Consider the following 72,089-nt stretch of genomic DNA (forward strand, 5'->3'; position numbering starts at 1 on the left):
AGTCCCGCACTCTGGGGAGTTTTATAACCCTGAAGAAGACAGAAAGACCACTCGTATCTGCACAAACATCATCATAAACCTTATCGCTTACTTGTTCTTCTAAGAACCCATTTCCCTCTCCTAAAGGGATCTATTCTTCCCTTAAAGGCCTTTTCTCGCCCTTCCCTTTCCCCTACTAAGCCTCTAACTTTAACCATTTAAAGAGCTACTTCTTTTGCAAGCTCCTATACACATACAAATAAATTTTTTCTCCTGTTTACCTGCTGTTTATCAGTTTAATTGGCATGTTCCAGTCACTAAACTTAGGAAGTCAGAGGAAAAGTTTTTATCACACAGGGCTAACGCCAATTTCTATATTTGGAAGCCATGGTTTTCTTTTTTTTTTTTTTTTTTTGCCAGATGTGCTCTTTTTGTTTTGTTTTAACCAGCCTTACTGAGGTATAATTTACATATAATAAACTGCACACATTTAAATTATACAATTTGATGAGTTTTGACAGATATGTACACCCATGAATCTACCATTACATTCAAAGTATAGAGCATTTCCATAAGCCCCCAAACATTCCTTAAGCCATTTAGCAGTCAATCCCCTCCTCCAACCCTAGTACCCCAGCAAACAATGATCTTTCTGTCAATATAGTTTTCTATTCTTCTAATGTCGTTGTCTGGTTTTAGTATTAGGGTAGTGATGACCTCATCAAGTGAATTTGGAATTACTCTACCCTCTGCAAGCCACGTTTTTCTTTTAAACCTAATATTAGCCTAATATTAATATTAGCTTATAGCTGTCACTTAGCACATACCACCTGATAGTTAGATTTGGCCCCAGAAAACATTAATTACCAGCCTCAAAATAAAACCAAAAATGCCTTCTAGGATCTCCATTCCCCCAAACACCTATATAGTTAGCAGCATTTAGTTTGGCTCTTTTGGACAATTCTTCCTTGATCTTATCAGACTGTGACCTCCTTGCAGGTGATGCCTTTTTTAAATTCACTGGTCTAAACCAGTGAAGAAGCTAGTAAACTAGTAAAGAAGCAGTACTCAATAAATATCTGCTGAATTGAATTGATCAGGACGTTAGTTGTAAATTTAATCTTGGCAGTAAAATGAATCCTGTGATAATCATTTTTAGACATTTTATAAATGTACTAAAAGATACACTCACCCAAAATTAATATTTACTGATCGAATAATGCTATTTAAGTACAACTAAGGCCCTATTAACCAGGAACTGCAGGAAACAAAGTAACACAAATAGTACACTCCCTCCCACAGGTTATGGAAAACTGAAGAGCCCACCCCCAGGTCTAAGCATTTGCCTCTTCCACAGCTCAGCGTATGGAGAATGAAAAGGTGTTCTTGTAGCTTCTTCAAAAGAATAGACTTTTACAAAGAAAAAGCTTAAATCCCCCTTAATTATACCCAGCCCTTATCAAGGTGAAAAAAAGAGAATATTTGGAAATTAGTTACTTTCCTTGTATACTCCCTGCAAATTATGAATGCATCTCCTCTGATCAATTTTGCACTTTATGAGATTTTTTTAAAATTTATTAAGTATCATATTCAAAAATATAGAATTGTTATCATCATAGTTGTTTTTTTAACCTAATTTCACCTCTGCACAAATTGGGTAAGGGACTGAGCTAAAAAGAGTCTCAAAATCTATACTTTCTCACCTCCTTTGGGACAGAAAGGAGGTCCAAAGGGAAAGGGCTGGTAAAATCTGTGTTTCAAACCCTTAATTCTATTTTTCAAATCTGCACCTACATCTATGATTCCTTAAGTGAAGCTGAAATAGAAAAATCAGGAGAGACAACTTCTAACCCTGCCCCAAATCCTCCTGTTCTGTCTACTAGAATCATGAGAAAATAGTCCATGTTATAAGCAATAGATCACACACACACACATAAAGACCCATGAAGAATGACAAAGAGGGAGGGGAAAAATGATTGTAATATTTGTCTGTTTAGCCAAAGGGCTGGAGGGAAAAAAGACACTGAACAAAGATTCTTTGAGAAGTTACTGATCTCCCACTGGAGGCTGTAGTTGCTAACTGAGCTGCTCATTCCCAGCATATCAATTCATTGTGGTAAGAGATTTGGCCCGTTTCCATAGTAAAAGGAGAAATTAAGAGCTTCACACAGCTTTTTTTTTTATTACATCTGAGATATATTTGGTTATTCTAGTCAGCCACTAAAGGCATTCACTGTTCTTCTCCCACTTAAGACTTGCAGTTGTAAAGACCCAAAAGGCTTAAACATGGGAAAAACTTCAGGGAACCTTCATGAACTTTCAGAGTCCTTAGTTTAACTCCATAAAAGTTCCCAAAGTCCACAATGACTAGTGATAAGCAATTATTCAGGTTTAAATATTTTAGCACTAATTGATTCTCTCATTTTAATTGCAGAAGTAATTTCCCTGAAAGTTTACAATTTGTACTCACAGGGGAAAGTGGAAGAGAATGCCAAACCCGCTCAGGGACAGGACTTGAATGATTTCACCCTCAACAATTCTGCTAGTTATTTGTTTGAGGGTGACTCTAGCCTTAAGCATTGACAATTCCTTTTGATTTAGACTGTTGTTTTTGTGCTCGTGAATTTAGTCCCAGATGACTAAAATAATGAAAATTCCTTATAACGTATGATGACATATAGTTAGATTACTCTTGTAATAATGTTCAGACTTCTTGTCACAGCATAAAAGACCCTTCACCCACCACTCCCTACCTTACAGGCCCAGTTTCACTTCCCCATAAATACCACCACCTACCCTGCATCTAACTGCACTGGATCATTCACTGCTACCGAATGCTCACACGCCCTTTGGCAACTCCATATCCGTGCACAGGCTGTACCTTCTGCATGAAATGCTCTGCTCCACATTTTGTGCCAGACAAATTTATTCTTCAAAACAAAACTTAGATACCACCTCCTAGAGAAAGCCTTTTCAGATTTCTTTAGGGAGGGTTATTTGCCCCCTCTTCTGTGCTTTTGGAGTTCTATACACACCCCTCGATGTTTTACTGTCTGTCTCCTAAAACAGATCTCAACCTTTTTTAGCATAAGGTTTCTTCAAGCTCAAGACAGTGCCAGGCACATAGCAAGCATGCAAATGATCATTGAAGGCATTGTGGGTGACTCTCCCGCTTGTGAAATTCTGTTAACAGCTCTCAACACTCACCGCTAAAAGAGGTGCTGTAACATTGCTTTTGTAATGTTTTCAATTAATACATGCTACCTGCCCTGTTTCAAAATGGCATTTTTAACGATTCAATTAACAACTTAAAAAATAAAAATGTCCTCTTAATTTACTCCTTCCACTTTTACTATTTTAAACTTTGCCTCTCACTTTAAGCCTGTCCTCCCTGGGCAAGTATATCGAACTTTGAACATGAATCCAATTATCTAGAAGCACAATGGTGTTCTCACTGGGGCCCTGAGTATGACTGCACGAGGGACCCAAATACTAGGCAGTATCAAGAGACCTAGTAAATGCTTGCCTCTTCCAAGAAATTACTAGGACCTAATTAAATTTCTTTCACAAAGATAAAGCTTCCTAACATTTATTTTCAGAAAGCAAATAGAGAAGGGATTTTATTTTCATGGACGTTGGAAGTAGAGGAAAGCGACACTACGTGGATTCTCTTCTACAAAATTCTTCCATTCACGCCCAAGCAAAAAAAGTCAGGTCTCTCTTTCTATTCAATTATTCCACATTTTGCCCTTGTCTTTGTCTCATTTAAAACCAGTAGAGGGCTTCCCTGGTGGCGCAGTGGTTGAGAGTCTGCCTGCCGATTCAGGGGACACGGGTTCATGCCCCAGTCCGGGAAGATCCCACATGCCGTGGAGTGGCTGGGCCCGTGAGCCATGGCCGCTAGGCCTGCGTGTCCAGAGCCTGTGCTCCGCAACGGGAGAGGTCACAACAGTGAGAGGCCCGCGTACCGCAAAAAATAAATAAATAAATAAATAAATAAAACCAGTAGAAATCTGTGGGGAGCCTCCAGTTGGATGAGATAAATGACTGACCTTCAAAGAGTTTACAATCAGTGAGGAAAACCAGCATATAATGTAACTTACTCCAATATGGGATGGTGACATATGGTACACTTAACTGAAGGAAGAATCCAAAGAAGGGCATATTTAATTTTGACTATTAAGGAAGGCCTTTTAGAGAAAGTAGTGCGTCAGGACTTAAGGAGGAGAGGAATTTATGTAAGTGGTACCATGAACACAGACACAAGGCATGACATAACATTTTCAATAATAGTAAGTATTCCATTGCAATTTCAGCTAAAGTGGGAATATATGTGAGAACATTTCTTAAAAAGCTAATTCTGGAAGGATCTTTGGAAGTCAAATATTTGAGCACTTAGATTTTATAAAGAGCACTTTGCCCATTTTTTTCCTGAAATTATTAACTGATTTTGAATAAACCTAATAGCTACTAATATATAGTCAAGTCAATGGTGGTACACAGACTACATTTAAATTGTCCCTTTTAAAATATATTCCCATTATAGTACCTCTATGGCTTTCCAGCATGGTAGTAGGAATATCAAAGGATAAATATGATCCAGTGGGGAAACACAGTTAAAATTAGGAGAGAAAAACAACAGTATTCTGAAATCCCAAATGGAATTCTTAGGGGTTTTTTGTGTTGCTGTTTTGTTTTTTTTGTTTGTTTTGTTTTTTGCGGTACACGGGCCTCTCACCGTTGTGGCCTCTCCCATTGCGGAGCACAGGCTCCAGACGCGCAGGCCCAGCGGCCACAGCCTACGGGCCCAGCCGCTCCGCAGCACGTGGGATCCTCCCAGACCGGGGCAAGAACCCGTGTCCCCTGCATCGGCAGGCAGACTCTCAACCACTGCGCCACCAGGGAAGCCCAGTTTTTTTGTTTGTTTTTTTCAGGTAGAATTTTAATTATAGTTAAGATGCAAATTCCCTTTAATTTGAAGGAGGGGTGAGTGGGAAAATTTGGTTGAGTTATGCATAATTTTAATTGGCTTCAAAGCTTCAGTCCTTGCAGAAAGGCAACTTTCAAAATCAGAACCTGGAAAACCCTATTCCTCGAACTATTTTTCCACTCCATTCTTAAGTTTCCTTTCTTCTATTCCTTGTCTACTTGAAAGTTGCATGGGGCCATACTGAATGATTGGGGCAATTTGCCATATTGACTGGCAAATATGCAACTTAACAAAAAACAAAGTCAGTCTCTCTCATCATTTAAAGAAGGCTCATTACAAACCAATAATTCATGAATTAAGTCCCATCCATAAGGAATAATTTGCACTAACTGTACTAAGTTAAGTTGATAAATTATATAGGATTCAGAGACAAAATCCTTGTTATGTCAATATGGAGATATTTTCCAATGTTTTGAAATGTAGAATTTTACTAGCAGGTGCTGACAACTCCACTCTGTGATGTTCTTTCCAAGAGATTAAACATTAGTCCTCAAAAGTAGCTGTGTGGCTTGGAGGTAATCAGGAGCCTTCTACAAGCAATCTGGAAGCACTGCTGTCTCTTAACTAGAACAGAATGTTACTTCCTAGATTCTGGGAGCTCGCTTGGAATTGAACAAACTCTAGCAAAACATGTCAAGCAAATTCTTCCATTAACACTCTAGGAATGGAGTAGTTTCTGGCTTTTTTTTTTTTGACCACCACCAGAAAACATTCAAAGCAGATTATTCTGCAGGCTACTAAGCAACATAGGATTGCCCTCTGAAGTACTCTGAACGTGGGTTGATTTCTTACTCAACAGAGCAGTTTTATAGTCCCTCCTGAATTTTGCCCTCTAGTAGCATAGCCACAATTTGAATAACATTTACAACTGCTCAGTTATGAGGTCCTGTCTGATCACAAAAGCATGAGAATGGCAGCGTGAACAGTGTAGCACAGTGAAAATAATTTGGGCTTGGAACCAAGCAGAGCTAACTCTGACACTGTTGGTTTTCAGATTTGGGGAAAGACTACGACCACTGACCCTCTGTTTACTCATCCTTAAAATGGGGACAAATGATAGGATTTACTACAATTATTCTGAGTTAAATTAGATAATGCATGCAAATAATTACATGTAAATAATAACTGTTATGACATTATGCCCAGGTTATAGGAACAATCTCCTCTGGATGATAATCTACTGGATCATCCTAAGTGTGTAAATAAATACAAGTCAACACACCTAATATGCAGGGAGGAGAAGAAGTATTTCCTAGAATGAAGGACCTAGAAATCGTGTTTATCCAGCTTCTATCTGGTTAGTGAATGAATCAATTCCTTTTTTGATTGACATATATATGTATGTATGTATGTATATATGCATAAAATCCCAGTTTTAATAAAACAATAATTTATTAATCTCCATTAGGTGGGAGATATGTCCCAATGCCTAGTTTCAACACACTTATATAAATAAATACTTGCTAATCAATAAATGTAGATCAGGTTTGTATTATTTCCTACTTGGAATTCTATTTGGAAAATGTTATTTGCCAAGACATAGAGTAAGGCTTCTTCTAGTAAAATATCATATAGTGTGGTTTTATATATCCAGAAATGCTTTAAGTATTCATAAAAATATGAATTAATAACAGGATTTTAAAAAGTTAACTTGTAGACTGGTTTTACTTTGGGGAAAAGCAGGAAGCCAATCACACTGTGGAGAATTAAACATTACTTGACAAAGCAACTTAAGTTCTGGCAGGTACTGAGATTTCAGTTTCACCTACTCTCTCAAGTTCTCAGAAGAACTCTTGAGTTAACCCAAGCTGAAAATAAAATTCCAATTCCAATCTGTCATTTTCTTTTTTTTATTATAGTTCAACTTAAGGGGCATCATGGAGCTTTAGGGAAGGCAGCTGATGAGAATCCTTGAAGATATATAATTTAGAGGTGACATTTGGAAGTAAATAAAGTCCTTTGAGAGGCTGATTTAATGAAATGCAGTAGTTGTAGGACTGTCATCTAGGTGAAATAAATTTTAAAAGACGTGGTTTCCTCCACCCTGAACAAAAACTCCTTACTCAGCCTCAATTTTAAAAGGTAATGGGAAACTTTTCAAAATTCCATAGTAAAGGTAATGCAAAACAGAACTTTTTCAAGATAAAATTGGTAGCATGGAATAAAGTTCTGAAGAAGTATGGAAGCCAGGCTCTAGTGCACTAATGGCCAAAAAGCTCCCTATTTTTTTCTCATCTATTTATCCCCTTTGTTTCTTCTCCTAGTAAGAAGGGGATGAGAGATAATTCAAAAAGAGTCATGTACCACAATGTTCATCACAGCACTATTTACAATAGCCAGGACATGGAAGCAACCTAAGTGTCCATCGACAGACGAATGGATAAAGAAGATGTGACACATATATACAATGGAATATTACTCAGCCATAAAAAGAAATGAAATTGAGTTGTTTGTAGTGAGGTGGATGGACCCAGAGTCTGTCATACAGAGTGAAGTAAGTCAGAAAGAGAAAAACAAATACCGTATGCTAACACATATATATGGAATCTAAAAAAAAATTAAAATGGTTCTGAAGAACCTAGGGGCAGGACAAGAATAAAGATGCAGATGTAGAGAATGGACTTGAGGACATGGGGAGGGGGAAGGGTAAGCTGGGACGAAGTGAGAGTATGTCATCGACACATATACACTACCAAATGTAAAATAGATAGCTAGTGGGAAGCAGCCGCATAGCACAGGGAGATCAGCTCGGTGCTTTGTGACCACCTAGAGGGGTGGGATAGGGAAGGTGGGAGGGAGACACAAGAGGGAGGAGATATGGGGATATATGTATATGTATAGCTGATTCACTTTGTTATACAGCAGAAACCAACACACCATTGTAAAGCAATTACACTCCAATAAAGATGTTAAAAAAAAAAAGAAGGGGGTGAGAGGATGGAAAATGGCAAGAAGGGTGGAATTAAATAAAATCTTCATGATTGATTATCTCCTCATTGGTCTCCTTCAGCTCCATTAAGAAACAGGGAAAGGTGAGAGAAAGAGACTGAATATTTAAGGTTGTCTTCTTCAAATTCAGGAGGGTGACTCACTATCACTATAGGTAAAGTTTCCATTTATTCATATATTCTCGGATGGGAAAATGTCTCAGAGATACCTAGTCCTCATCCAAAGCTTAATATTTAATGATGTTCAAGCAGTGTTCCATGGAACCCTGGGATTCCTCAGTGGTACTTTAGCCCCAGTCCAACCTGAGAAGTACGTTGTTTACCTGATTTATATACTGGAATTCCTTCCAGGACATATTTTATGTGGGGTGGCGGGGGTGTCAAGAGTTACACTTACAAAAAAATAAAAATCTACTTTGAAGTCACTGAAGCCCAAGTAGTAACAGTCCCATATATGAGCACAAACACCTTCAGTGGTAAGGAGCTCACTACCTATGAGTCAGCCCATGCAAATTTTATAAAGCTAAGTTGTTAGGAAATTCATTCTTATGGAGAGAAGAAATGTTCCTTCTTATAATTTCCACTCTACTTTTGTCCTCTTAGAGCACAGAAAGAAAGTCTAAGCCTTTCAACATGGCAGTTTTTCATTATCGGAAGATGATTCAAGGGATGTCTCTATCCTCTCTCTGTTCCTCAACGAGAGATTTCCAGGTCCTTAATGCTTGGTAGAGTTTTAGGTCTTTCCATCTTCCAAACCACTCTGCTCTGGGCACACTCAGGGTGTTGAACCCTACTCTGTGTTATTTGATGAACAATGTAAGAGAGGTGGGGTTGACTGTCAGATCTTTTTTGCCTCCTTCAGTTCCCTTCAGACAAAGACAGAAGGACAATATCGGCCAAACACTTGAGGCTCTTTGATTCGTCCATGGTCTAGCTTGTAACGTGGTTGGCAATAGTGTTAACACAATGACACTTTTTTGAAGACAAATTTTGTTACCAACAGAAAACTATTTTGCTCTGGGGCAGAACAAGAAATTCCATAGAAGTATAGCTGTCCATCTCCAGACCTTTAATGAGCAAATAGGTCTCCACCTGTTCACCACACATGTTCCTTTCTCCCAGAAAATGATGAGGAGAGAGAGCCTCATAATCATTCTTATCATCTCTCATAAGTCCCAGACTTTAGCAAGTAGGCTAATCAAGAGGAACCTAGTATTACAGTGTTGTGAGGGGAAAAGATAAGGTTTGGGGGCCAGACAAAACTGGGTTCAAATTTTGTCTGTTCAATAACTTTGGTAGCTCACTCTACCCTTCTGAACTTCAGTTAACTCATCATGCTATTGAATTGTTATATTTGGAATAATGTATGTTAGAGCCTGACACTGAGTCAGGCTTTATTAGAGTGTAATTGCTTTACAATGGTGTGTTGGTTTCTGCTGTATAACAAAGTGAATCAGCTATACAAATACATATATCCCCATACCTCCTCCCTCTTGTGTCTCCCTCCCACCCTCCCTATCCCATCCCTCTACGTGGTCACAAAGCACTGAGCTGATCTCCCTGTGCTATGCGGCTGCTTTCCACTAGCTCACCTAGCACTGAGCCTGACACTTAGTAGGCTCTTAATAAATATTATTAAAATTACTGTAATTTAAAGTACTTAGATATCCTTTATTTCAATAGCACTGTTTTCAGTGGCATCTCATTTCTATGCATCAGCATCAGAGAACGGGAAATTTCCATGCAAATTTCCAGAGATTTGAAGCTTACACTTTTAGGAACAATGTATTTTAATTGGAATTTATCCTAGAAAATATTATCTCCTTTTGTGACTGTAAAAAAGAGTGATAAACAAAATTTAAGGATTTATTGATTTTTTACTGTAATACCTATATTGCAGTATTAACAGTATTATGTGGTAATATTGCGATACCTCCAAGAAAATTTGAGATGGAAAGGACAATTTCCCTCTTCACTAAAGGGTCTCTGGCTTTTACAATATTTGAGATTTTATTCTTTTTTTTTCTCAATATGTCTAATGGTCCTGGCTAGGTCATACCTGTGACTCCTATACAGTAGCAAATGGAATTAGATGACACACTTCAGTAGTATCTGTTTACTTTATGGTTCTCCTATTTTCATGAGGCTAATCAATATTTTGTTTGGAAAAGTTTGGGGACTATGATATCTGAAGCGAGGCCTGCCCCCTGGAATCAAATTTTGTAGCTTCTTTTCCTCAGCCCTGGGAATTCTCACTACAGTGGATTTGGTCACATCCCTTGACTTACAGAATTGCATGACTATAAAATACTGTGGGTTACAGCATGGTCAGCAGCCCATGGACAGGGAGACCAATTGTTTAACTGTAATTAGTAGCTCAGAAGGTGAGAGTAGGCAGCATCAGTGATGGTCAATAGAGCAACAGCAAGCCCTGGCTAAAAGCAGAGTGTCAAGAGAAGCACTTGGAGCAGAGAAGCCAAGAGGTCCACGCAGTTGACTTCAAATGTGGCTAACTCCTCCCTCCCACCCAGCGCCACCTCCAGGGCATCCTAGAGGAAAGCAAAGAAGGAGGATGGCTGAGGTTCTGCTGTTTCACACAAGGGGCTATTGACGGAGCAGACTTAGAGGAAACTGTTTAAAATATCATGTCTAAGGTCTACCAACAAGTAAAACTTAAGTGAGACTGAGCTAATACACTCAACTCTCTTGTGATGATTTTCCCCAAACTGCTAAAAAAGCTTTCTGACCATTCTATTGTCAGAACAATTTCTTCTAGTGTTTTTCTGCCTCTGACCTTCAATGAACTCTAAAAACAAGTAAATAAGCTTTATAACATTACCTAGAACGAGTCTGCTGACACTGTATGAGCACTAGGGACTACTTTGAGTATAGCCTAGCATCTTAATTCAGAGACCACATGGCATCTGTTTTTAACTACGCAGGACAAATTTAGAGTTGGAAGAAAAGGCCAAATAAAGCCAAGACCAAACTAAACCAACTTGTCTTTCTTTGCCTCCTAAAAAGATACTAGTTCTACAATTTCACCAGGAATCTAAGAGCCATGAAAGACATCCATTATATCATTTTCAAAAATTACAACAGCCTATATTTTACAAATATACCTAGAACTATGAAAACATTTGACTTTGAAAATCAGAGAAAAATCAGCTAGGGGACTGACAGCTCTCTAAGCATTTCCAGGTCTCTTTAAGTATCACATATTCAATTTTCAGACCAATAAGCCATCATTGCAGCTTAATGGTCTCTCTAGGGTCCTATCTTCTATAATAGGGATGCTGTATAGTTGCATAACTATGATAAGATTAATTAAAAATGACAAATTTTAAAATAGATTTGAGCTGAACTGCATAAACTTCTAATATGCAACATTTAAACATTACCTGATTTCATTAAAACAGCTGGTGGGCTATAGCATAAAAAGAGACTTTAAAATATGGCATTTAAGTTTTGTGTGCATTTGAGAATGGTAATTGTTTTAGGAAGCCTCTGTCCTAAATTACTGACCCAGTGATAAAGTCATCAAATGAGGTATCAATAAAAACTTAAGTGAACATCTATTACATGAAAAGCTATTTTGCTAGGCATTGGGTAAATGAAGAGGTATGGAGTCAATCGCTAAATTAATCTCTAAATTAAATTTTATAAAGCAAGTTGTAATTCAAATATTAATATAAATTACCATCAATGCTTAATAATGATTCTTAGCTACTAGATCATCTTGAAGACCTTTGAATTTTTTTTTTTTTTTTTTTTTTTTTTGCGGTACGCGGGCCTCTCACTGTTGTGGCCTCCCCCGTTGCGGGGCAACAGGCTCTGGACGCACAGGCTCAGCATCCATGGCTCATGGGCCTAGCTGCTCCACAGCATGTGGGATCTTCCTGGACCGGGGCATGAACCCATATCCCCTGCATCGGCAGGCGGACTCTCAACCACTGCACCACCAGGGAAGCCCACCTTTGAATTTTTGACTCATAAATTTAGAAGAGAATAATTTAGAGTCCAACACTCTCTTTAAAAGTAAAAAAACTGAGGCCAGGGAAGTGAATGATTTCCAGTAAGTAATCCAGAACCTGGCTCATAGAAGGAACGCAGAAAATACTTATTAAGCAAATGAATAAATGAAATTATTTGTACAGAGTCATTCAGTGAGAGGGAAACATATCTGACCATAGAATCCAGATGTCCTGACTCAGCCCTGTGGTTAATTGTTCTAGACTTCCACTTTGGGTCTATAACATTAAGCCACACTTTTTTCTTTTTTATTTAAACTTTTCATTTTGGGATCATTGTCGATTCACATGCATTTGCAAGAAATAATACACAGGGATCCCATGTAAAGGTATGCTTTCTTTCCCCTTATTGTTTCCCCTTAATGGTAACATCTTGCAAAACTATAGTACAGTATCACAACTAGGATATTGAGATTGATAGCTAAGATACAGAATATTTCCATCATCACAGGACTTCTCCTATTGCACTTTCATAGCCACACCCACCTCCTTAACTCCTGGAAACCAACAATTTCTTCTGCATTTCTATAATTTTGTCATTTCAATAACATCATGTAAGTGGAATCATATAGTACATAACATTTAGGGATTGTCTTTTTCTTCATTTGGCATAATTCCTATAGAGATTCATTGAAGTTGTTTCATGTATCAGTAGTGTTGTTCCTTTTCATTGCTGGATAGCAAGCCATGGTAAAGATGTATTACAGTTTGCTTAATCATTCACTCATTATAGGATACCTGAGCTATTTCCAGTATTTGGTTATTATGCTGCTATAGACATTCATGTACAGGTTTTGATGTAAATAAAAGTCTTCATTTCTCTAGGATAAATGCCCAAGAGTGCAATTTCTGGGTTGTATGTTAGTTGCATGTTTAGTTTTTTAAGAAACTACTAAAATGTTTTCCAAAGTAGCTGTACCATTTTATATTCTCGTCAGCAATGTATGAGTAATCCAGTTTCTCCACAACCTTATCAGCTTTTGGTGTTATTACTATCACTATTCTATAGATGTATAGTAATAGCTCATTGTGGTCTTAAATTCTATCTCCTTAATAGCTAATGATGTTGAACATCTTTCCTTGTGCTTATCTGGCATCACATATCATCTCTGGTGAAATGCCTGTTCATGTCTTTTGCCTATATTCTAATCAGACTCTTTGGATTTGTGTTTTTTTCTGTCACTTAGCTCTCTTGAATGTATAGCTTTTCCAAAGTGGGGAAGTTTTCAGCCATTATTTCTTTGAGCACTTTTTCAGCCCTGCCCTCTTTCTTCTCCCCTACGAGACTCCAAAGACATGAATGTTAAATATTTTGTTACAGTACCACAGGTTCCTAAGGCTCCATTTAACTTTTTCTTTTTTAGTCTATTTTCTTTTTGCATATTGGGTCATTTCTATTGTTCTTTTAATTCACTGACTCTTTTCTCTATCCCTTCCCTTCCACTGTTGAGTCTATCCAGTAAGTGTTTAATTATGGTCATTGTATTTTTTAATTCCAAAATTTCCATTTGGCTCTTTTTTAAACCTTCTATTTCTTTGCTGAGACATTTTATTTTTTTATCTGTTTCAAGCATGTTCATAACGGCTCCTTGAAGCATTTTTATGGCTGCTTTAAATTCTTTGTCAGATAATTCTAAGACCTCTGATATCTCAGTGTTGGAATCTCTTGATTGTCTTTTATCATTCAGTTTGAGATCTTCCTTGATCTTGCTATAATGAGTGAATTTCAATAAACACCTGGACATTTGGGAGTTACGCCATGACACTGAATCTTACTTGAACCTTCTTCTGGTCTACCTGGCTTCTTTTGACACCACTCTTGCTGAATGGAGGTGGGGGTTCTGGCTCGCAATAGGCCTTCAAGGGTACCTCACTGGCTAGGAGGAGTACGAGGACCACCTTACTGCTCCCCACATGTTCTCCACTAACACCACGGTGGGGAGGGGTGGCCTCATGATTGTTGAGTGGTGATAAAAGTCCAAGATCTCTACTTGGTCTTCTCTGACACTACCCCAGTGGTGGGTGTGGGGCACTCCTCATTTAAGCTTGGAGAGTTTTTGAAGTCTAGGATGCCCACTTTGTTACTGAGTCCAAGCTTGTACTGCTTGCGGCACAAGCCAATAAATTGAGAGACAAAGTTTTGGGGCAAGGACTAGCAACTTTTATTCAGAAAGCCAGCAAACCAAGAAGATGGCAGAGTAGTGCATCAAAGACCCGTCTTATCCAGGTTAGAATTCAGACTTCTTTTATACTAAAAAGGAAGAGGTGTGGCTAGTTGTTTCAGACTTCTTGGTGCCAGCCAGACCCAGGAGAGGATGTGATAATCCTTTGTTCTTGCAGCTGTCCAGGTAGTGCTTTTGACAATGTTCCTATAAAGCCCCAACAAGACAACTGTTATCTTCTGTTCTGCAACTTTTATCTCTATGTGAATGAAAAGTGTTATAGCTTTAAGAGTCAAGCCTGGGAGGCAGAGCCCTGAGAAGGAGCTATTATGTATATTTCAGGCTATAGGCAACATTCTTTAACTGACTGATGAAAACAAGGTGCAGAGCCAGCATGACTAAGCAAGGGCGCCCAAAGGTTAGAGCTTCAATATGGAGTCAGGTTTGTTCTTCTCTGTTACAACTTGGCCTTTGTAGCTGGATAGGTGGGTGAGAGTGGGGACACAAATTTCTCTGTGATATTTGTCAGGAATAGAATCCACAGGTTGTCTACCTTTCTAGGCTTTACTTTCATGGCCCTGTAGCTAGAGAGAGTGGAATCTTATCAGTGAGGGGGGCGGGAGAGAGTGGTGGTGGTGAGGGATAAGAGGGGGGTGATGGGGGCAGAGGGAGGTCTGCACTTGTTAGCACTTCTAGGTTGCTGGCTTCTTCAGTTCCACGTCAAAACCCACCGAATCCTTACCATGATGATGTTCCTTGGGTCCTGAGGTCCCTAGCCTTTTTCTTTCCACCTCTAAGATTTTTTGATGTTTGTCCTAAGATTTTAGTTTTACTTAATGTGAGGGATAGGGAAAAGTATGTCTACTTCATGTTCCCTGAGCAGAAGTTCAGTTTCACACTTGTTTTTGTGACTTTTTTGGGAAAGCATAATTCCGCAATACCCAAATGCCAAAAATTAGACTTTTTCATATTATGGCCTGGAGTCCTAAAAAGCCATATAATTGTGCCCTCAAACAATTCTATCAGATGCAGCCACCATGAGGAACCCCCGATTGTCAAACAGACACCCCATATCCTCACACTTGTCTTGTGCATTGCTGCTAGGAGCTGGCCACAGTCTTCACCACTCCTACCACCTGTTGTAAGAGGGTCAATGTCCATCATTGAGTGTGACCTCAGTATGTTCCAAAGCTTTCAATCATTAGTATCTCTGAGTACTGTTGAGCTCCCTAGAAATGTAACAACAGCTTCTCTCCTAATTATGCCTTGTTTTTACATTTGGACCCCAACACAATTCCATTTATTCACCAGCCAGCCTCCACCCTCTTCACTCCCCATAAGCTGGAAACCACTCAAGGTAACAAGTGAGAGCCATTTCCCATTTTACTCCTCCCACCCTGCCCTCTCGGTCTTGCTCCCAAACAAAACTCCTCCATCCTCTCTTAGACAGAAAAATGCCTTATGTATATCCACAGGCACAAATAGCTAACGAGAGTGATTCATTCCTTACATTATCTCTACTCACTCCTGTCCTAAGCCAGTCCAAATATTGCCAAACATTTTGCTAGCATATGAAATGCAGTAGGGGATTTTAAAAAGTATGCGACAATATTTATGACATCAAAGACCTATTAATCTAGTTTGGAGGACAAAATTCATACTTCCAAAGAAAGTCTAAATAAAAATAATTGAACTAGTATTAATATGCCAGGTGTGAGGGTCTGAAAAGAATCCTCATTTTTTTTTCTCTTAATTTTCAAAGGAAAATCTAAAAATATGAGAAACCTGACCCCAGGAAATTTAAGTGGCTTGTCCAATGTTATTTGACTAATAAATAATGATTCTGAGACTAAAACCTGGGTGTCTCTGCTCTGAGCATGAGACCATGTGAAGACACTTCTAATGAGATCAGTAAATATTTTAGCTCATACAAATAAAAATCATCTGAAGATTAAAATAGAGACTAGTGACAGGAAGAAAAGTTAGCAAAGTGACTGCTGCAACAAATTTTAACTACAAAAATAAGCAGCCTCTAGAAACGTCCACAGATAAGATTAGAGCTGTTCATTTTACAGTGGCATATATTTTTTTAAAAAAAGAAGGAAAAAAGATCTATGTCTTCTAACAATCTAACAAGATAAAATTCTGTTTATTCTTGCTGTAATGCCTAAAGCTTTTACTGTCTGGTAGTTCCTGATTCAATAATTAGTAAGCAGTAAACAAGAGAGATTTAAAGTAGCCTAATAAAAATTTCCTTATAGCAGGCACTAAAAGTATCAAGAAGCTGTAACTAGTAAATATGGTTTTTAAATAGTAGTCTATAAGCAAAAGCATTTGATGGGTGAAAAAAAATACATGAAAAACATTTTAAAGGCAGGGACTCATAAATTTTATTACTATATTTCCTTTGCTTAGAACAATGTATGGCACATAGTAGGAACTCATTAGATATTTGTTAAATTAATTCTAGGAAATTATTTCTGTTATTAGCAACAAAACTCTTTTAGAAACTCATATAATGTCACTTGATGTTGCTGCAGGGCAATTTTCCTGAGCCAAAAACCAACGTCTGAGCCCCTGATTACAACCTTTTTGTCCAAGCAAACAACAGGGTATAAAACTTATTAGCGGGCCTCCCTGGTGGCGCAAGTGGTTGAGAGTCCGCCTGCCGATGCAGGGGATACGGGTTCGTGCCCCGGTCTGGGAGGATCCCATATGCCGCGGAGCGGCTGGGCCCGTGAGCCATGGCCGCTGAGCCTGCGCGTCCGGAGCCTGCGCGTCCGGAGCCTGTGCTCCGCAACGGGGGAGGCCACAACAGTGAGAGGCCCGCATACCGCAAAAAAAAAAAAAAAAAAACTTATTAGCAACACTGACAAATATGGTTTTATCATTTATTGGAAGAAGCTGCCCTCAGTTAACCAAAACCAAGTTCCCATATCCATGTAAATTCTAATCCCAGTTGTGTCACTTGTTCATTGAATAACTCTGATCTTCAGGGCTTTTTAATCTGAGAAATAAGAATTTTATCTCTTAAGGTACTTGTGATGATTTTTTTTAAGACAGAAAAAAGAGCTACCTTATAGATCTGCCGACACATAGTATGCCCACAATACTTGCAAAATATTTAAATCAGATGCTGAAAATTCACCCCTTTTCTATGATGCTTACCAAGAGATTTATCAGTTAACCCACAGTAATTTTATTAAATTCTAATAGCTGAGAAATAGATGTAGGGTTATTTCCATGGACAATTTATACCTATGTAACTCTAACTTCCTCCATGTCTGCTAAATCCTGTAGCCTTTGATAGTCAGTACATGGGACAAATATCACCCTCCTAGTTATCCAAAGCTTACAGGTAAAAATTTCCAAAATATGTAAGCTATAGCAGCTTAGTAAACAATCAATATTATCACCTATTGTGTAGCTAACAACATGAAAACATGGCTTCATATCTTCCACTAAAGCTCAAATATAATCACTCTGGAAAACAATGTCTCAGGACTGGTTTATTCTGAGCTCCAGATAAATACAGCCAGAGAAGAAATGTTGTCAGTGTGGTCAGCACTGAATCTGGATGATTGGAGCTAACAAGAAAGAAAAAAGAAAATAAAGAAAAATTATCACTGGATCACCCTGAGTCTCCCATCATACATAGGGAACTAGATAAGACTTAAATGAGATGCCTTCAGTCTTCTTTCACTGGGATCTAGTTCTTTACCCTTATTTTCAGCATCCTTTATGTATATGAAATTGTGCAGTTACTTAAGGGTGCCCCCAAACAACAGCTGATAGATGAGTTCTAAGGGCCTCCATGCTCTGATATCCTTAGTTCTGTGAATCTCTGAATGGTAGGTGATGTGAATATCATAACAATGGTTAATATTTCTTTGCTATGTGCCAGTCATTATGCTAAGCACTTTCCTTTAATCTTCTTTAATAACCCAAGGACAAAGGTGCTACTAATACTCCTATTTTATTAATGAGGAAACCAAGGCATAGAGAAGTTTTGTCACTTTTCTAAGGTTCACAGTGAGCAAGTGCAGAGGCGAGACATGAACCTAGGCTGTCAGCTCGCAAAGTCCACACTCTTAACCAACTCCTGCCAACCAGGACATCGTTTAGAGAATTAATGAGGCAGGCTTAGAGGTCAGATAAATTCAAGGAATTATTGAGCCCAACTTCTGGAATATGCGATGGCATAATCGTCTTACTGATCATCTTTAAAACAAAGGGAAAGGGGACGTCAAAGAGACAAATCAGAATGATTTTCTTCATGTGATTTAATAAAAGGTTCTTTCCTAACTTCCCCCTATATGCTTTCTGAGCACAGAAACAAGAGTAAAATGAAATGGGGAAGAAAGCATTGAGCCAGGGGAATGTGTTTTCCAAGCATAAAGTGCACCCAACCTCATCCCTCAAGTCACCCACAATCATGAGCAGTTTAAAAATAAAAAACATATATATACCTGTATATGTGTATATATATGTGTGTGTGTGTGTGTGTATATATATATATATATGTGTATATATATATATATATATATATATATATATATATTATCTTCCACTTTTGTGCATTTTGCTTTTCAGGCTTATTAAAAATAGCACTCGGGCTTCCCTGGTGGCACAGTGGTTGAGAGTCCGCCTGCCGATGCAGGGGACACAGGTTTGTGCCCCGGTCCGGGAGGATCCCACATGCCGCGGAGCAGCTGGGCCCGTGAGCCATGGCCGCTGAGCCTGCGTGTCTGGAGCCTGTGCTCCACAACGGGAGAGGCAACAGTGAGAGGCCCGCGTACCGCAAAAAAAAAAAGAAAAAAAAATAGCACCCATTAACACCAAATAGGAATTTATATCTATTGTACATAAATTAGCATATCAATTTCAACAATCTTCACTCTGTGGCGATGAAATAAAGTTAAAAAGAAAAATCAGACCAGCTTTAGTCATTCTATTCCTTCTCTCTTCCACATTTTCATTTTATTTCTTGTCTTCTCTAACCCCATTCCCAGCTGCCAACCCCAAGCTGTAGGAGTGTCAAACCTCAAGCATAGCGTGGTATTTATCCAGAGGCTGCCTGCTATAGCTGAACAGGACTGCAACCAGTCACCCACTCCAGGTTCAGAGAAACCCATGCAAAGACCCCACTCCTGTTGCAGTCGTGCTTGTGCTCTCTCTATGCAATGTACCCTCTGAATGCTCTCAGGGCACACATTTCAGTAATGTTCATGCAGGAGAACTTCCCAGATGCCAGGGTCCTGCATTTTTCATGTTTTTTAAGAATATTTTTGCTGTGTCTTCACTGAAAGTCCCAATTCTATTCTAGATGCAGTATCAGTATGCGTTCAAGTGGGAACTCTGTCATTTCTGGGTCTACTTTGTTAATGGATCCCTTCCACAGTAAACATGGGGAAAAGGAATTGGCCAGGAAACAAACTATTTACTTATAGTTGTGGAAATTAGTCCAAAGACTGAGTGATGAGACTGATACAAATTAGAGGCTACTTATATTTAATGTTTAGCTTTGCATACTAAATAAAATTACTTATCCTACCTTGAAAAACCTGAAAATGGGGAAAAGATGGAATGGAATGGTACTGTATCTTGAGATTTTAATTAAGTGTTTAAAAAGGCTTAGGTCCACTGTTGATTTCTTTAATGTTAAAACTTTTATAATCATTACATTTCCATAAGGAAGACAGTCATTTGTTTATTCATTTATTCATCAAGAATGAACTAAGCAACAACTAGGGAAAGTCAGAGTATTAAATGCTGTGGGTGCTACATAACTGTCTAAGGCAGGGATGCTATTCCCAAGAGATGTGTGGTATATAATGGAGACATACAGTCAGTCCTCCTCTTTGCATGGACCACAGCAGTACTGGTTAAAGGTAAACTCAAGAGCATCTAGTCCAGTGTTTCTCAAACATTAAGATACATACGAATCACTTGAGGAGCTATTTCAAATGCAGATTCTAATGCAGCAGACCTCAGATGGTACCTGAGATTCTGTATCTCTAACAAGTACTCAAGTGATGCAAAAGCTGGTGGTTCATGGACCACACTTTAAGAAGCAGAGTTAGACAACAATACCTGCCTATAACACCAAGGTATTTAGTTCAATGCAGCTGGAGTCAATGTGCATTAATCCTTTATATACCAATAAATATTACCCTAAAAGAGCAACCTCGTAATATCTTTACAACATAATATTCCTCAGAGAAGCATCGTATCCACATCTGTGACTTACCAGCTATTTTGCTTTTGCAAGCTATTTACCTATAAGCCTGTTTATCCGTCTAAAAGATGGGAGCAATAATGCCTAACTAAAAGAGCTGTGGAGGGGCTTCCCTGGTGGCGCAGTGGTTAAGAGTCCACCTGCCAATGCAGGGGACACAGGTTCGTGCCCCAGTCCGGGAAGATCCCACATGCCACGGAGCGGCTGGGCCCGTGAGCCATGGCCGCTGAGCCTGCGCGTCCGGAGCCTGTGCTCCACAACGGGAGAGGCCACAACAGTGAGAGGCCCACGTACTGGAAAAAAAAAAAAAAAAAGAGCTGTGGAGAGGATGAAAGAGATCATGCTAGTATAGTGCCTAGTACATAAAAGCTGGGACCCATAATAAGGAGCTTTTTTTTTTTACCATTATTATGAGTTGAGGAAAATGAGTATTTCTTTTTAAATTTTAATAATTAAAATTTATCTTTTCTAGTCATAAAAGGCAATATCATTAAGAAAAGTAAACTTCAGTAGGCATTTGAGAGTTGAGTCATTTTTAAAGCATTGGTGAAGGACATGTTCCAGCATAAGCACTTGGTCAGAGGCTCCCATCAGTAATTAAGGACTGCTTGCCATCAGCAGTGTGAATCTGCATTATGTAAGACATACTGATTTCTGGAAGAAGTCAACCCCAATCTCTCCCCTGCTAATAAGAAATTGGGAGGCACGAAACAACCCCAGATGGTACATGTTTGTAGTAGTGAATGAGGAATTTTAATGGTGTGAGTTAAGTTTTACTTTGCGTTTTTAACGAGAGACTCACTGCCCACGACATTTTCATTGTAAACTAGATTGCCCCATTAGGTCTTAAAACTATTTTATGTTAAACATAAAATTTTGTAATCTTGTATGGGTGATATTATTCATCCCCTGAAGCAAAAGGGGATATAAAAATATTTCATAATGAGCCATGAATACATAACATAACCCCAGAAGTTTAAAAATTCTAACACATATTTTATTTCACCAAAAGATTCCTTCTTCCACCTGCATGAAGCCATTTTCAATAGAGAAGATTCAAAGTCGGTTTCAAAAAATATCAAGAGTTATTTTCCTGAAATTCTAAGTGAAAATAACCAAACAGGAAGTGGGATGAGATTATTTAACATTCTTTTGAAAGAATAGTCTGGATGGATAGGTAAGTCATTTACCTAAATCTCTTTTCCTTGATTACCTGAAAAGTAACATTACTTTGAGAAGACTTGTTTAATGAGATTCAGTCTCCATCTCCCAAGAACCATTTTAATTTTAAAATTCTCATCTTTTATTTGGTAGAACATTTTCTTACAACTGAAGACTTGGGGAAAGAAAGTCAGCTGGAACATTTTTAGAGCCTTTACCAGAGACGACTGTGAAAATAAGACACACCTTCAGATACATTGAGTCACTAGTACTCCATACCAAGGAAGGGAAATTAGTTTCTAGTATCTAAACATGGTTGTTTAAACTTGGGCAAGTTAATGAGTCCCTAGACCTCTCTTTCCTTGTCTGCCAAGAGTTTTTCAAAATCTGTTTGAGGATCACCTATATGCAATAGCACCTGGTGAGCTTCTTAAAACTTCCTATTCCTGAGTCACAGCAACTCCTACTGAATCAGGTTCCAAGAATTTCATTTTTCTTGACAAGTTTCCCAGGTGATTCTCATGTTCAAAAGTATGAGAACTACTGGACTAGTTTAGTTCCAAAGTCTTCTAACTTCAGTATTCTTTGCTCTGGAACACACACCCAATATGAACTACAACTCTTGATAAATCCCACCCCCAGCCCACTCCACCATTTTCCTATGATCTTGTATTTCAGTCTGCATGTAAGACTTGAGTTCTGTCATCCATTTGGCAACTATCAATTGTGTACCTACAACATGCAATCTCCTCTTCATCTCTATCCTAACTGAAATAGAGCATGTGAAGGACATTAGGGGAAGCATATGGAAGAGAGTATAGGCAACTAGCAAGAGACTAGAAACTGACTAAGATTAATAATCCAAAACTTCTTGAATTTATAATCAAATAAATCATACCTATATTAAAATATGAGAGATAAACAAGAAGCCAAAAGCAAATTGTATCAAAGTGCGTCTAATATGATCTATTTTTGTAACATAAAATCAAAAAGCCTATTTAGGGAGGTGTATATGTGTGCCATGTCTATATAGAAGCACTGATGATTTTTATATAACATATAAGCATGAGAATAAAAGGAAGTAACTACTTTTCCTGAAAGGCTGGGAGATAGGGATGATTTGTTAGAAAGAAACAGGGAGAAAGAAGAAAAAAAAGAATAGGTTAGATATAGCAGTTATGCATTTATAGAAAATTATAAATCTATGTATGTATATATATATATATAAATACACTTTTTTTTTTTGGTTGCGCTGGGTCTTAGTTGCTGCAGGCAGGCTCCTTAGTTGTGGCATGCAAACTCTTAGTTGCGACATGCATGTGGGATCTAGTTCCCTGACCAGGGATTGAACCCAGCCCCCCTGCACTGGGAGCACAGAGTCTTAAGCACTGCGCCACCAGGGAAGTCCAATAAATACACTTTTAAAGTAAAATAGAATAAATTTGAATACGGAACAACTAAGTAAGCCAAAGGTTATGCAAATAACAAGTCATACATGTTTAAAATATATCACATAAAACTGGCCATCTGCACCGTTTTTCTGAATACTACGGCTCTATTCTAATTAGACATTTTCTAATTTAAAACCTAGAAATCAGGAGTTCCTTATAAAGAAGGAATTTGGCTCTGTTCAAGGCAGAGTATCAGTATCAAAGCTTTGATATGGATTGGACTAACGTTGCCAAAAATTATTTGCACAATTCTAAGCAGTCCCTGTTGTCACTCTGGTCTTCACGCAATCATTTGTAAGATGAAGAGATAGAGCTAGATTTTTTAAATTTTTTCATGATTGCTCTGCTGTCTTCAAATTCTGCCTCTGTAGGAATCTAAGTTTATTTTTCCCTTTCATCAAGTTTTGAGATTAAAAAAAACTGCTTTGTAAAAAACTTTTAAAGTAATTTCTTTTAGTTATCTCTAAAGGGAGAGCCACTACAAATACCATAAGCTATTCAGAAGTCAATTAAAAGATAAAATCCTTTCTTGCTAGGGAGAGGTGGGAGTGTAAGGGGATCCTAAAGATTTTTCTCTTAAGAATTGGGCAAAGAAAGAGAGGGAGAAGGAAGAAAGGGATGAGAAGAAAAGGAAGGGGTGGGGAGGGGGAAAAAAAGAGAAAAGGAAGAAAAGCTAAGCATCTGCAGTGTAAGAAGGGGTCTTTTCAACCAAGCAGGTATATGCCAGTTGAGTGTAGCCTGCAAGAAAAGTAAACTATCCCAGAGAAAGTGGCAGTCTTACATTCTTATCCTAGCCAAGATATGGGTAATAATGCTATCTGTAAGGGAGATGATGAAATATGAGGCAAAGAAAATGAGTTCATGAATTTGAGATCGAGAAAGAGAGAGAGAGAGAGAGAGAGAGAGAGAGAGAGAGCGCTCATTCAATATCTCAGAACGGCCTAAAGCTTTCTTTGAGCCAAGTTTAATTTCCTTTATCAAGTTCAATTTGCAGATCTTATAGGACCTCACCCATGGGACATCACCCTCCTCCTAGTACATATTGTACTATTCTGTCCATCTGCAGCTCAGCAGGGTGAACATATGAAGTAATTTACCTAAAGGCTCAAATTCCTTGCTGTAATGTTGGAATTTTTAAGTCCGAGCAAGTCTGCAGAAGACATCATCAGTCAGTTTTCTGCTTAATAAAAAGCAATGATTTTCTTCACCTTGCAGTGTCTTTATTTCCCAGTTCCCAAAATAGAAGTCATTCATCTCAGATTCAAAGCAGAGACACAAAGATGTGAAGTGACATACTCAAGGTCCCATTATCTGGTTACTAGCTGTGTCCAGAAGGACTCTTTCAGTTGCAAGTGACAGCATAACCAAACCAAACTAGCTTAAGCAAAAGGAAGAGTTACTGGTTCAAGTTTAAGAATAAGACAAACTTCAGGCTTAACTTGATGCCAAGTCTCAAAAAATTTCACCAGGACCTAATTTTCTCCTAGGTTCTTGATCCCCATCTTCTCAGTTGGCTCCGTCCTCAGCTGTCAATAGATCCAGATCCTATTCTCTTGGATTGAAATCCACTGGGAAGTAGCATCTGCTTCTGCATCAAAATTACCAGCAAAAAAATTTCATTGTGGGGACTTCCCTGGTGGTGCAGTGATTAAGAATCTGCCTGCCAATGCACGGGACATGGGTTCAATCCCTGGTCCAGGGAGATCCCACATGCAGCGGAGCAACTAAGCCCATGCGCCACAACTACTGAGCCTGCACTCTAGAGCCTACAAGCCACAACTACTGAAGCCCACGTGCCTAGAGCCCATGCTCCACAATAAGCGAAGCCACCACAATGAGAAGCTCACACACCACAACAAAGAGTAGCCCCCCAGCACTATAACTAGAGAAAGCCCACGCATAGTAACGAAGATCCAACGCAGCCAAAAAAAAAAAAAAAATTCATTATGTCTTGATGACTCTGTAGCCAGAACTACTGTGTGACTCGATCACATGCCATACTCTGCAGGTAGCACATGGACTAAGAACAGAGTAGGCAGAGTCTCAAATAGCAAAGGCTGTTAACAGAAGGAAGGAAAATGGATGACAGCAAGGTCCACAAGTATTTGCCATACCAGTACAGCCTGAAACAGAAGTCAAGTCTTCTGTCTCTACCTCAACACACTTTTTTTTCATTCTGTGCATGGCTGTGGTCTTAACAACTGATAGAGAGGTTAATGGAGAGGTTAATGACATGGTGATCCCTAGGGTTTAAATGAAAATAAATGTTTGCTGATAATCCAAGAAACAAAAAACATTCATGCAGTGTCAAAGTTGTAAAAGTCAAGCACACTGTCATCTTCATGACCTTGGGTTTGGCAATGTATTCTCAGATATGACACAAAACCATGAACAATAAAGGGAAAAAATTAATTAGACTTCATCAAAATTTAAAATTTGGGTAGTTCTATTTTTAGTTTTTTAAGGAACCTCCATACTGTTCTCCATAGTGCCTGTATCAATTTACATTCCCACCAACAGTGAAAGAGGGTTCCCTTTTCTCAACACCCTCTCCAGCATTTATTGTTTGTAGAGTTTTTGATGATGGCCATTCTGACCATACAACCCAGCAATCCCACTATTGGGCATATACCCAGAGAAAACCATAATTCAAAAAGAGTCATGTACCACAATGATCATTGCAGCACTATTTACAATAGCCAGGACATGGAAGCAACCTAAGTGTCCATCAACAGATGAATGGATAAAGAAGATGTGACACATATATACAATGGAATATTACTCAGCCATAAAAAGAAATGAAATTGAGTTATTTGTAGTGAGGTGGATGGACCTAGAGTCTATCATACAGAGTGAAGTAAGTCAGAAAGAGAAAAACAAATACCATATGCTAACACATATATATGGAATCTAAAAAAAAAAAAAAGAGGTTCTGAAAAACCTAGGTGCAGGACAGGAATAAAGATGCAGATGTAGAGAATGGACTTGAGGACATGGGGAGAGGGAAGGGTAAGCTGGGATGAAGTGAGAGAGTGGCATGGACATATATACACTACCAAATGTAAAACAGATAGCTAGTGGGAAGCAGCCACATAACACAGGGAGATCAGCTCAGTGCTTTGTGACGACCTGGAGGGGTGGGATAGGGAGGGTGGGAGGGAGACACAAGAGGGAGGAGATATGGGGCTATATGTATATGTATAGCTGATTCACTTTGTTATAAAGCAGAAACTAACATACCATTGTAAAGCAATTATACTCCAATAAAGATGTTAAAAATTTTTTTAAATTTTGTGTATTGAAGGACACTATCAACAGAGTGAAAAGGTAGCTCACATGATAGGAGAAAATATAAGGGTTTAATATTCAGAATATATAAAGGATTCCTACAACTCAATTAAACAACAAAAACTTGAACACATTATGGATGAAACTTGAACACATTATGCTTTATCAAGTAAGTCAGATGCCAAAGGACAAATATTGCATGATTCCACTTGTATGGAATGTTTAAATAGGTAAATTTATAGTGATAGTAAGTTAGAGGTTATCAGGGGCTGGGGGTAGGGGGGGATAGGAAATTAGTCTTTAATGGGTACAGAGATTCCATTTAGGGTGGTGGAAAAGTCTTATAAATAGATAGTCTATAACAAAAGACAAAAAAGGACATTATATAATGCTAAAGGGATCACTACAAGAAGAGGATATAACACTCATTAGCATACATGCACCTAATAGAGGAGCACCTAAAAATATAAAGCAAATATTAACAGACATAAAGGGAGAAATTGACAATAATACAATGACAGTAGGAGAGTTTAACACACCACTTTCATCAATGGGCAGATCATCCAGACAGAAAATCAATCAGGAGACAGTAGTCTTAACACATCTGACCAGGCGACTTAATAGATATTTACAGGACGTTCCATCCAAAAATAGCAAAATACTGGGGGAGGGATGGATTGGGAGTTTGGGGTTAACAGATGCAAACTACTATACAGAGAATGGATAAACAACAAGGTCCTACTGTATAGCACAGAGAACTATATTCAATACCCTGTGATAAGCCATAATAGAAAAGCATATGAAAAAGAATGTATATATATGTATAACTGAATCACTTTGCTGTACAGCAGAAATTAACACAATTTGTAAATCAAGTATACTTCAATAAAATAAATTTTAAAAACACAGAAATAGCAAAATACACTCTCTTCAAGTGCACATGGAATGTTTTTGAGGATAGGTCACATGCTACGTCACAAAACAAGTCTCAAAAAATAAGAGAATGGAAATTATATCAAGCATTTTTTATGACCACAATGGTATGAAACTAGAAATCAATTACAGGAAGAAAAATGGGAAAAATACCATGTGGAGACTAAACAACACATTACTAAAAACCAGTGGGTCGATGAGGAAATCAGAAAATACCTCAAGACAATGAAAGTAAAAACACAACTTTTCAAACCCTCTGGGATGCAGCCAGTACAGTTTTAAGAGGGAAGTTTATAGCAAAACAAGTCTATCTCAGGATACAAGAAAAATATCAAATAAATAACCTAAAATACCATCTAAAGGAATTAGAAAAAAAAGAACAAAGCCCAAAGTCAGCGTAAGTAAGGAAATAATAAGATCAGAAAGGAAATAAAATAGAAGCCAAAAAAAATTGGAAAAGATCAATGATGCCAAGAGCTGGTTTTTTGAAAAGTAAACAAAATTGATAAGCCTTTAGCCAAGCTCATCAGGAAAAATAGATGGAGGACACAAATAAACAAAATAAGAAATGAAAGGGAAGAAATACCAACCAACATCACAGAAATTCAAAAAATCATGAGAATATTATGAAGAGTTATATGCCAACAAATTGGAAAACCTAGAATGGACAAATTTCTAGAAACCTACAAACTTCCAAGACTGAATCAGGAAGAAATAGACAATCTGAACAGACAATCACAATAACTGAATTGAGTTTGTTAAAAAAAAAAAAAAAAAAAAAAAAAAAACTCTCCATGAACAAAATCCAAGACTGGATGGCTTCACAGGAGAACTCTACCAAACATATAAAGAAGAGGTAATACCTATCATTCTCAAACTACTCCAAAAATTGAAGAGGCGGGAACACTCCCAAATTCATTCTACAAAGCCAACATTACCCTGATACCAAAACCAAACAAAGAAACAACAAAAAAAGAAAATTACAGGCCAATATCTTTCATGGACATAGATGCAAAATCCTCAGTAAAATATTAGCAAACTGAATTCAACAATATATAAAAAAGATCATACACCATGATCAAGTGGGATTTATTCCAGGGTCACAAGGATGGTTCAATATCTGCAGTCGATCAATTTGATATACCACATTAATGAAAGGAAGATTAAAAATCACATAATCATCTCAACAGACACAGAACAGGCATTTGACAAAATTCAATATCCATTCATGATAAAAACTCTCATCAAAGTAGGTAGAGGGAACATATCTCAACATAATAAAGGCCATTTATGAAAAATCCACAGTTAACATCATACTTAAACGTGAAAAGCCAAAGCTTTCCCTCTACAATCAGGAAGAAGAAAAAAGATGTCCACTCTCATCACTTCTACTTAACAAAACATTGAAAGTCCTAGCCACAGCAATCAGACAAGAGAAAGAAATAAAAAGCATCCAAATTGGAAGGGAAGAAGTAAAACTGTCACTATTTGCAGATGACATGATAGTATATATAGAAAACCCTAAAGTCACTACCAAAAAGCTATTAGAACTAATAAATGAATTCAGTAAAGTTTCAGGACTCAAGATTAACATACAGAAATCTGTTGCTTTTCTATACACTAAAAACCAACTATCAGGAAGAGAAAGCAAGATTACAATCTCATTTAAAATCACATCAAAAAGTATAAAATACCTAAGGAAGTGAAAGACCTATACTCTGAAAACTATAAACTACTGAAGGAAATTGAAGATTATACCAAAAAATGGAAAGATATCCCATGTTCGTGGGTTGGAAGAATTAATATTGTTAAAATGTCCATACTATCCAAAGCAAACTACAGATTTAATGCCATCCGTATCAAAAATATAATATTTTTCACAGAACTAGAACAAATTATCTAGAACCACAAAAGACCCCAAATCACCAAAGCAATCTTGAGAAAAAAGAACAGGGTTGGAGGTATCATGCTTCCTAACTTATACTATACTACAAAGCTACAGAAACCAAAACAGCATGGTACTGGCACAAAAATAGACACACAGATCAATGGAACAATAAATAAATGCAGAAATAAATGCACACACTTATGGTCAATTAATCTATGAGGGGGAAATATACAGTAGGGAAAAGACAGTCACTTCAATAAGTGGTGCTGGGAAAACTGGACAGCTACATGTAAAAGAATGAAATTAGAACACGTTCTCACACCACACACAAAACCTCAAAATGGATTAAAGACCTAAATGTAAGACCTGAAACCATAACACTCCTAGAAGAAAACAGAACCCTCTGACAAAAACTGTAGCAATATGTTCTTGGATCTGGTTTCCTAAGGCAAAGGAAACAAAAGGAAAAAATAAACAAATGGGACAGAATCCAACTTAAAAGCTTTTGCACAGCAAAAGGAACCAATGACAAAACAAAAATACAACCTACTGAATGGGAGAAAATATTTGCAAATGATATGGCCAATAAGGGGTTAATATCCAAAATATAGAAACAGCTCAGACAACTCAATATCAAAAAATAACCCTATTAAAAAAAATGGGCAGGGCTTCCCTGGTGGTGCAGTGGTTGAGAATCCGCCTGCCAATGTAGGGGACACGGGTTCGTGCCCCGGTCCGGGAAGATCCCACATGCCGCGGAGCAGCTAGGCCCGTGAGCCATGGCCACTGAGCCTGCTCATCCAGAGCCTGTGCTCCACAACGGGAGAGGCCACAACAGTGAGAGGCCAGTGTACTGCAAAAAAAAAAAAAAAAGAAAAGAAAAACAAAAAAAATGGGCAGAAGACCTGAATAGACATTTTTCCAAAGGAGATATACAGATTACCAACAGGCACATGAAAAGATGCTCACTGTCACTAATCATCAGAGAAATGCAAATCAAAACAACAAGATACCACCTCACACCTGTCAGAATGGCTATCATTAAAAAGCCTACAGGGGCTTCCCTGGTGGCGCAGTGGTTGAGAGTCCGCCTGCCAATGCAGGGGACACGGGTTCGTGCCCTGGTCCGGGAAGATCCCACATGCCGCAGAGCGGCTGGGCCCGTGAGCCATGGTCGCTGAGCCTGTGCGTCCAGAACCTGTGCTCCGCAATGGGAGAGGCCACAACAGTGAGAGGCCCGCGTATCGCAAAAAAAAAGAAAAAAAAAAAAAAAAAAAAGCCTACAAAGAGCAACGTTGGTGAGGATGTGGAGAAAACAGAACCCTAGTACACTGTTAGTGGGAATGTAAATTGGTGCAGCCACTGTGGAAAACAATATGGAGGTTCTTCGAAAAACTAAAGCTAGAACTACCACATGATTCAGCAATTCCACTCCTAGGTAGATACCTGAAGAAAACAAAAACACTAATTCAAAAAGATACATGTACTCCAATGTTCACAGCAGCAGTATTTACAATAGGCAAGGTACAAAAGTGACCTAAGTGTCCATCAACAAATGAATGAAGAATATGTGGTATACATACATACATACACACACACACACACACAATGGAATATTACTCAGCCATAAAAAGAATGGAATTCTGCCACTTACAAAATTGTTGATGGATCTAGAGTGTATTACACTTAATGAAATGAAATATAAAAAGACAAATACAGTACGATATCACTTATATGTGGAATCTAAAAAAATAAAACAATTTAGTGAATATTACAAAAGAGAAACAGACTCACAGATATAGTGAACCGACTAGTGGTTACCAGTGGAGAGAGGGAAGGGGAAAAGGTACAGGATTGGAGTAGGGAATTAAGAGGTACAAACTACAATATATAAAATAAATAAGCAGCAAGGATATGTTGTACAGCACAGGGAAATATAGCCATTATTTTATAATAACTTTAAATGGAGTATAATCTATAAAAATAGTGAATCACTATGTTGTACACCTGAAACTAATATAATATTGTAAATCAACTGTACTACAATAAAAAGGTGAAAAAATTATTAAAATGGCAAATTTTGTTATATATGATTTATCATAATAAAATAAAAACAAGAATATAGTCAAGCATATTTTCAACTTGCATATTTGTAGCTAGCAGCTCCCTCTTAGGTTTCATCAGTTCCCAACTATCACTTGGTCAGCCAGCTGCAAATGAGGCTCAGAAATTTTGTTCTTACATGAGTACATGGCAAACCAAAAAATTGGGCCAAATTAGTAAGTAAGAAGCAGAGAGTGGGTATCCGGTAGGAAACCAGTAGCATCCAATGTTTCTGCTCAATTTTTTTTCTTCTCTTTCCTCTCAAGCATCCAAAATTCCATCAGCGTGGTAGCAATCACTATGTCCCATTCATGAGGCAATATAGATACCACATATCTAGAGACTGTCAGTGACATATATGGCAAAATTGCAACTATCATTTTTGTTGGATATTGAAACCAGCTGAGCCCAAGATTTACTAATTTTAATGAGAAATTCCTGTCCCTTTCTGATATAGAGCCAAAAAAACCCCACTCATCCAATGGATATATTCTGTATTGCGCAGCTACACATCTGTAATTCCCTACTTTGCATTCATTTATCCTGATAGTTTTTAACCTGGAAATTTTTTATTGATCTATTGATTCACTCACTCCTTCAACCGTCATAATGCAGCTACCTGTGTGTGCAAGACACACAAGGTGATGGAAGTACTGGGTTGGCCAAAAAGTTCATAAGATGTTACGGAAAAACCCGAACCCGAACGAACCTTTTGGCCAACCCAGTATCAATCAGAAAAAGTATCCACCTTTAAGGAGCCTCCAATCATGCTGGAAAAGTGAGAGAGGCTGTCAAATAACTATGAAGACCTCACAACTCCTCTGACTCCGTATCTCCACGGCCAAGGAGGGGTCACCCAACTTACACTTTCCAACACAGACTCCTTCAGGGCTGAGCTTCTCCACCTCAAATCTCTGTGTCCCATGGGATTCAATCTGACCTTGTGTGCAATTCTTGACAAAAGCTTCAGCTTCAGCTGTACCCATGCTCTTCCACTCTCACTAGTACTTCCCAACCCCCAAAGGCCTAACCCTAAAATAAATTCATTCATTCATTTACTATATACGTATTTGTTTCAAATATTTTATTAAACCAGGCCCTACAATAGGTCTAGGGATACTATAATGAACAGAAGCAGCCATAGCCACCGTCCTCATGGAGCTTAGTCTTCAGGAAGGAGGAGGCGCACAGCAGTCACACATTCTCCCAAATGTAACATCCCTATGGCAGAGTGGCCCTGGCCCCGGGGGAATCTGTAGTGAGGGGGTGTGGGTCCAGGCTCTGTTAACTGCAATCAGGTCTATTTGATGCTAAAGGCTAAATCCACACGTTCATGTTATCAACAAATATACTGTAGGCAACTTTAATGGCATTAACCATTTATTAAGTGCTTAGTGTATGCTTAGTTTCCTTGATTTCCATCTGCCTCTAGGCATCTGGCATTCCCTGATTCTGAGTATTTCTGTGTGGTGAAACTATCCCCAGAATGACTGACTGTTGGATTTTCCCTGCCTGATTTTCTTCTCATTACATGAAACACAGCCTAAGTCACAGAAGTATCCTGTCCTAATAAACCTGACCAGTTTCCAGACCCAAATGTTTCTGATGTGGCTATCTCAATTACATTCCAAGCTCCTTATCTCCTGTAGGAATTCTGATTTTTTCCCCAAAAATATGCAACTTACAATTTGTTTCTTCATGTCAAAGATACTGGGGGCATTCCTCTAACTTGTCAACCCTAAAGTTTGATCTCTTAAAATTGACAGCTTCAACTTCAGCTCTTGATTGTTAATACCTAATTTTCCAAGAAGCATAATGTACCACTGCACCTGAAATGAGATTCAGATAGGTGGACAATCTCCTGCCAGAGAAGGCTGGGTTGGAGAGGCATAGGTATCTGCTTTCAACGCCAACTCCAGGGCCTGGATCTGATCTCCATAAAGAAAGGACTTCAGGCATTGCAGAAGGGGCTCTTTGTGTGAGGAAACTTGTGAGGCGTGGATACAACAAAGCTACTTTAGAAAAGAGACCACAATCTCCCTATTTTTGGGTGGAACACAACTTTGCTCCAGCACAGAGAAACCTGAGAGAAAGCCGTCCGGTATCCTGAAGGCCTTCATGCCCCTGCACCCCAAGCAGGAAGCCATGATAACCTAGAGGACAAGAGAGGCTTAGAGACTTTCCAAAGAGACCGTGGTTAGGAAGTAGCTGTGACCACAAATTCTGGGTGCCTTACCATCACCTATTCTTCCCATTCTTCCAGGCCATTAGAACCCCAATTTGTCCAAGGGCAATGCACTCAGTTCCAGGGGAAGAATCACAATTGGTGTAAGCCAGTTCTAGTAATTTTACAGCTCTTTGAAAGTGACTATTGTAGGGGTGGGTGTGAGACCTAGTTCTGGCCGAAGGAAAATCTAGTAGCAGCTTCTGAAATTTTTTTCTTCCTTTTCAAATAAGAGAGGAACACACAGAGAAATGCTCCCTGTCTCTCCCTTTCTGCTTTTGTACATTTTCTATGTAAAGGAAGAAAATAGGGGTGGAAAGCAAAGAAGGGACCAAGGCTTGAGAGGGAAGGTGTAACAGCAATCTGTATGGCGCTGGATTCCTAGAGTCCCGATGATCACAGTGGTCAGGCCACGTGCCCTCTCTGTTGTAGAATCATGATTGGTAAACTTTGCCTATTAACCTCTGCCCCTTGTGGGCCCGTACATGATGAGGATAACGGGAGGGTCTGAGTGAGGTCCTTTGTTCTACCACGATGGAGGCATGGTTCAAATGGAAAGCATTATCATCTTGTTATCCCATATTACAGGAGGGGTCCACGTTAACAAGTGGAAGCTGTATCCTGCCATAGCCATAAAGCAAGAAATGGTACAGAAATGAGCCATAAATTACTCCTAATTGCACTATCCAATCACATCAGAACCAAGGGGGCTCCAAATTAACAGGCAGCAAATTTAAAGCATATATAGGGATATCATTTTCTGTCTTTTTTTTTTTTTTTTTTTGCAGTACACGGGCCTCTCACTGCTGTGGCATCTCCCGTTGTGGAGCACAGGCTCCAAACGTGCAGGCTCAGCAGCCATGGCTCATGGGCCCAGCCGCTCCACGGCATGTGGGATCTTCCCGGACCGGGACACGAACCCGCGTCCCCTGCATCAGCAGGCGGACTCTCAACCACTGCGCCACCAGGGAAGCCCGAGGGATATCATTTTCTATGTAATAATTAGCCTCTAGAAACTGCTACCATGGGCCACTGCTACCTCAGAGCCCTAGACACATCTCCAGAAGAGCTACTGCAGTCACTGTGCGTAGTACAAAAGGCAAGTATAGCCTCTCCCAGAGTTTGCAACCTACTCTAATTGCTCACACACTGTAATCAGAAAAGACATCCTTTACTGGCATACTGTGCAATTGGCCTCTTACTTAATCAAGTGGTCCATAGCTGCTCCTTTATGGCTAAGTTATGCCACAGCAAGCCTTTCACTGCCCCTCCATGGTCTTGTCAACGATCTGACTGAGACAGGGTGGCTCTTCATGTGTATAGTTTAGAACAACATTGAGACCAACTGAAAACTCTAGCTGCCAATGAAGGAAAGGTGATCTTGGTGGAGGACTCTACAGCCTTCTGTTTAATAACTACTTAGAGTGTCATTGTGTTCAATATTAGGGTTTAAGCTGTACCAGAGTGGAGAAAGTGTAACACTCACAAGGCAAAGCACAACTTTACAGCAGGGCCAGTCATCCCTGCCAATGACAAAGGAAGCACGGAGTTTATTTTTTCCTCCACTGGCTCAGTAGCTGAAAAAGGCCTTTGCAATTGGCTTTAGCACACTTGTCACTGGATTCTCTTTTGAGATACAAGATGTTCAGTGTCTAATCCTCCTTACTTCCTTGGATTCTGGACATTGTTGCTTGGGAGATATAATTATACTCATTAGAATATACAAGACCTAAAGCCAGCTGGAAAAGTCTCTCCTTCAAATTCTTCAAAAAATAAAAAAATTATACCACAGAAGTGAAAACCTGGTAACTAAAATGACCATTATGTAGCAGGCTTCCTGTAATTACTGTTATTCATTTTGGCAATGGGGAGTTTGAGCATTTCAATTTTATTTTCCAAGCAATAAGTGGTAAAAAAAGCAACTTATTTATTTTACTTTTGATCACAAGGTATTAATTTTCAGCCATTTCTTCAGACTTTAAGGACTACATCATTCTACTTTATCCTGGTCATTCATTTTTTAGGGATAGTCTTCATGTCTATTCTTCGCAGGCCACACTGACAAATACTCTTCCTGCCCTGTGCCAGTCACCGAACTTGATGCAGAGCCTCTTCTAGCTCCTCACATTCTCCAAATACTTTTTTTTTTCCCAATCTGGAGCAGGAAAAAAATTAACTCTACAGAATTGCTTGAAACCATCTGGATAATTTCTAAATTCTCCAGTATTGACTACCACAATCATTAGTGATTATTGCTAAACCTACATCTAAGTCATTAGATTTCATCTACTCACCACTCTGTATAATAGTGTCAATCCCAGGACTGAAGGATGTAATGTAACATGTGAAAATTAAAACTTGTAAAGAAAAATCATAGGAGAGGAACTCAGAAATTTTACAAAATAGAAAGATGAAGACCAAGGAAAGGAGATTATGAAAAGCCAGAGGAAAAATAGGTGTTACTGTATGCAACTATTATAAATCAGATATGATGCTGAGCATGCTGTATGCATTAATCATGAACATAGGAACAATCCTAACAGCTATTTTTGTCTGCCTTTTACAATTGAGGCAAAGAGAGGTTAAGTAACTTGCCCACATTCATTAACAGAACTGTAATCCATGTCAGATTTCTCGATTCAAAGGTCAAAACAATCATCATTTTTTAATACATATTAGCATGGTATATCTTTCTCCACCTCTTTGCTCTTAGCTTATCTGAACTTTTGTAATTAAAGTAGGTTTCTTGGAGACCCACTTTAGTTTGTCTTTTTATCCACTCTGGGAATCTCAAACTTTTAATTGGTGCATTAAACCATCCATATTTAAAGTAATTATTGATTTACTTGGATTAATACTGACCATCTTTGCAACTGTTTTCTATTTGTTGCATTTTTTTCTTTGATTCCTTTTCCCCTTTTTTTCTGCCTTATCTAATTTTAGTTTAGCATTTTGCATAATTCCATCATATCTCCCCTCTCATCATATAATCTATACTTCTTTTGAAAAAATGTTGATGGTTACCCTAGAGTTTAAAACACACATTTTTAAATAACCAAAGCCAACCAACCTTCAAATAACACAACACTGTTTCACATGCATTCACATGTACCTTGTAAGACAGTATCCCCAATTCCTCCCTCCCATCCTTTGTGACACTGATGTCATTTGTTTCACGTATCCATCTGCTATAATCAACCAACACATTGTTACTATTATTGTTTTAAACAAATCATTACCTTTTGAATTAAGAATAAGAGAAGTAAAAATATTTATTTTACCTTCATTAATTCTTGCTCTGACATTCTTCCTTTCTCTAAAGCAGATCCAAGTTTCTAACCTATATTATTTTTCTTCTGTCTGAAGAACTTTTTTAAACATTTCCTGCAGAGCAGGTCTGAGGGTAGTGATTTTTGTTTGAGAAAGTCCTTATTTCTTTTTCACTTTTGAAGAATAATATTTTTAAATATGGAATTCTAGGGTGGTGGGTTTGTTTTTCTTTCAATATTGTAAAGATTTCACTGCACTTTTCTTTCTTGCATGATTTCTGATGAGAAGTCTTCTACAATTTGTATCCTTTGTCCTCTAAAGGCAAGGTGATTTTCCCCCTCTGGCTTCCATGAAGCTTTTCTGTCTGTCTTTGATTTATTTGCAGTTTGAATGTGATACACCTAGATGTAGGTTTTCTCATCTTTATTTTGCTTGGTGTTCTCTGAGCTTCTTGGATTAGTGGATTGTGTCTGTCATTAATTTGGGGAAATTCTCAGCCATTATTATTTAAACCATTTCTTCTCTGTTCTCTCTTCCATCTCCTTCTAGTATTCCAATTAAGTTTATGTTACACCTTTTGACATTGTCTCACAGGTCTTTTTCATTCCTTTTTTTTTTTTTTCTCTTTGAATTTCAGCTTGTGAACTTTCTATTGACCTATCTTCAATTTCACTGATTTTTATCCTCACTGTCAAGCCTACTGATGAGGCCACCAAATCATTCTTGATCTCTACTACTGTGCTTTTTATTTCTAGCATTTCCTTTTGACTCTCTTATAGCTTCTATCCCTCTGCTTATATTGCCCATCTGTTTTTGCATATTATCTACTTTTACCATTAGAGCCCTTAACATATTAATCATTATTATTTTAAATTCCCCATCTAATAATTCCAGCATCTGTGGCATACCTGAGTCTGGTACGATGACTGTTTTCTCTTCAGACTCTATTTTTCTTGCCTGTTGGCATACCTTGTAGTTTTTTGTTGAAAGCTGGACATACAGCATCAAGTAACAGGAACTGAAGATTCAAGTCAGCTGTTAGTGTCAGAATTTATGTTAAACTGGCCAGGAGGTGGGCTGTGTTAAATGTTTGCTGTAACTATAAGCAACAGAGGCTTCAACTCCCTCTAGAGTCCTTGTTTTTGTCTCTCCTCTTGGCTTTGGGGCTTCTCTGTGTCCTTATAGCTATAATCCACTGTTGTGATACTGGAGTATGTGGTGTGGTATTAGGTCAGATATGAGGGAGAGGGATCTTTCTATAGTGTTTAAATTATGTCTCTATCTTTCAGCAGGCCTGTGTGTCAGGGCTGTGGCCTTCACAAGTGTTTCTGTCCCTCATCCAATGGTATAACTCTTCCCTCCTGATCTCTACTCCCTTCTCCAGCTGCAACATTCCCAATCTATTTCCTTGAAGCCCCCCCCTCCTGTTAACTGTATGTTTTGTTCCCCATTTGGATGAGACAGGAAGAATGAGGGTTGAAGGAAATAGGGAGAATTTACCTTATCCCTGTGCTGTGGCAAAGTCCTTTTCCCTGGAGAAAACACCCATGTTACAAGAAGTCTCAAGGCATATTTCACAATGGTTACTTTCCCCCTCTCCCTGCCAGGGTCACCAGAAGATCTTACACAAGGCTGGGCTCCAGGAGTTTCTCACTCTCAAGCTAGTCCACTTGGCCTGCATCAATCTGTCAAAATCACCATCTAAGTGTTCCTACCAGTTTACAATTCCAGTGGCTTCTGCTCCAGGTAAGCAGATCTCAGTTGCTGTATCTCTCTGGATGCTCCTGACTCTACAGATGTCAGGGTAGTAGTTTGCCCTATAACCTCAGTTCTCTGACAGGTCCAAGCAAAGGAGATGATTTTGCAATTTGTCCAGGTTTTTCTTGTTTTAAGGATGGGAGTGACAACTTTCAAGCTCTTTACGTATCAGAGCTTAAACTGGAAGGAATTTTCCTTTTTGGATAAGGACAGTTTGGTGAGGAAACTAATAAAGAATAAATTAAAGTTTGATTCATCAGACCTAGCCAAAATCTAAAGAACTAAGATCATTTGAGAAATTTTATTATTCATTTTAGGTATCTAAGTTCTGTCTGTAAGTAATGGAAAGCAATCAAAGTTTCCAGATTTCTTTTCCACTTTTACCCATGACTTTACCACAAACACTAGTTTATTAAATACTCTTTGGGGAAAAAAAAGAGATCTGTTACCAAAAAGGTTAGGAATAAAGGCTCAGGAAAAGTCTGAGCCTGCATTAAAAGTCTCATGTTTTCTGTTATTTATGCCGAAGTTTACCAAATTCATCTGACTATGGAATCCTTGTATTCCCTTTGTATTACCTATTAATATCTATGATAGACAGAATAGTGGTGCTCCAAAGTCCACATCCTAATCCCCAGATATTTTGACTATGTTACTTTATAGATGTGATCAAATTAAGGATATTGAGATGGGTAAATAATTCAGGATTATCTAGGCAGACCCAATATAATCCCAAGGGTTCTTGAGGGAGGCAGGAAGAGTCAGAAACAGAGAGATGGCAATGCTGCCATGGAAGCAGAGAGAGATTTGAATATGCTATGCTGAGGGCTTTAAAGATGGAAGAAGAGACCACAAGCCAAGGAATGTGGGCAGCCTCTAGAAGATGAAGAAAGGTAAGAAACAGATTCTCTTCTGGAGCCTCAGAAGGAAATAACTCTCCTAACACTTTGATTTTATTTAGCACAGTGGGACAGATTTTTGACTTCTGACTTTCAGAACTGTAAGATAATAAATTCAGGTGGTTTTAAGCCACATATCTGTGGCAATTTATTCTAGCAGCAAATATAATACTAATATAATAGCCTATTATGTTAGTTTTTGGTGAAACAACCTCTGGGAAATGCTATGCTATAGGCAAGCCATGGTGGTAGGCATCATGACAGACACAAGTGAAAGACTCTGTCTCTGCTCTAAGTAAGCCTACAAGTTAGCAGAGTAGGCAGAAATGTAAAGAGCTGATATAAGACAGAATATGAAAGAAAAAATCTACTTCATAAGATATCAAAAAGAGATTAATTTTTACCAGGTATATTTAAGGAATTTCACAAATATTTATTCAAAACTTACTGTAAGATAGGCACAGTACCAGCCAGAGTAGCTACAGAGATGAATAAGAAATGGTTCATGCTCTTCCTTTGATAATCTCCTTTGCACAAGAGTCAAGTCAACCAAAACAAGATTGGTTGTAGTCTATGTTAGAAGTGAAAAATGCCTTATTAGTTTTATATAGTTGAAAGTATCTAAATTATTGAATGAGAGAATTCAATGAAAAAAAATATTCATTTCTCTAGTCCAAAACATTAATTTTTTCCAGGCATATTAACAATATGAAAACAGAAGTGGCATTTTAATCTCTCATCCTATTCATAAATGCTTCAGAGGCATTATTTCATTTCACCAACAAAATATCTGGAAATAAAAATATTGATCCTATCATTCCCACCTTAGAAACAGGGAAACTGGCACTCTATGAGTTAGCACCCCAAACCTGCCACTTCTGTATCGGTAAAATCTTTATTCATAGGCAATTGACAGTTGGTGAGGTTTGTGAGCACTGGTGTGGGATGATCAAACCTGTAAATGTCTTTGTCCTTTCTATCGTGACTCATTAGTGATACCAAATAGAGATTAGCAGTAATAGCTCCCTTCGCCCTGAAGAGAGTTTTCCACTTACTACAGAAAACTAAATATAGGTAGCACACAATTGCTTAGCAGTGAATAAGTCACAAAACACTGAGGCTACATAGTTTATGTTAAAACTGCTTGTATTTCTAGGTAAAGGAAAACATTTAATTTACCTACATACTCTAGTCCCCAGAAGACAAATACACGTTATCATTTAGAGTGTTTCCTTGGTACATGGCAGTTACAGACTCTGTAACTCATCTTTCCCTGGAGATTCTAATACAAACACCACAGCCCTAAAACAAAATGCAGGGGGTTCAAGTCTACAGATATTTCTTAACCAATATTACTCATTTTATCCCTAAATTCTGAGTTCCTATGAAACTTTGTTTTAATCCAGATAAAAGAATAAAAGTCATTATTTAAGTAATTATTTAAGTCATAAACTTTGAGAAATGGTTATCAGAGGCAGTTAATGACCTAGCCTCTCAGTTAATGGAGGTCAACACTCTAATAAACCGCTTGTTAACTGCAGCAATTGACTGATTGCAAGAGAACTACAGCTATTATATCTCTTTTATGAGTGATGGGGGGAAAGACACAGTTGGATGGGGACAGCACGTACAAGCACACCAAAAGGTGACTATACAGAAAATGATTGCTACCTGTCAATAAAAGGTTCCCCTTACAATAAATGAGAAGGGGAGAGGAGTCACCATGATATAAGTACATAGTGAATAACACTATGGGAAATGTTAGTCTTGGTATAAAGTAAAAGTGCCCAAAACTAAGCCTGCCTGAAGCATTCAAATGTATCCTCAGTAAAAATGGACACAATACTCTGATGGAAGTAAGTCTGGATCCGCTCAAACACTGAGCATGGAGAGAACTTTTCCTTTAGAAGGAAATGTGTTTCCCAATGCATTAAGATACTTCTCAAAAATGTGTACTTTGAAGATTGAAAATTGGAGTCATATATCCCTGACAGTTAGTGCGACTTTTTTTTAAATGAGGACAGTTTTAAAGTAAGAAAGTAGGCATTATCTTTCTAAATCAGAAAGTCAAGAATATGCAGTTTTGGTTAGGATTATATTTAATGATGTGAAGAGGGAAAAAAGTAAAAAATAAAATGACTTAAGTCAGATATTTTTATTCCTCACTGTATAAAAAAAGTTTAGAGTCAGTCCATGCTGGTGGATGACTTCAGCGACATGAAGTCATCAGAGGCTTGGGTTCCTTCTCAGACACCATTCCATTAACTCTAGGATGTGGTTTCTTCCTCAAAATGATGGTTGTGAGAGCTCAGTCACTAAAGTGGTGTTTCAGATAGAAGGATGAAGGAAAAGTCCTGACCCTCTGTGTAGTGGTGAATTGATCTTACCCAAAGACAGTTCTGGCTTTTGCCCTCAGCTACTGGGAGGTGATCTCTTGGTCCCTGAAATCCCCCACATGATAAAATGTCTTCATTTGCCTGGAGAATTTGGCCACTGGACAGTCTAACAACATGATTTATGATGGGGTCCCCACAGTATCAGGTCCAACCACCAGAGAAACTAGAGACTATAAGTATATTAGCCCAACTTCCAGGAGGGGCTAGAGACTTCAGGTTAGCCAATGAGCAGTATGTGATGGAGCCCCAATAAAACTCTGGACACCAAGGTTTGGGTGAGCTTCTCCCAAGACTCTGTGTATTGTCACACGTTATGGCCGGGAGGCATTTTACAACATTCATAACTCCAAGAGAAGATAACAACAGGAAGCTCTGTATTTGGATCCCTACTGGATTCTGACTTATGCATCTCTTTCCCTGTATTTAACTGTAAGAATAACAGCTTTACTCTGTGGGTTTTATGAGTCCTTCAGTGAACAATCAAAACTGAAGGTGGTTTGGGAGCCCCCTGAACTTGCAATTGGTGCCAGCTGTGAGTAAGTTTTGTGTGAACTGTGTACCCTCTAAACTGTATAGTTGGCTAAAACTCACACCCTCCATTTTGAGGGGCATTCCAGAAGTACCATATAACCCTTCCACTCACATTTCATTGGCTATAACCTAGACATATGGACACACCTATCTGCAAAGGAGACTGAGAAATACAGATTTTCCGTTGGGTATACTTCAACTCAATAAATCAGAGGTTCTATGACTTAGAAAGAGAAAGATAATGGACCCACATATTGTGAGTCATACATTCTGTAAAAACAGACAGTAAAATATCTATAGTTGAAAAAGTTCTTCATTCCTACATACTAGATGATGAGCAAAATTGAGAATGTTAATGTAAAGAAAATCAAGAATTTTCTATTTCACTGAAAGTAGTTTTCATGTCAAATTTTACCTTTTTGCCATATAATTTATATTCTTGCTTCCAAGCATGATCACTCTGCCTTTTACTTTAAGTCAAATATATTATTCTTGAAATTATCACAAAACAGAACAAACATGGTGTCAGCTACACGAGGAGGGTGATGTGTTTGGCGTCACATAAAAGTCGAACTACTCTATCAGGGATGTAGTATTTCCATTTTATACGTAAGGAAACTATAGCTCACACATGCTAATGACTAGCCCTCTGGGGCTTGATAGATGGGGGTGGGGTGTCCTATGTTCTTACAAAGTACAGGCTTTCCACAGAGGTCCTAAGTCACTGCTTTACCAAAGTCAAGACAGATTCCATTTCGAGTGGGTAATGGCCTCCCACTACCTTGCTGGTCTGGGCTGATGCCACTCCAAGCCCCCTTTGCTTCCCAAGGAAAGAAAGGCTGAGCCCTAGATGAACTACCGGTAAACTCTTACACTCCCTGTCTCCTTTCAGCCACCTGTTTTATTTCTGCTTTGTAAATTTAAAGCATTTGGTTGTTCTCTTTCAGACTAAGTTTCTTTACAATACAATAATGGTATTTCTGAAGTTTACTGAGACATCTCTGGATACCAGTCTTCTCACAGGGTCACCTCTATTGATTCACAATGGTTTGGTTTTATCTGTCCCTGGGTTTCTCTGTTAGGCACAGATATCCCTTGCATTAGCATTCTTTAAATTTCTACACAGCAACCAATGTGTAGAGAGTACAGATTTCATCCCATGAACTCATACGTAAGAAATGTAGCTCTCTTCATATTTATATAACCAAACTTAACGGATTTTATTACGCTTCTTTTCCTCAAGATGCTGGAAACAACCCACCCCACCTCCTTTTCCCCAGGAAGCCTCTGAGGTCTGGGGGGTTTATATGGTTTGGGGGGTGGGAGAGGCGGCAGAGGGTAGGTTTCTAGTCCTCTGTGTCATCACCTGTGCACACAGCATCCAGGGGACATCCTCATCCTGTTATGGTTTTTGGTCATTCAGCAGTGCAGATCACTGCTATCAGCCTCATCCCAACACCACAGACTCATCAAGTCAGCTGCTCTCTGCCAGCCACATCTGAGTCCTCCTAAATGCCCACGAGGATACTTTTCTTGCTTCTGCCCCTTGCTGAGGCTCCAAGAAACCCTGTAATGATATCCCAAGCGTGTCCACCAAGACACTAAACACAGTCTCTTCCCCAGCATGCTGAGCAATGGGAACTCTAAGGCTTTGCAGCTTCCACGGGCAAAGCACACAGGCTTTCTCTGTTCTCAGGTCTACCAACCCTACCTGTGGGTTCTGGGGAGTTCTATTTTTTTTCCCCATTTCCTCTCAGCCTCCCCTGGGGAAGAGTCCAGCAGAGACAGATTCAAAGGAAACCACCAATGTCTGTGCTTTTCTCCATTCCCTCTATCCTGGGAAGTTTTTCTAGTCTTAGGATCCAAAAAAGCCAGAAAAGAGTGATCACACATCTTCCTATACCTTAAGTGGCCTCACAGTCTGAACTTTCAAAATGGAAAAGCCTTGACTGTTTTTCTGCCATAACAACTTTTTTCTGGTTTATGAGTATATTACAGAGAGGCATAGTACAGTGGTCTTAAAGTGTGGCCTTCAGACCAGTAGCATCAGAATCACCTGAGAAACTGATAGAATGCAGATTTTCAGATCTCACCCCAGACTTACTCAAAAATTCTGGGGGTGGCACCTATCAATCTGTGACTCAAGGAGCCCTCCAGGTGATTCCGAGGCATGCTCAAGTTTGACAAACATAGTACAAGGTGAACCTATAGAGTCAGACTGCTGAAGTCTTGGGAGCTGTGTGATCCTGGAAAAGTGTCTTAACATCTCTGTAAAATGGGGATGATACTTGTATCTACCTCATGTTGAGGCTTTTGTAATTTTACATGGGCTACTATAAATATAAAGTACTTTGAACAGGGCCTGGCATATAGTAGGTACTATTAAAATAGGTGCTGCTTTTATTTTTGTATCTTTTAACTGAAACTCAAATTGCAGAAAGGGCTGGGGCAACAGGAAATGTCAGGGAAAGAAGCAATTTCAAATACACCAGCCCACAAAATGTAAAGGAACTAAAACTGTTTTCCTTCAATTCTTTTAACTTCATTCTATAACTCATGTTTTGTATTATTTGACTCTCTCACTGTCTATTTTAATGAAAGACTACCTTGAACCATACAAAAGAGGTTTTCTAAATCATTCAGTACTTTTACCAAAAGAATGGAACAACTATGTGGGAACTAATTTTGATACCTCAATAAACACTGTTTCATCCACCTACAGTCTGCTGACCAGAGCACTTGTTTACTGGTTTTACGCATTCAGATATTGCGTGAAAGAATCATGCTACTGGCTGAAAAATTGGAAAGTGTTTTAAAATGCATATTCTTTTTCTTCAATAGGATTTGACCTGTATTACTGTATACTGGCTGTGCTTACTGTCAAATAAATTACCTGTTGAAAGAAATTGCTCACTCAGTCACACGAGACAAATTTAATTCTTCAAGGAATCCAATGTCCCATTTAGTAATTTAGATAATTTAGTAAGCATTAGTTATTTACTCTAGTTTCCAGAAAACACTCGCCTCATTTGATTCATCAGCACACTTCTAGAGATGAGGTCAGCCACAGTTTTGGAAACTAATACCTTCCACAACTTGTTGAAGCTACCACCCATATGACTAATGACCCATCTCTTATTCTAGAGGGAGTGTTATCCTGGTGTCAACACTCTCTGACGGTTTTCCACAAGGGAAGGGTAGCTCCATTAATGAAAATGAAAATCAAGAACAATTGATAACAGCTGGAAATCTCTGCCTTTACTACTTTCTTACGAAGAATATTCAAGAATGCACGTAACAGACAAAATTACAGGGGTTTCCCTGGTGGCACAGTGGTTAAGAATCTGCCTGCCAATGCAGGAGACACTGGTTCAAGCCCTGGTCTGGGAAGATCCCACATGCTGCAGAGCAACTAGGCCTGTGTGCCACAACTACTGAGCCTGCGAGCCACAACTACTGAGCTCTCACGCCACAACTACTGAGCCGGCACTTGAGAAGCCACCTCAATGAGAAGCCCGCGCACTGCAACAAAGAGTAGCCCCTGCTCACCGCAACTAGAGAAAGCACACGTGCAGCAACAAAGACCCGATGCAGCCAAAAATAAATAAAATAAAATAATTTTAAATTATACGTCTTCTATATAATATGAAACATCTGGACATTTGAAATTATCACTATTTTGGCTAATCTTTCAGGCTTAATGTTGGTGATGCTTGGCATCATGGAAACATGACAACAATGAAATTAAGACAGATTAAATAAAATCACAATATTTTTAAGTTGGAGAGAGCCCTATTGATGAATCATCTCATCCAACTCTTTCATTTCACCTACAGGAAAACTCAAGGCCAAACTGGTGTCCTACCCACAAGCTTAAACCCTTTTTAAAACACTATGTATTTACAAACACATGGGCTTAAATTAACAGACTTTGCAAACCTACTCTTTTCATAAGTAGGGATGCATCTGCATTTTATAAGGACTCTTCTGGTCACTGGGAGTTCTGAAACTAAGATCTCATCTCTTACCCAAAAAGGGCTTACCAGTTAACAGAGGAAGTGGGACACGCGACAGATTACAATACATGGTACTGGTTTAGTTGGAGGAAAGGCATCCTGGAGTAGAATGGCCAGGCATCCTCCTTAAAGACAGGTGGATGCAAGATGGTAAAAGACCTTAAATGCTGTGCCAAGAAAAATGTAGCTCCTCTATTAATAACAACAAACATTGAGTGATTTTGTTATGTCACTGTGCTAAGAGTGTTACCTACATTATTTCATGTAATCCTTATAATTACCCTGTGAGGTAGGATCCATCACTATACCTTTTTAACGCATGAAAGCACCGAAGCATCAAGAGGTTAGTGCATTGCCGAAGGTCAAATGGACAAATGGCAAAACTGGGACTCAGAACTGTCCCAATTCCCTTAACTGTCTGTTCTTGAGCAGGGGAATGATATGATCAAGATATTCTTCTAGGAGATTAATTTGGCAACAGCACAGAGCATGCACTGTCTTTTTCCTGGCCCACGGCACAAGCAGGAATTACTTAACTACGGTTTCTTTTAGCCATTTAGAGATTTATGACAAAGTCGTTTCATACTTCTTGGATTTAAAACTTTCATTTCTCTTTGCTTCAACATTTTTTAAGTCATGAGCTGTGACCTGAGCCTTATTCTCAGGCTCTTCCTCCCTCTCCTCCTTTATCTCTCAATAGAGCCAATTTCTGTCTCGGCGACCATTATTGCTTTCCTAAGGCCTTGGGCAAACAAACAAGGCATCTCCTACCAGGCTAATCACCAGAAGACACAAAAAGGGTAGAGGGGAAGGCGGGAATGTGCTCAATATAACTGCACACAAAGCTTCCTCCATCACTTAGTGCTGAAATGTATCCGTTCAAACTAATTATTTGGGGGGGGGGCTCACTAATAAATCCTAATATTTCTCAAAGAGAGATGGCTTGTAATTTAATTTATATTAAGCTGTTACTGAAGTTTATGCTAATTAAATGTGGCCTTCAACAGCAATTAATCCCAGGAACAATCTAAAAATGTAAATAATGTAAAAAAGTAAATAACTCTGCATGCCCCCCAACCCCGCAGAAGCAACAAGCAGCATGAGATGGGGCACTGCAGAGTGGTGCGCATGACAGCGAAAGGAGAGGGGAACTGTTTCTTGCCCTCTCAGAACATTTGCTCTTTAACAAGCATAGCTATATTCTGCATGTATTTCCTGCAGGGAATGGATCCTCCATTGTAAATGCTGAAGGTTATCTCTGAAGAGTCTTCCATGAACAAATGACTTGTCAAGTCCCACCCTGGGAAGAAGATGAACTAAACAGCTTGGAGGCACAAGGCAATCTCCAAGGACAATGCCAGGCCTAAAGTCACCTCCCAGCATATGCACGCAGCTCTCTTTGGATGTCAAACAGCCTTCCCGTCTTCACACAGGTGAAAATACTTAACTTGGGTGTGATTTCCCCCTTTATGCCCGTTCACTGAACCCTCAGCGCAAAGGGGATGAGGTGAGCCCTGTTATGTACGTGGTGGATCCCTGCGTGCCATTTTTCCAATCCAGACTGTCTGGGTTTTACGGTATTATTTCTCAAAGTTTTGCAAAGTCTTCCAAGTAAAACTTCACAGAGCCACAAAAGGCACTAAAATTTTAAAAGACTGTTTAAGGACTAAAATTTATACCTGACAAAGCAGTTTTCCTTTACATTCTGTCTTTGGAACCCTTTCAGCACATTAAAAGCTAAAACTCCTGCCCAGTGTTGCTTTGGTGATAATGTAGTTCTCAGACTTACAGCTTTCCCAGCGTGCAGGAGACAGGCTATTAGCCAAATCCCCTCCGGGATGAAGTGAGCAAGGCCTGTGTCTTTCTTGACAGCCCCACTGTCTTTGCAGGAGCCAGCCCCTGTCCACTCTGCTGGTTCTCCTTTACTGGAATTCTCTGTCCACTTCCCAGTGTTGTGAGAATCAAATGAGATGATACACATTGGAGAGTGCTCTAAATGACAAAACCCTCCAAAAACATAAGGCTACTGTCTTTGAAGGATAAATGTAGTAAATCCCACTTCTTTCCAGATATGTTTCCCCAAGCAATCAGTGTCTAAACGAGGAGGTAAGAGAGAGGGCATGGAATTAAAGATTTGAAGGATTATCATAAAGCAAGTACAGAGTTACATACAAAATGTCATAGTAGGCATCTCCATTTATAACACCAAATTTAACTCTTAAAACCTTCCTCTGAAAGAGGGAAAACTGAATCACCAAGCGGGTAAGAATCTTGCTCAGTATCACACACTAGCCAAACTTAGGTTCAAACTCCAGGATCATGAATTTGGGTCCCAGATGCATAACACTTGAAAGGGAGACAATTTTTCTATCTTTGGATTGACCATATTTTTGATAACTGTAATGACTGTGACTGGAACAAGGTCTAAAAGCAGCAAGTCTTTTCTCACGAGTTCAGACCTATATCACTAGATCTCGTTAGGGCATGGTTTCCATCTTCCCAGCCCAAAATGTCCTTATCTCAGTGCCCTCTTCCTCTCCTACCTGTCTATTAAATTCTGAAAGACTCAGATCAAACACTGACCTGAAGAAACCCTCCCAGATAACTCCATTCTGCTAGTGAAATGTTCCTCCTTGGAATCCTTAATGCACTTTCAGTTGATCACATTTATTCCTGGGGCACTAAAATGATACACATTTGGATGCTGTTCCTGACATTATTCCTGCGGTTGGGGCTTCTGTCTCCAGAAAGATCACCACCTCCTTGAAAGCAGGCTGAATATTTTTTGTACTCTCTTAGAAGGACTGTATGCTATTCTTTGACTATTTAATGATATTTATTGAGTGTCTATGATGGGCCAGGCATTGTACTAAACATTGTATATGTGCTAAGCATTACATATGATTTACTTCATTGGATTTCCCCTAGAATGTACAATTTTTATACCCATTTTAAAGAGAGGGAAGCTGAGGTTCAGAGACTATAATAGCTTGCTCAAGTTTGCTCAGCTAGTAGAGAACACAGCTGGGATTAAAACCAGATACGTCTAATTCTAGAGCTGATTTCTCATCCCCTGGGTGGTACTGCCCCTTCACAGCACAGGCAATTTACGTTGACCTTAATAGACTATGAATCAAGGGTCTACAAAACCCCAAGATTATACACAAAACTCTTTGAGTTTAAATTTGGTCCCAGTTTTCAAACTATGTCTAAGGATTTGGAATTTAACATATTGTGCTCCTTTTGTACAGTTTGTTCCTTCAGTGGGTTTCTGATATAACATGATGGAGGTTTCTGGACTCATAGTTGGCGTCATTGGGCTTTATAGTCCCTACAACTTCTACACTATGAAGCTGTGAACCTAATATCATTGTGTCTTATGGTCTCCTCTAACTAAAGCTAAACCTAGCAACAACTATGTCAGGACTCTGTGGTGTATATCTAATGGGAAAAACTTTTGTTAGTATTGACCCATCACTAAAAGCTTTTTTATCACCCTATGAATTACAGAGAAACATTAGGCTGGTCTCACCTGAAGGTAAATTTCTTGAGCATGGCTGCCATTATCACAGACAAGCATCCAAATCAGAAAAGATTAGGCATGTTATTAACAAGAGTATAATAATATTAAAAATATAGAAGAATGAAAAAGGATAAGGATTATGTGAATATACAGTGAGAGCAGAAAAAGTAAGAACAAGTGACCAGAGATGCCAGCACTGTGAAAATGAGTGTCAGAAGTGGGAAATATAAAACTTAACATCATCATAATCCATGACATCTACACTGTCATAGTAGTGCTTGGAGAGTTAACTGAAATCAGCCAGATGTAGCATATATTTGGGGTTGGTATTAAAATACTACATTTTCCTTCTTACATTTCTCATTTCTCAAAATAACTATACAAACTAGACTGCAAAGCCCAGAAGGAAAATTCAACTGTTATGAAGAAAACATGAAAAAGCTTACACAAGAAAAATATGTTTAAATGTCTTTCTCCTCTGCTTCCCTGGTTTCTCATCTTTTTAAATTAAAACTCTCCATTTAGGGGACAAGTGATTTCATATCCTAAGAAACATAAACAAAAATTTACCCTTTTCACAATGTTTTCTAGTCTTTCATTGAATTATTTCATGCAGGTCAAACAAAAAAGTATTTTATGAAATCAATTAAACTAAAATGAAACAAACTGAATGATTTTAAGATGAACATTTTCACTCTTGGAATTATCCCCCCATTGTAGAATATTGTATATATCCTGTCACTTCCATTTACACACAGCCACATACACAAGCACACATATAATCATTTGTTGCCAATGACTTCCTGAACAGCAGAAAGTCAAAAAGACATCTTTCCTATCTTGTCAATTAGTACTCTTTCAATATTAGGAAGAACCAGTTGTATGGAGGCCTTTGTCTTTAATCCAACTCTCAATCCGTTATTTTATATATCTTTCTATGCATGAGATGCATGCAGGTATATTTCACCCGCCCTTGCCCATCTATGAGTTTGCAATAAATCAGAGAAAACAATATTCTAAACGAAACAGCAGTTTGTAACACGGTTTTAAAAGATTTACACATGGCAAGATTGCTATTGTTGCTAAATATAAGATATTCAGGATAGATCATTTTTCTCTTCAGGTCATCCCTGAATGAATATAAAAATATCCATCTATATTTATCCATTTATGTAGCAGTATTTTCCCACACAATTGCTGAGAGAAATTATACAATAAGCCAGCCCAAGAACTTTTGGGATACTCCTGCAAAATTATTCTACACACATGTAGCACTTGATCTTTTCCAGGAATTTTCTGGAGTATAATTTCATTTGGTTTTTTATAACAGCCTTATAAGGATGGGAGAGCCAGAATTATTCCCATTTTAGAGGTGAGAAAATCTAAGTAATAAGCCCTTGCTTAGTGTCAGAGCCAAGCAGAAAATCCTAGACTCTCACAACCTTGATCAGTCATCTTTCTATGTGCTATAACAATATGCTTTATTTTTCTTTCACTGTTTTAAAATTACCCACTTACAAAGATGCTCATTGTAAATAAACTGTGGTTTTGAATTCCATATATAAGGATAGAAACATAAGTTATTTCATAACTCTAAAATTCTAGAATCCAGCAATATCTACAATACTGTTTATGAAATATTTACACTTTCGTTATTTATGTCTGTATCTTAAAAAGTAAAAGTCAGCAAACTAGCCTATAGGTCAAATCTGGTCTGCCATCTTGTGTTTTACTGTTGTTGTTTTTAACAGCCTGCAAGTTAAGAATGATTTTTTTTACATTTTTAAATATTTGAAAAACATCAAAAAAGAACATTCATCACAACTGTATATTATGTGAAATTCAAATTTCAGTGTCCACAAATAAAGTCTATTGGAACACAGGCACACTCATTCATCTATACATTATTTTGCCTTTGTTACCAATTTGAGTAGTTACAACAGAGATCACATGGTTCAAAAGCCGAAAATATTTATTATCTGACAGTTACAGAAAAGGTTTGCTATGCCTATTATAGATTATACTTTTTTATTTCTACCAACTTATCTTTTCTTGACCAGGGAACAAGACAATGTGCATATCTGAAACACCCTCCGTGCAACACTCATAGTATTTCTGTCCTTAGAAAGGGACGTGAAAATTGAGAGACCTTTTCTGGAAATATGATTATCTTACTAAAAATCACAGTAAATTTTATATGACATAGGAATCACATATTGGGTAATTTTGAAGGCTCCAGAACCTAACCAGCCCCGTTATGTAGAGAGGGAACTACAAGATGTAGGCTGAGTCATTCCTCTGTATCCACAGGGGATTTGGTTCCAGGACCCAAAATCTGTGGATGCTCAAGTGTCTTATCTAAAATGGCGTCCTGTTTGCATATATAACCTTCACACATCCTCCCATATACTTTAAATCATCTCCCGATTACATATAACACCTAATAAAATGTAAATGCTATGTAAATAGTTGCCAGCACAGGACAAATTCAAGTTTTGCTTTTTGGAACTTTCTGGAATTTTATTTTCAAATATTTTTGACCCTCAGTTGAATATGTGAATTCAGAACCTGTGGATTCAGAGGGCAACTGTATAGGAAATTTTAACAGGCTGTACCTGGGAGCTCCTACCCAGCTCTTTGGAGTAGCAGGATTGAAACACCTTCCAAAGTAGAACAAGAAGGTCCCCTAATTCCTAGCCTCTCAAAGAGGAGGTTTCCAGGGAGAGGAACTCCCACTTCTCTTTCTCCAAATCTATTAAAACTACAAAACATCCAAGTAACCACACAGACCACTGGGCCCAATTACTTTTGGACATCGGCCCACTACAAGTCACAGCATATAACAAAATTGAAATTTCAGGCCTTCACCTCGAACTTCTGGCCCAGTCTGTTAAAGGGGCCAACACACCTGTTAAAGATACGATGGCAAGCTGCCATGTTTTGCAGTAGTCAAAAGTTCAGTGTCATGTAAAAGACTTTTGTCCCTAGTGCTCAGATAATGAGCTTGTTCCTTCTTGATGATTTATGGGATGCAGATGAGAAACTGGCTGATTGAGGCTTTGGAAGATGAAAGTTTTCCGCTCTTGGCAGTAGTACTGGTACCCTGGAGAACATGGTATAACTGTTCCAGTTCCATTACTGCCATTTGTAAAAGTCGAATAACAAATTACGCCAGGTGATATAAATAAATACTTATTTCACTCAATTTGCTGTTTGGAAAGCACTCTGAACTTCTTTGTTACACCAAACTATAGTATTCCAATAAATAGTTACTGACACGCTCCAGGATCTTTTCTGTCCAGGGCAACCTTCTAGTTCCTAAATTACTATCCTCCTTCAGTCTTAAGTCTTATATGCTTATATTTAGGCCTCTACATTTGCTCCCTATTAGCCAAAAGCCTAACTTTTTCTCCTACCTCCTAATGTAACTCAATAACCAACTGAATTTTGCTAGAATGTGAAAGAATTTCAAGGTACCAATGTTACACACCTGAGGTTAATGAGTACCATCTTGTATTACAGACTTTGCTTCAAATCAGTATTAAGTAAATCCTTTTATCCAGTAAAGTAACCAGCAGCCACAAGAGGCTATTTAAACTTAAATCTGAATTGAGTAAAATTAAACAAAATTTAAAACTTACTGCTTCAGGCACACCAGCAGATTTCAAGGGCTCAAAGGCTCCACGTGGTCAGCGGTTAGTAGAATGAACAGTGCAGATGTGTCACCAGCAAAGCCCATTAACAATTCATGGGAAACAAAAATAGAATCTGGGTAATAAAATAAAGTCTAACCTTTTATTTTCCTTGGTGCGAAGTCTAGTTTCACTTGCTCATAGGGTGAAGCATGCAGAGGCCTTGAACCCAGCGCTTCAGACCATAGTTCCCAGTGCAAAACAACTTTGCCTGATGCTTCAACTCAGGGAACCGTGTGCAGAAGCGCTGCACCCGGCACTGCAATTCAAGATGGCGGCGGCAGGCAGGCTGTGTGCAGAGACACTGCAGCCCAGCCCTGTAATCTGGAGCCTGAGCAGCGCAGCTGTGCCAGCATCGCGAGACTCTGCTCTCCCACTTCACTGCCCGAGATCCCTATAAAACAGCCCCGCCCATGGCCTGTCGGGGGCAGGGTGTGCTCTAGAGCCGAAGCTCACACCTTTCCATTCTTTGATCAAAGAGTAAAACCTCAGTGTGTGTGTGGAAAAAAAAAAAAAAGAGTAAAACGTTCCTTTGCTTCTGAACCAAACTCGGTCTCATTATATTGGCTCAAATGATACCGGGCAGGAGGACCCTTGTTGGGGCTGGACTCAAAAGGGTCAGTAACAGATGAAGAATATTTCCATCATTGCACAAAGCTCTATTGGACAGCTCTGCTCTATATTTTAACCCACAAAGGTAAAACCATCCTTTAATCCTACTCTTATTCTCCACTTACTGTTACCGTCCAAAGCGAAGCTTTTGTCTTGTTTCTACTTTTGAAGAAAAAATAGAATGCAACTAATATTTTTTGAGAATCTGCCATGTACTAAGCATGGGTTCTTGGTTCACCCAAATGATTCCATTTAATTTTCCCCAATAATCTAAAAGTTCCTTTATTCCCAGGTCTGCTTTCTAAGGTGCCTGATCTAAGCCATCTCCACAGTCATCTCTTCACTAATTTCTTTGTCATTGAATAAATGCTGAGCACCTACAATGTGCCTAGAACTGTTTTAGAAGTTGTCATTTCCCTGGTGCTAACCTCTAGGAATCCTGTTTTCTCTACCTTTGATTTCTATGCCTTTCTTGGGAATTCAACAGCTCCTCCTGTTGGAATGAATGTAACGCACTTTCTGAGTATCTCTCCATGGTTTTCCTTTAGCGACCTAGAGTTTCCTTCCCAAAGCTGCCTCCGCCCCATCGGAACCCTTAGCCAATGGGCTGTGAAACTATTTACTCCCTCTGCCAAAAATGCACGGAAAATCTAAATATCCCCATTCCTTTTGACAATATCATTTGGAAATCCACCATTTGTATGTGTATGTGAAAAGGCAATCACTCTACATTCATTGCTCTGAGAAAGTCTAGTTATCTTATATGAACACTAAATATACATTAAAGGTTGTAGCCACTCAGGTTCAATCAGTCTTCAGAGGCAATATTTTACTAGAAATACGTTGAATCCTTCATGCAAATTCAACGCAAAGTGAACTAGCAATTGTGGCAGATGAAAGATGGCCACAAATTCTTTGACATTCCTCACAACCAAAGGTGGAGTATACTTTTCTTCTCCTTGGCTCTGGGCTAGCCTGTAGCTGATTTAACCAAAGGGGAATGGTGGAAGTCATTCCATGCCAGTTCTTTCGAGCTGGCTGCTTCAACAATGGTCCCTCTTGGTAGGTGAGTCACCTTGTTAAGAATTCTGACTACCTGCTAGAAAGCCACATGGGGAAGTCCTGAAACTACAAGGAGAAGAAGTTCAGCCTTCCACATGTCCCTGCAAGATGCCAGGCATGTAAGTGAAGCCATGGTAGACCCTCCAGAGCAGCCCAGCCATCAACTGTGTACCACCCAGTGAGCCAAGTTGCTGCCAGGTGGAGCAGAACAGCCCAGCTAAAATTAAACAAACAGTCCTGCTAAATTCCTGTCCCAGAATATCATGACAGACACCAAAAAGGCTGTTTGTAAGCCATTACCTTTTGGAGTAGTTTGTTATACAATGATAGATAATTAGAGCTTAGGGCAACAAATTAGCTGTTAAAACTGGCTGCCTCATTTGAACATGTTTCAAGATGGCCCCCTAAAAGAATCATGAGGAGATGGGAAACAGACAGATTTTATGGAGAGAGTGAGTCACACAAAGCAGATGATGCTGCTGGAGAGACAAAAATGATGTGAGTGAGGAAGGAGAAGGAAAGACCTACTTGTTCCTCTGGATGCTCTGTCCCGATATGCCACCTGCACTTTATCCCTTACTGATATCTTTGTTTTACTTGCCTATCTCCCTACTAGGCTGTAAGTTTCCTGAGGTCAGGGATCTCTTGTCTCGACATGTCCCCAGCATCTAGAGAAAATACTATAAGGGTGTTAGGACAGCACTCAGTTTCTAATCCAGCCCTGCTTCTCACAATTTAGCCTTGGGCAACTTAACCTCCATGTACTTCAGTTTTGTCATCTATAAGATGGGGATAATAGTATGGTACCTACCTCTTTGGGTACTAAGAATTGAATGACAAAATATTGTGTTTTGTGGATGAATTAAAATACCAACTACCTGATAATCTTGCCCTAGGCTAGCCCTGGTGGATTTATAAGACCCAACAAAAGTATCCAATTATATACCAAAGATCATTAGAAGGGATCTCAGAGACCAGACCAGGCAGGTTCCTCAAAGACCAGGCTTTCCGGGAAAGCACATTGTGATGCTAATTGGAGATCTCCAATCTAGCTCTCTTTCAGCTATAGCCATCTCATAATAGGAGCTGACTCGGAGTGGCTCCAAACTTCTATTGAACTTGGGGCCTTTGTGCAGGAGAGGGCAGGAATTGCTTTGTAATCCTCAGGCTGGAGAGTCATAGCCCAGCTTCAAAAGCTGGTCCCTACAATGGCTTCTGCTGGCCCAAGACCCAGTTTCCATAAGGCATAATAGGTGCAAATGTGGTTCAGTAACCAGGAGACCTGACAAATGGTAGAGAAAACAGGAGAAACGAATGCTGAATCCCAGAGGCTGCACACATACGGTTCTGTTGGGCTAGAGGTAGCTTCTGGTGGGCAGATGGTGGGGGCTGAAGCTGCTGAAGCTCTTGTGGCCTTTGCTGGGGACTCCGTAGATGAGGCTGAGCTGGACCAATAGAGAAGGGACTCAGCAAGTTGTAGGGAAGGTCAAGCGGGTCCCTGACAGCCAAACTAAACTAATACAGCTAAACTAGTTTCTAGAAGAATAAGGAGAAGAAAAATTTTAAAAGCCTACTGGGGAGTGAGAACAGCATAGGGATTGGGAATACAGGTTCTGGAGTCCATACACCCAAGTTGGTATCCCAGTTCTACTACTTTCTTGAGAATCTAGTTAACCTCTTTAAGCCTTTTTTCCCCATTTGAAAAGGGGACACAGAAATAGTACCTGCCTCAAAAGCGTTGTGAGGATTCAAAGAGGTAATTTAGGACAACTTATTTCATGATTACCCCATTTAAAGTACCTCTTGCCCTCCTCCACTCTTTTTCCGTTGTGTTTAATGCCCTCTAACATTTAAAAATGTGTGTATATATGAATATATGTGTGAGTGTGTGTGTGTATAAACTATACATGTATAGTTTATTCTTTGTTTCTCATTACTACAGTGCAAGATTCAAGAAGGCAGGTATATTTATCTGTTTCATTTTTTTTAATGGATCCCACATTCTTAGAAAGGTGCCAGATGCATGGTAGGTGCGCAGTAAATATTTTTTAAATGAATGACTAAATGGAGGTAAAACACCTGACTCAGTAAACACTCAATAGCTGCCACTATTATTTGCTTACTACTGCTGCTTAAATCCTGTCTGAATTGCATTCCCAGAAGCTCCCTGTTCCATAATGCTGAGCTCACTCCTTTCTTACAGTGTTTATCCCATTTTTCTAATATTATCACTTCTGTATTTGTGTATCTTATTTCCTCTACTAGGATAAAAGTGGAACAATTCAAGTATGAGGTTCAGTGGCTAAAGACCAGGCCAATATGTACAGAAGTTAGGAGAATAGGCTTTTGAATCAGCCCTCAGTTTGAATATCCAGCTGTGCCACTTACTGGGTGCCCCTGGGCATCTACTGTCATGAAACTTAAGTGTCCTCATCAGTTTAATGAGTGTCCTACTTGTTCTGCACTCATGGAATTGTTTTGAGGATTAAATGAGATACTGCTTTAACACTGCTCAGCACAGTGTCTGCCACATAATAAAGAGGAAGGAAGTGTCAGCTGTGATTAGTCGTTGCCTCTCTCTTGGTATTTTGCATAGTGGCTTTGCACAAAGCATCCAGTAGAGCAAACAATCACTGAACAAATGCATCTTAGATTTAACCTGAAACAACCTGAGGCTTCACAGTTCTCCTAATGTTCTCTCACTCTGCCCTGCCTCGCCCTCTGTCCCAGTCCTCGAAGCCAGCTAAGTTCCAATCTCCCCTGTAGACTGGCCACACCCCCCCTCATGATGCCCTGCTCGCATTCATGTGCCAAAGCTGTCATTCTTATAGCAGTCTGACGGGGCTGCAGGTTAGTTTTCAGGCTGGTTCTCCTCCGGCTTCTCAGAGGTCAGGTCAAGCTACAAAGGGAGAGAATAGATGCCAAGGACTTACTGCATTTTAATGCTTGGTTCCTGGCCCATATTTATGCTGAGGGACAACAATTACAACAATATGACCTTGCATAACAAATGGATCTGTCAAACTAGGCCTTGCAAAATGACTTGCATGAATTCAAGCTTAACTTGTGATATTCCAACACACAGTTATTATACACACACCAGCCCACCATACTCATTTGTCAAAATTGAAAGGAAAGAGAGGCATTCACTCACTCGTTTATTCATTCATTTATTTCTCTCTCTGTACAACAATCACTTGCTAAGTGCTAGGTTAGGACTACTGAATAAAACATAGTTTGCACTTCAGAGGAGCTTTTAGCATAGGGGTAGAGGCTACAGAAAAGTCAGTATTCTATGTAGAACAGACTGAACCCAAAGACTTCTAATTCATTCTGGAAAGCTGAGCTAATGTCTTAGCTTGGGCTGCTATAACACAATTCCATAACCTGGGTGACTTACGAACAGCAGAAATTTTTATGGGTGACTTACAAACAACAGAAATTTATTTCTCACTATGCTGGGAAGTCCAAGATCAAAGTGGCAGCAGATTCAGTATCTGGTGAGAGCTTTCTTCCTGGTTCTCAGACAGCCAGCTTCTCTCTGTGTCCTCACATGGCAGAAAGACAAGAGAGCATTCTGAGATCTCTTTTATAAGGGCACTAATCCCATTCATGTGGACTCTGCCCTCATGATCTAATCACCTCCCAAAGGCCCATCTCCTCATACCATCATATTACGGGTTAGAATTTCAACATATGAATTTGGGGGATTCACAAACATTCAGTCTATAGCAACTGTTAACTGAGGCAAGGATTTGGAAAATTGGAAGAAACATGGAATTTTATTGATATATGTTCCGCTCAAGCATCTAGGTAATTGTCTCACTTTAGGTTCCCTCTGCCAAGTTATATTTGATGTCTCCTCTACATATAAGAGGACGAATGTGTTCTATCATCACTCTACTCCATGCAAGACGTCCTGCTGGTTTTATCTACTTCTGTGTTGGTCAGTGTCTTGATTTTCCATTGCTGCTCTAACAAATTACTACAAATTTAGTATCTTATAACCACACAACACAAATTTAGTATCTTATAGTTACAGAGGTCAGGAGTCTGAAATTAGCTAAAGTTAAGTTGTCAGTAGAGCTGTTTTCCTTTCTGGAGCCTTGAAGAAAGAATCTGTTTTCTTGTCTTTTCCAGCTTCTAGTGGCCATCTGCATCCCTTGGCTTGTTACTCCCTTCCATCTCCAAAGCAGACTGAGGCTTTCTCCCACCACATCACTCTGGTGCTAACTTATCTGCCTCCATCTTCCACATTTAAAAAACCCTATGAGTACATTGGACCCACCTTGATAATCCAGGAAAATCTTATGCTGAGATCAGCCTATTAGCAACATTGACTCCATCTGCAGCCTTAATTTCCATCTGCCATCCATCATAACATATTCATAGGTCCTAGGGATTAGGATGTAGACATCTCTGGGGGACTACTTACCTGCCTATCACACCTATGGGGCCTTTGCCATCCATTGTTACTAACACACTCTAAATATTCAGGCTGAGGAAGAGGGGATACTTCAGAGTCCCGAGCCATTGAAGGCAGATAGTTGTTCATATGGGTTGGGATGGATGCAGAGCTAAGTCTCAGAACTCAAGTCCCAGAACAAAGCCAACACTTTGCTACCTGTTAGCAACTGACAGTTCTCATCAGAAAGCTGCAAGGGCAAGTGTGACTCAGCTTCCACACAGCTCCCTGGAGGCTCTGAATGATGAGAACTCCATCAGTCTTAACAACTTTCCATTTCAAACGGCTATTCCTCCCTGTCTCCCCATTTCTTCTCCAGCCTATCTTGTATCTGTCTTCAACTGGAAAATCTCTGTGTACATTTGAATAAACATGTGTCATTCCTACTGACATTAGCATCTTTTGAAATGGTTGCTCAGGCCAAACAAAAGCCTTGGAATCATTTTCGATTCTTCTTTTCACAACACCCCACATGAAATCCTCTGGTAATTCTTGTTGGTTCTACTTTTTAAATATATACCAAATCTAAGTTCTTCTCATCACCTCCACCATGCACACTCCCCTTCAAGCCCCACCATCTTATGCCAGTTCTATTGTAGCAGACTCCTCCACTTGCTTTTCTGTGGAGGGGTTCAGAGTATGCCACCCCCAAAATATGCTACTTTGACATAAGGATTAATTTGAGCTGAAGGCATTTAAGAAGAAGCAAACACAAGAAAACTCTCTGTCCACCCCCTCTCTACTAGGAAAGGCGGGATGACTCTTAATCACTGGAGACAACCCTAGACTTTTATCAACCAAAGGCAGCAAGATCTACATAAGGTTGAACAATCTACACAACAAACTTGCTAAAACAATATTTATCTTTTACCAGTTTCCCCCGTATATTTACCTTCCCACAATTTGCCACCCCTAGAAGCTCAAAGTCCCTTTCTTTTATCTAGTGTCTTCACTGCAAATTTATTATTCCTTTGTTAAGATGCTATATATGCCCAAGTTCTAGCCACCCTTCTGAGTTACTCATCACTGAGTACTCCTGTGTATATTTGTGATGCGTGCAATAAACTTCTATTTGTTTTTCTCATTAATTGGTCTTTTGTCAGTCTAATTTACAGGGCCTCAGCTAATGAACCTAAGATGGCCAGAAGAAAGAAAAGAAAGAATTTTTCCTCCCCTACATCTACTTTCTCTCTTTCCTCTGGGATGTTCTCAACCCTGAAGCCAAAGTGATATTTTTAAAGTAAAAAGCAGATAATGCCACTCTTCTTCCCAAATGACTTCATCAGTGGTTTTCTATCATACTTAAAATCCAAAATCTATACCATGGCTCACAAGGCTCTACACAACCTATACAATGACTCACAAGGCCCTACACAATCCATACCATGGCTCACAACACCCTACACAATCCATACCATGGCTCACAAGGCCCTACACAGTCTGATCCAGACAACTTCTCATCCCCATCCCCAAACATTGTCCCCTCCTTCTTCCTGATTTAGGGCATTTTATACATGCTAATCTCCTACCCATGCAGCTCTTTCTCCACAGCTTCCTATACCCAGTTTCTTCACATTATTCAAGGTGCAATTTAAAGATAGGGTTGCAAGATAAAAGAGAAGCCTTACAGTTACATTTGAATTCCAGTTAACAACAAATATTTGAGTTTATGTAGGTCCCATGAATTCATATACTGAGTGTCTTGTATTTTTATTTGCCAAATCTGGCAATACTATTTAAATGACACCTTAAATCATTAAGGTTGAAGTATTTAAATACCCTCACCTACTTCCCTTTCTATCTTTTCAACATGATTTTACTATTAATACTATCATTATTGTTATAGTACTTTTATTGATTACTTATTAGTTTCTGTGTATTATTTACCTACACAGGTAGAATGTAAAGTCCATGAGGTAGGGACCATGTTTTAATCACACTGTATCTCTAGAACCAGAACTCCTAGTACAACTTAGGATTTGTACTAAATATTTGTTAAATAAATTAATGAATAGATAGCTATGTTTCTTTGACCTTTGTGTTCTGACTATATGGTGACCTTCCTCTTCCTCTCAAGCAGTGTACAGCTTTCTGGGCTGGGATACAGAAGACACCAGGAATTTGATTACCACAGAAGGTAGTTAAAAAAAGAAAAAGCCCCACGTGATGTTTCAAAATATGTTCCCATCACATGTGTGTATGCAGGTTAGCACTGGCCAAACACTGTAGACTCTCAGTCAATGTCAGACCCTCCGCCCTAGGAGTACAGACACCATGAATGGCATTTCCCTTTCTGTTTGTGAGGGATGAGGGGCAGCTAGCACAGGCCCCTGCACAAATCCATTTGATTTTAATTGTCTGGGCACTTAGGAAGGAATAGGGTCACTTTTCCAGTTCTGCTTTTCCTGTTCATTTAAATGCATAAATTTAAATCAGGTCCTTCTTCCTGCCTAGCTGATAATTACCATATTTGACAGTTGCTGGTCCTCAGCTATGCCTGAAGCTTGTGAATAATTTAGGAATGCTGAGTTATTCCCTAATCAAGACAACCAAATAAAAGTGAGATCTGGACTTGTAGCATCAGCAACTCCTTGCGGAAAATGACAGCATTAAAATAAAGGAAGTGATAGGCACATTTAGAAGGAGAAGCATTATTCCACAGCATTCTGCAATATATGCTCATTTTTTGATGTAATCTCTCTCTGATATTCATATCACAATAGCTACATATACCAACTTGATTCATGGTTAACAAGAATGAAAAGGAAATGCACCAGTCCTATATCCTGGCTTTTATGAAGTCTTTACCCAAATAGACTGGATCCTTGTCTTCCAAAACCACATACCATGGTGTTTGGTTTGGCAAATATGGTCACTGTTCATTTGTTCAATTATCAAAATTGTATCAGGTACTCACTATTTGTTAAATATTGTGCTAGGCACCAGGATAAAATGATTTTTTTTAAAGATACAGTTCCAAGCAGGACACACAGAAGTCTATCAATTGGTAGAAATAGATATCAAGCAAACAATGCCACAAGTATATATATATATATATATATATATATATATATATATATAATTATCCATTGTAATAAGTTCTATGAAGAAAAAGTTTAAAATGAAATGAGACCTCAGTATAGGGAAAACTGATTTGGATTAGTAGGAGAAGAGAGGGCTGGTATCACGGAAGGTTTCTTTGAGGAAATTATGTGAAAATTAGTCAGGTGAGGACTAGAAGAAAGCCTTCAAACTAACTTATATGAAACCTCAGTGACAGGCAAGAGATTGCAGCATTTGAGAAACTCAGTGAAAACCAATATGGCAGGAACCTAATGAGTCAGGGCCTGAGTGGCAGAAAGCAGCTGCAGAAGGAGACAGGCCAGACTGGAATAGGGCAGGAGGGCTTGTTGGCCTCCAGTAACAGGATTTCATTCTTAGTGCAAAGGGAAGCCACCTGAGTCAGAAGCAGATGAGTAATGAGATTAGATTTACATTTTATAACATTTACTCTGGCTCTTGAAAGAAGACTATCTTGGAGCCAGCTCTTCAGAGTGGGATGAGGGTTCAAAGATCCATCAGAGAGTTAAGAAAGAAATATCAGAATACTGACATTTTGTATTTAAAATTTCTGTTTCTATGTATATTTTATAATGAACAGAAATACTGATGCAGCATTACAAGTATAAGTAAATAAATATATATTGGAGGTATATGCTTACTGTAAGTTGATAAGACTACAGGATTAAAAAAAAATTTGATAACTAATGGCTTAGGCAAGTTAGAAGTCCATAGAGAAAAAGATAGATGGGGCTTCCCTGGTGGCGCAATGATTGAGAGTCCGCCTGCTGATACAGGGGACACAGGTTCGTGCCCCTGTCCGGGAAGATCCCACATGCCGCGGAGTGGCTGGGCCCGTGAGCCATGGCCACTGAGCCTGCATGTCTGGAGCCTGTGCTCCGCAACGGGAGAGGCCACAACAGTGAGAGGCCTGCGTACTGCAAAAAAAAAAAAAAAAAAAAGATAGATGGATTTTGAGCTAGTACCTAAAAGGGAGGAAAAAATCTTTTCTCTACCCTCTTAGATTCTACATCTGGACCTGCAAATGTAGACCTTCAAAAGTCAGATTAACAGGAGAAAAGGCATACGAATTTTATTTGATGTTAATATTTTAATTTTTACATTTAGGAAGGCCTTCAAAGACAAGAAATATAGTCCCAAGAATCAGTTAAACCCAAGGAGTTATATATCATTTTAACAAAGGGCAATAAATTTATGGAGAAGTGACAAACCAAAGGAAAGGGGGTTTGAATTCTAGGACCAATAATTGTGGGAAGGTAAATATATGGAGGAAACTAATGGAGGATAAGGGTTATTCTAGTAAGACTTGTTTATACAGACCAATCTCAGTACTTACTTTTTCTCTCCAGTGATACGGGAGAGAGAAGGGGGAATATTTATGACTTGCTTTTAAGCAGATTGGGAGGACAAAGAGCTTTTTCTTCATTTGTTGCTTAATTGTTTTCATCTTAAAATAATTCTTATGCCAAAGGGGCATATTTTAGAGTGGCATATTCTAATTCCCTTTTATACCCATGCCACCCCTCACCCTGGAAGATGCCACATAGAGTTGCCCATGTGGGAAAAACAAAACCCTAAATCATAAACAAGCAGCCACAATCAGAGTGTCCTCCCAGGACTTTGGATCTTGGAGTCACACTGTAGACATCATTTGCTTTCTCTGCCTTACACATTTCAACATGTCTGGCATGTGTCTTCAGACATGGCCCACAATGGGACTCCAAATTATATCTCAGTTTCAGCTTCTCCAGGAAAGGACTGTTTATCTCAAGGTGCTCATGTGGCCCCATGAAGTAAATTCTCCACACCTCCCATAGGTTAAATTTTAAGTTCTACTATCTAAAATATACCCTGTAAATATAAAAAAATTCATCCAGACATTTTCTTGAATTGTGACAATGGGTCAAATGCAATCTGAATTGCTACTGTCCATCTTCCCCCGATCCTAGACCCTTCTAAGGAAGCCCACAAAGAATGCTGGCTGATGAAAGTCTTTCAGCTTTCAGGGTTCATTCTGCATTCCTTGCTGTGAGGTCATCCCCTAAAAGCCTTGGGTCGTCTCCACCACCATCTTCTCCAAGTTGAGATCCGTATCTACCAACCAGAAAATTTTTTTTAAAAATCAGGTACAACTTCCTGTGTTACTGTGAAATTTGCTGGGGCTGTGGTGTGCCTGGATATGACTGAGAAATTTCACTGTCTTTAACCTCAATATGCATAACAAAGCTGATGTTGGCTGCTTAGCATAACGGGAAGATGTTCAGAATACTACCCACACCTGGGATGCTCAGTAAAATACAGACAGGCACAGCTCTGAATCCTGGGACTCAGGATGAAGGAGAAATTCACCCTCCCTTGCCTCCTCCTACTGTGCTCAGGGCAGCCAGCCAGGAACACAGGTGTGCAGCTCATTAAGAACAGAATTAAGCCCAACGGGATAGGCCACAGCCGCATGAAGAATGTTCTGCAAAGTATAGGCACTCTCTTCCCACTCTGACCTTGGTAAGGGAGTCAGGAGGAAAATGCTGCCTCGCTTATTTACGTATTCTCCACTCTGATCAACCCAGCAAGAGCCACGGAACTGTTTTACCTCTAGATCTGCAGCAGGAGGCCCCAAGATAGAGTTGTTTTCAATAATATATTGAAGGAAATATCTGCTACGCATATATAGTATATCAAGAGCTGTCCTGGGGGCTGGGGAAGCTAATGAAAATAGCAGAAAGCATGCATTCCAAAGCAATCCCAAAATATGTGGACACAACTAAAACATTATTTCTCTCTTAACATTGTTTCCAAATACTAAAGCCACAGTGGCTGAATTTCTCACTTCCACCCACCCCAGTCTCATAGAACATGAGCTTCAAATGGGGGCCTGAGGAAAATTAGAGGTCACTTTATGCCATACACTCCTGGGGCTGCCATCAAATAAAAGGTTCTAGAAACAAATGCTCAGTGCCTAATATCTATTCTATAGCCTTGTTTTCAAGAAGAAGGTGGGCACAGAGAATTTTAGCCTAGAGTCGTGACCAAAATATGGGCTAGATAGAGGGAGGGTTGGAAGTTTCAGAGTAGAGACTACAGGAGGAATTATCATCATAATTCATTCTAAAACATTGAAAACAGCAAGGAAAATTTCATGCCTGATTTATTTTCCCGAAATCTCTCAGGAAGTTTTTCAACTTCTCTGAGCTCCTCGGGATACAGTATCTAACAAGTATAAGTGATGTCAAATAAAAAATGAATTTGGACGTGGTAAGGAGAGACTTATGAAAGGATTATTGTGAGCAGTAGAAGTGGAGACAAAAATTGCAATAGGGAAAGGGGGGCTACTGCAATAGGAAGAGCGCTCTGACCATAAGGTAAATAAGCACCTCAAGATTTAGAAAAGAGAGGAGGAAACAAGGCTACAAGAACCAGGTATAGGGGAGTGGCATGAAAAGGTGGTGTAATAGGATAGTAGATGAGAGAATGTATCATCATAAGGCCAGTCTATTCTCAGGAGGGGCCGTGTCTTAGTCAGTTCCAGCTGCTATAACAAATACCATAGACTGGGTGGCTTACAAACAACAGAAATTTATTTCTCACAGTGCTGGAGGCTGGAAGTCCAAGAACAGGGTGCCAGCATGGTTGGGTTCTGATGAGATCCTCTTCCAGTTTGGAGTCTGTTGACTACTTCTTGTCTCCTCTCATGGCATTGAGCAGAGACAGGAAGCAAGCTCTCTCATGCACTAATCCCACCCAAGAAGGCTTCCCCCCAAAAACCTCAGCTAATCCTTATTATTTCTGGAAGGCATCTGCCTCCTAATACCACCACATTGGGGGCACAGGGTTTCAACATATGAATTTTGTGGGGGACACAAACATTCAATCCATAACAGACTGTTAAGGAGGGCTTGTGTGCAGGTTCAGGCTAAGAAGTGAGCCAGAGTTCAGTGATGGGGGAAGGAGGGAATCTTAACCAAAGTTTGGTTAACAAACATTTTGTTTCTATTGATGAGTGGAGACAAAACAGTTCAGCTAATCCTTTACAAGGTGAGGAATGGGAATTTGGAGGGTCTGCACCTGGCCTTATCATGGGTAAACAAAGTGGGGTGTCCATGAGTCTTATCTAAGCTATACAAGGAAGAGAGTTTCTTTGCACTAAATCAATTCCAGGAACACAAAGCATAGGGGGGAATTTCTCAATCAGTTCTTTTCCAAGAACACAGGGCTCAGGTAAAACTTGACATTGTCAGTGAGGATAATTATAGAGGTAACAGCACTGTTTGTTTAAAATCAGACTGTCCTAGAAATATCGTTTGAATGGAGTCTCTTTTAGTGTTAGGACATGGTATTTTGGGTCTTAATTAATTGAGCATTTCCTTTTTTATAGAAATCTACAACACAAGAGCCCTCTCAGGGTGCCATTAGAATACTGTATTAACCCAACAAAGCCCTCAATTTAAACATATTATAGTGTAAAAAGTAACTGTCATGGTGAGGAAACCTCTCATTTATGACCAATTTGGTAAATATCTATTAAGGGCCTTTAATGTGCACCCTGCTTATTACCCACATTTTTGTGCAAATTCCACCACCACTAAATTCCCCAAACCCAACCAGATTTCAATAAAAGCTAACCTAAACAGCTAGTTCAAGTAATCCTAGGACAAATGAATTATTTACATACAAAAGGAACTTTGTCAAGGAAAACTGTCCCCTTTTCCCCCTGTTGCCATATCTTGATCTGGGTTGGCTCTACAGGAGTTGTACCAAGAGCTATTTCTTAGCTGCTGGATAAAAATATCCAGGTATTTAGAAAATTCCTGTTAGAGAATATTGCAGTCCAAAGGGCACAGGGAACAACATAAGAAATTAAAGTGATAAAAAATTAATTACAACTTAATCCCTAAAATGCTTTACAACCTATAAACACAATGTACTGAGCCAACATAATAAGCAGTATACATTTAGATAATCCATTTTTAAAAATTACTTCTAAGCTGTAATCTCCCTCAATTATGGAACAAGAATAAAGCATCATTAGCATGTAACAATGAAAGGGTGAACTGGCTGGGTTACAAGTTAAAAAAGCAAGCTCCCCCTACCACAAGTAAATGCTTTGGAAGGGCCCTCCTGCCTCTCCATTTACCCCCTAATTATGTTTCCCCTGCTCTCTCCACCCACCACCCAGAATTATTTCAAAGGAACTAAAGCTCTTATTTACGGAGTTGCCAGAGTGTTAATCATGTCTAATGGTTTTAGCACAAAAGCAGCTAACCTTTGTGTTTCCTAAAGGCTGTGAACGCCTTGCTTCCTTTTGTCCTCTTTTTCTATCCCTAAATTCTCCCATGATTCCAGTAAACCTCTCTCCCTCTACTAAAATCAGCACCCCTCTTTCCACAGAGACAGCTTCAGAAAGGCACCTTCAGAATCTCTATACCCCCTACACCATCACCACTGTAGGAAACGCAAAATTTTCCCTCTACCCTCTTAGTGTTTTTTGGCTGGGCTTGACAATTAAACTGACAGAAGAGAGATTAACAGAAGAAAAGCATACAGATTATATGAATTTTATATGACACAGGAGCCCTCATAAAGAAACGAAGACCCAAAGAAGTAGCGAGGCTAAATGCTTTTATACTAGATTGAACGAAAAGAGGCAATTATGGAAAAGTAACTAAAATATTCTGGGTGGCTAAAGCAAGATCAGAATGATTTTGACACTGTCTGTTTGTATGGAATTCTCTTGGCTTTGACTCCCTTTCGAAGAATTCCTTTTTCTCTTGGTACAGGGAAAGCATCTCTCACACTGGAGTTTTTATCTCCTGTTTTCAGGAAGAAAAGGGAAGATTAGAATGCCCTTCTTACACCTGCTGTTTTGCAAGTGTCTTCAGCCCAAAATAATTCTTATGCCAAAGTAGCCTATTTTAGGGTGCATATTCTTCCACTCTTTACCACCTAATGCTGTGCCTGACTCACCATAGATTCCCAGTCAATATTTATGAAGTAAATGGGGAGGGAGGAAGAAAAGGATGGAGAGAGCGAGGGAGAGAGGGAGGAGATAGTACTCCTCATTAAGAGTGTAGAGAGCTCCCACTTTCCTGGGGGGAATTTACCAAAGAGGATAAGTATATGGCAAACAGTAGAAAGTAAAGACATGGGATAGGAAGAGAGCTCACCTACATCCCCTACTTTCCTTCTGCTCTATATATGTTTGCCCTTTCAAGGAGGGGTCAAGGGTAGATATGTAGTGGTTGGTTCTAGGACACAAAGAAAAGTCAGTTCTGGAAGCTTCTGCTGCCAAGCTGGCTTCAGAATTAATTGCTCTCTCTTATACAAGTTCAGGGTCCATTAGCGCAGTGATGCGGTAAGGGCCTCAGGGCTCCTTTCTCTGGACTCTGAGTGCTATCGTCCATCATCTGGCTGGGGAAAGTTAAGCAACACAGGCGTAAATGGATTGGGGGTGCAGCGTTCATGAGCTATAAACACTAGAAACCACCTACAGGTCACAGTTCGGATTTATTTCCCATTCTGTACAATTTTCTGAGAAGGTATGGGGTAATCAGTAATTACTTAGACTACAATGGCCAGAGTTAATTGTTCCTCTTCCGACTGTGTCAAAAAAAACAACAAGGGAATTGAGCCTGTAAATGGGCTTTATGTAGCAGGAGGCATAAAATAGCACTTAGTACTTTACTTAGGAGTTTTTTCGAAGCACTTGACCATTTGCTAATGCGTTATTCACACTGGATACCCTTCCGAGATTGGTCTGGTCATTTTGCTAATCCTTCAAGTCTGTTAGGAAGGAAACAAAAAGGAGGGTGTATGGTGTGGTATATTTGTCACTGTGTGTCCGTGGATGAGTGAGCTGTGCCTGTCAGACCAACCTAACCCCCACGTCAATAGAGAAGCCACACCAGAGGGAGCCCAAGGTGGTGAGACATTCTCTATGGTTAGGCCTGCAAAGGCGGGGAGGGTGTCATTACTGTCCTTTGTGAGTAATCTATGAATTTTTGAGGCTTAAGCATTCAGTCCTTCCCTTACCCCACAGCTTCAAAATTAGTTAACAAATTCTGGGGCTCCTCCTAGTTTTCTTGTCAGAAGACTTAACTATTCATAAGAAAATGTGGAAAACAAACTCAGATGTAGGAATGAACATATGCCATTGTAGGTACAGCTTTGCTTATACATACCGTATGATTCTATGTGTCTGTATATATACAAATATGTGCACACTCGCACACCCGCACACCCTCACACACCTTCCAAGTCATGACATGCTCATCTAGCAACCCAGGCTATAAAGTCAAAGATATAGACGCAAGCCATATCTCTCCAATATACCCTTGTGTAAAAAAATAAAAAATAAAAAATAAACTTTCCAATTCTAATTGCATCAGGGCCTCAGTAAAGCATTAATTTCTCTTTATAATACTCTGTGGCTCCAACCTTTAAATAATTTATTTAAGAGATGTGTTCCTGTCACAAGCATTAATTTCTTGTTAACCTCTTGTACTTTTCTAGTTGCAGACATTTCTCTGCCTATTCAGACTGTAACCAGTCCGTGAAATGTCAAGAACTCATCCCCGGCAAATTGAAAGAGTGATGGTCGGGAAGGTGATGGGGAATGTGATGTGAGGAATGGACATGCTGTAAAAGAGAGAGAATTTCAGCCATCCATGCCCGGAATGGCTCTTCCTGAATACCATGCTGAATATTATAATTTTTGTTCTAGAAAGTCAAAGAAGAGAAGAAGGTAGAAATATCTACACACACCAAGAAAAGGCGATTTTAAACATCTCCAGGAAAAGACAGGGGTAATGCCATGATGAGAGAGGCACAATAAATTTTTTTAAAACTGACTATACAATCACAAATTATTTCAATACGAAAACAAAGAAAGAAGGTTCTGACGACATATGTTTTGTTAATAAAAAGTCCAAAATTCTAGAATTGGGCTGTTCAATATGGTAGCTATTAGCCACATGTGGCTATTTAGAGTTAAGTTAAAATTAATGAAAATTTAAAATGCAGACCCTTAGTTGCACTAGGCAAAGTTCAAGTGCTCAATAACCATATGTGACTAGTGGCTACTGTTTTGGACAGTGTAGATATAGGACATTACCATCACCACAGAAAGTTCAATTGGATGGTAATATTTGAGAGCATGGGGATTTTTCTAGAACTAGTTCAAAACCTGGATGGATCATAACACGTTAAATAAATCAAATTTCCAACCCACAATAAGTTAAATCATGGTACTAAAAGAACCTTGAGTTGTGATCATGAAGTCAGTTTCTTTGAGACATTCATAAGCAAGAAGGCAAAAAGTATCAAAGGAAAATATCTCATAATTCAAAATGAAAAAAGCGTCTAGAAATTACAGACTAATAAAATTCATGTATTTCACTGGCACACACATCCTAATGGCTAAAGAGAATGTTGTTGTACAAATAGAAGAGTGTAATGATTCTCAGGAACTGGCATGAATCAAGACAAAATACATTCCCTTCTCTTTTTGATAATGCAATTTGGTAAGACAATGCAATCTTACCAAAGACTTCAGCAAAGCTGTGACAGTTTTTAGGACACACTTGTGGGCAGAATGAAGAAATGTTTGCTGACTAATAACACTCTTATGAGTTTTCACAAAGGGTAGGACATTGGAACCTAAATGATACTGATTAAAGTATCCGTATCTGTCTGGAGGGAGGTCCCAAATGGCAGACTTAAGGATTCAGTTCTTGGTTCTATCCTATTCAATAACTTTATCTAAAGCTTAGATTAAGACATTAATGTCATATTTATCAAATGAAAAAATGACAAAAATTTTCACTGGAGGACAGAATCAAGCCATAAGAGATTCTTAAGGCAATGAGAGAGAGATGAAGAGACAAAAAGTAACATGATAAAATTTAGCATGAATAAAAACTAAGTACCCCATTTAATATTTGGGGATATTTCATCAGTTTATATCACTACTTAAAGTGAAGTTCAGGAGGTCAAGTCCTGAAGGCTCTGGTTGACCTTGTACTCTCTGTAAGCCAGTAATATCAGCTTCGTTTTATTCATGAAATTATAATTTGAGACTGCTTTGATAGAACTACACTGACATGATCAAGAGAAGTCACAGTCACCCCAAATTCTCTAGAGCTCAGGCAGAGGGAAATCCATAGTTTTACATCCCAGCCAGGAGAGACAGAGAGGCAGCACCATAGGTGGAAACGTGCCTGGGCAAGCCCTCCTCAAAGGTATTTTGAATTCTATGCTAAGTCTCATCCTCCACATTACTTCCACTAAAATAATTTCATCATAGTCTTAATCAGCATGATGTCAACATATTTCCCTTTAAAATCAATGGAAAGACATTCCTTTAAGGGAGTGCAGTGCTCTTTTTGTCTCCTTT

The sequence above is a fragment of the Mesoplodon densirostris genome, chromosome 4 (assembly GCF_025265405.1).
Source record: "Mesoplodon densirostris isolate mMesDen1 chromosome 4, mMesDen1 primary haplotype, whole genome shotgun sequence".
In the NCBI taxonomy this organism is placed as follows: Eukaryota; Metazoa; Chordata; class Mammalia; order Artiodactyla; family Ziphiidae; genus Mesoplodon; species Mesoplodon densirostris.